General features: G+C 42.9%; 1 protein-coding gene across 2 annotated transcripts; it reads left to right on the forward strand.

Moving 5' to 3' along the window:
- Positions 1–12,053: 12,053 nt before the first annotated feature.
- atf3 (activating transcription factor 3) lies at positions 12,054–40,432 on the forward strand. Of its 2 annotated transcripts, XM_041208392.1 has the most exons (4): positions 12,085–12,217; positions 35,084–35,322; positions 35,514–35,621; positions 39,636–40,432. In XM_041208392.1, the coding sequence occupies exons 2-4, from the start codon at positions 35,092–35,094 to the stop codon at positions 39,831–39,833; spliced, it is 537 nt and encodes a 178-aa protein (XP_041064326.1). In that variant the 5' UTR covers positions 12,085–12,217; positions 35,084–35,091; the 3' UTR covers positions 39,834–40,432. The 2 variants fall into 2 exon arrangements, with proteins under 2 accessions (XP_041064334.1, XP_041064326.1); XM_041208400.1 differs by lacking the exon at positions 35,084–35,322 and having other exon boundaries at positions 12,054–12,217.
- The last annotated feature ends 31,657 nt before the right edge of the window (positions 40,433–72,089 follow it).

The following is a 72,089-nucleotide window of genomic DNA, read 5'->3' on the forward strand; positions in this document are numbered from 1 at the left end:
GGCTTCCTGCAAGATCAGCTGAGGCCTCCCCACTGAAAGTCATCATCCTAACACCAACCATGCTGCAACCATTGCTTATAAGCACAAGGACAGGCAAAGCCATGCGCAAGACACTTAGAGGTACATGGACTTCATATATATAGCAGTGATAATTTCTCTCTGCTTGGCTACCCCACTGCAGGTACACAATTTTTAAAAAATTTGTTTAAGGGATCTCAGAGTTGCTAGCAAGGTCAGCATTTATTATCCACCAATAATTGCCCTTGAGAAGGCGGTGGGGAGCTGCCTTCTTGAAGCGCTACAGTCCATAAGGTATTAGTACACCCACATTGCTGTTAGAGAGGGAGTTCCAGGATTTTGACCCAGGGCAACATTTTCTCCCCATCAGCGGGGGGTGGGGGGGGCAGTGGGCAGTACAGAAATGGGTGCGCGCAGGTGGCCTTCCGATCAGCAGTCCCTGTCCGGGGGGGGGCACCTCCATTTTACGTGGGTGGGCCAATTAAGGACTGCCTAACGTGACATCTGCCAGGAAGCTTTGTGTGCTCCCTGTGTGGGTGGGCGGGGGTTGGAGGCGGGGGGGGGGGGGGTGGGGGGGGGGGGGGGGTGGAGTGGGGGGGGTGTGGTGGTAGTGGTAGTGGAGTTCCCTCAGCCGGGAGTGTGCTCTTTCGCGCATGTGCACAAAAGAGCACACAGATCTCCCTGAGGCAAAGTGCTGCTTCAGGGAGATAGGCTTCAATTGAAACCTTTAAATAAAGGTGATAAAAAAAATTCCCTGCCATGTCCCCTCATGTGACACTATCACATGAGTTGGGACATGTCCATAACTTTTATTGAAACATTTCATAAAAATTTAAATACCCTCATGAAACATCATCCCTCCTGTGGATGAGGTTTCATGTTTTTTCCAAAACCCAACTGGTCTCCCAGCCTGCCTGCCAACCTTAAGGTTGGATGGGCAGGTCCATTAATCATCTTCTCGCCAACCAGAAGATGCTGCCCCTAATTTCAGTGAACGAGTGATGATATAGTTCCAAGTCAGGAGGGGAACTTGCAGATAGTGGAGTTTCCATGCATATGCTACCCTTCTCTTTCTAGGTTTGGAAGGTGCTGTCAAAGAAGGCTTGGCAAGTTGCTGCAGTGCGCTGCATAGATGGTACACACTGCCGCCACTGTGAACCAGAAGTAGAAGGAGTGAACATTTAAGATGGTAGATGAGGTGATGATCAAATGAACTGCTTTGTCCTGGGGGGTGTTGAGCTTTGTGTTTTGTTAGAGTGGCACTCATCACAGGATCACAAAATCACAGTGCAGAAGAGCCCTTCAGCCCATCGAGTGTGCACCGACATGTGAGAAACACCTGACCTACCTATCTAATCCCATTTACCAGCACTTGGCCCATAGCCTTGAATGTTATGATGTGCCAAGTGCTCATCCAGGTATTTCTTAAAGGTTTTACCTCACATCCTCCCTAAATCTCCTGCCCCTCACCATGAACTTGTGTTCCCTCGGGACTGACCCTTCAACTAAGGGGAACAGCTGCTCCCTATCCACCCTGTCCATGCCCCTCATAATCTTGTACACCTCGATCAGGTCGCCCCTCAGTCTTCTCTGCTCCAATGAAAACAACCCAAGTCTATCCAACTTCTCTTCATAACTTAAATGTTTCATCCCAGGCAACATCCTGGTGAATCTCCTCTGCACCCTCTCCAGTGCAATCACATTCTTCCTATAATGTGGTGACCAGAACTGCACACAGTACTCCAGCTGTGGCTTCACCAAAGTTCTATACAACTCCAACATGGCCTCCCTACTTTTGTAATGTATGCCTTGATTGATAAAGGCAAGTGTCCCAAATGCCTTTTTCACCACCCCACTAACATACCCCTCCACCTTCAGAGATCTATGGACACACAAGCCAAGGTCCCTTTGTTCCTCAGAATTCCTAGTGTCATGCCGATCATTGAATACTTCCTTGTCAAGTTACTCCTTCCAAAGTGTATCACCTCGCACTTTTCAGGGTTAAATTCCATCTGCCACTTATCTGCCCATTTGACCATCCCGTTTATATCTTCCTGTAGTCCAAGACCCTCAACCTCACTGTTAACCACCTGGCCAATCTTTGTATCATCCGCAAACTTACTAATCCTACCCCCCACATAGTCATCTATGTTCGTTTATATAAATGACAAATAATAGGGGACCCAGCACAGATCCTTGTGGTACGCCATTGGACACTGGCTTCCAGTCACTAAAGCATCCTTCTGTCATCACCCTCTGTTTCCTACAACTAAGCCAATTTTGAATCCACCTTATCAAAATACCCTGTATCCCATGTGTATTTGCCTTCTTTATGAGCCTCCCATGTGGGACCTTGTCAAAGGCTTTGCTGAAATCCAAATAAACAACATCAACTGCACTACCCTCATCTACACACCTGGTCAACTCCTCAAAAAATTCAATCAAATTTGTTAGACATGACCTCCCTCTGACAAAGCCATGCTGACTATCCCTTATCAAACCTTGCCTCTCCAAGTGGAGATAGATTCTCTCCTTCAGAATTTTCTCCAATAGTTTTCTTACCACTGATGTGAGACTCACTGGTCTGTAGTTCCCTGGCTTATCTCTACAAACCTTGTTAAATAGCAGAACCACATTAGCTGTTCTCCAGTCCTCTGGCACCTCCCACGTGGCCAGAGAGGAATTAAAAATTTGGGCCAGAGCCCCTGAGATCTCCTCCCTTGCCTCCCTCAGCAGTCTGGGACATAAATCATCTGAATCTGGAGATTTGTCCACTTTTAAGACTGCCAACACCTCCAATTCCTTGTCACTCCCTATATCAATTTGCTCAAGAACCTCACAGTCTCTCTCCCCAAGTTCCATACCTCCATCCTCATTCTCTTGGGTGAGGACGGATATGAAGTATTTGTTCAACACTCTACCGGCAACACTCTCATCCAGGCAGGTGAAAAGCATTCTGTCACACTCCTCACTTTTGCCTTGTAGATAGTGGACTTTGAAGGATTCAGGAGGTGAGTTACTCGCTGCAGAATTCCTGGCCTCTGACTTACTCTTGCAGCTACAATATTTATATGGCTGGTCCAGTTCAGTTTCTGGTCAATAGCAACATTACAAGTCTGATGAAAAGTCAACAATTTGAAACATTGGGCAGAATCTTCTGGTCTTAGTATATAAGTGTGAGTCTGGACCATTTCCATTCCTTATCCTGCATTGGCTGTGTGGGCGCCCACCTGGGATCTTCCGGGAGGTGACTTATGAAGAGGCTGCCTTTGCATCCAGCGTCCAATTAAGGATAGTGGGGGGCTCCTGAGGACGTAGGCCCAGTCAGACAACCTGCAGCCTTGGAAGGACAGCAGCTCCACTGGCAAAGGTAGGCACTGTCCCTGTAGGATGTTGTCTGCAAGACTCTCTCAAGATGTGCTTTAATAAAATAAATGGTGTCTACAGCTACTAGGCCGGGGTGGGGGGGGTGGTGGGGGTGGGGGTGGGGGGGGGGGGGGGGGGGGGGGTGGCAGGCGGGGTGTGTGTGTGTGTGTGTGGGCACAGCATGCCTGGTTACAGTATCTGTGGCCTGTTGATGCCTGCAGCTCTGGTGGTGATTTTATAATAGGAGGCCTCGTGGGTGCCTCCAGGCACCTGCTTGGCTTGACCCTCAGTGAGGTGTCCCCAATCAAACCACAAATGGGCAGTTAATTCTGCAGTCTGGCTACCCACCCGGCAGCAGTGGGTACCTTCTGCCAGTGATGACCCAGCTCTGGGAGGATCACCTGGAGCCTGGAACGCATCAGCTGATTACCCAATGCTAATATTTCAATTTTTTTCTCCCAGTCCCACCTTCAAGCTCATCTTGGCAGGACCAGGAAGATATCACCCAATGCTTGTGTTTCCACAGCTGTTGTCTGACCTGCTGGGTATTTCCAACATTATCTGTTTTTATTGCAGATTTCCAGCATGCACAGTATTTGCTCTTGTATTAACAATACTGTCCCTTTGGAGGGGGGAGTTTTACAGTTTTAATTTGTATTTTGTAATTGTACAAGGAATTTGGTTTTGGAGTGTTTTGTAGTTGTGAATGCTTTTTTCCTTGCATGTTATTGAAATTGTTTTGTGAATTACATAATGGACATTTTTTTAGACATGTTATTACTGTTACTGCTTAATATTTCTGCTATGATGATTTGTATTGTTCTGTATTGAATAGCTTATGATTGTCTTGAATATCAACATTATGGTTATAGAAATACTCTTCAGTTATAATTACTAAAAAAAGTATTTTAGTAAGTTTTTACAGGATGCCAGAAGTGAAACAGCATGGCAAGCACACACATTTCCTGCTTCAGGAACTCTCAGACAGTGGTACTGTCTGAAACTCTCTTGCGTGCAGAAGTTCTAATGAAAAGTTAACCATTATTTGCTAACCCAAGTTTTCAATCACATGCACTGGATTGTGCAAAATCTCTGATTTGTTTGCTGGTACCTCAATACTAATTTTCTATGTCTCTCTGTGGTCTCAACAAAAGTCCAAATTGGAAAGCTTATTTCTCCAGTTTATAACTGCCTCCAGCTGTGCCTGTTTGTCTCCTCTGAAATCTGAAAGTGTATGTGAAAACAACTTGAAGATGAGATTCTGTCTCCCCATGTATGACTATATAATAAAGCTGGAGACATCAACTGATTTATATTGTCCAAGTGTGAGGCTGACCAGGCCTATTTAATGCGTAAACCCTACTAAAACAACAAAAGCCCAAACCTGGTGGCTATACATAGAGTACTGGTTTCACAAACTGAAATTCTTAGTGAATCTTGTTGTTAAAAATTTGGGTCTAATCAGATTCGGTTCTGTCAGTCACTCACATAAGTGTAATTTATCCTTATGGTAGTTAACTCACCTTCCCCAATATTGGCTTTTACAACAGGGAAACCTAGGGATGTAATAATGAAACCTGCTTGTGATTGGCATCCGATTTTTCTTCAATTCCTCTGCAACAGGATCAGTTGAGATTTGGTTTAAACTATTTATCTACTTTATTCCAGTAAGGCAAATGAACAAATGATCAAATTCACTTAATTTAAATCAGGCAACTTATCTTTGAGTGATCACATGAAAATAATGACCAGTCTCCACCATACCATCTCAGCTGCTGGCTTTAATTAATTTAAATAAATATTGCCTCTGTGCTCCAATGCAGAACACCTTCTCCCTTCAGTCTCCTACCCTTTGCAGCTTTTTATTCACTGGCTGCCTCTTTAAGCATTCTCCTGCAGAAGTTATTCTTTGCCAAAATATCTTTCTTAATTACCCATGTAATCCAACAAATTCCGAAGGGTTTAGATTTTGGGAACACCAATTTTGGATTAGTTTATTCACCACCTGACTTCTAACTTGTATTCCATTGGTCGATCCTGATAAATGAATCAACAAAAACAACCAATAACAACGTATATTTATATATCACCTTTAAAGTAATGAAGTGTCCCAAGGTGCTTCACACCGAGTTGTATTAGAAGATGTTAGGCTAGATAACTAAAACAAAAACAGAATTACCTGGAAAAACTCAGCAGGTCTGGCAGCATTGGCAGGGAAGAAAAGAGTTGACGTTTCGAGTCCTCATGACCCTTCGACAGAACTCATGAGGACTCGAAACGTCAACTCTTCTTCTCCACCGATGCTGCCAGACCTACTGAGTTTTTCCAGGTAATTCTGTTTGTGTTTAGGATTTCCAGCATCCGCAGTTTTTTTTGTTTTTATCTCTGTAGATAACCAAAAACTTGGTCCAAGAGGTAAGTTGAGTGTTGGGTGACCTCAAGTTTATGGAGGATAGAATGTGGGAAACCAGCTGTGAGTGCTTTGGAATGGTTGAGTCTAGAGATAATGAAGGCATGAATGAGCATTTCAACAGCAGATGAGTTGAGATTGGATGAAATCGGGTGGTGTTACAGAGGTGGAAATAGGCAGTCTTTTTGATGTCATGAATACGAGGGCAAAAACTCATCTCTGGAGAAAATGTGACAGCAAGGTTGTGAACAGATTGGCTTAATCTCAGACTGTTGCCAGGGAGAGGGATGGAGTCAGTAGCTAGAGAACAGAGTTTAGACCAGGGACTGAAAACAATTGCTTCAGTCTTCCCAATAGTTCATTGGAGGAAATTTCTGCTTATCCAGCACTGGATGTCAGATAAGCAGTTTGATAATTTAGCAGCACTGAAGGAGCTGAGAGCGGTGGTGGTGAGGTAGAGCTGGGCACCATCAGCATACTTGTGAAAACTAATGCTGTGTCTTCAGATGATGTCACTGAGGGACAGATGAGAATTGGGAACCTTTTAAAGCAAACCCTAACTTAAAGCATATTTTAAAATATTTACATTATTACTCGCAAAAATGATCATAAAGTGTTGAAATCTGACAAGCCTATTAGCCTCATACAACAGCAACTATTATTCTCTAAAATTAATCAAAACATAGCTATTAATTTACAAACTCAAAGTTAGTTGATTGATATTACAAGCCATTCCAGCAATTTTGGTGATGTAAGTAATCTATATAATGTGACTTATATAATTCTCTGTTCACAATGTAATACTACACTGGAGGAAATACAAGTTGTTTTTTTTGCTGAACCTATTCACAGTTAATCATATTGATAACCTGATCACCTTATACCTACTGTAAAACAAATACATAATGTTGGAAAGTCCCTCCCTTCAGTGAATTCTCATGGAACTTTATTTTTCAAAAAAATCCCACTGGAAATTTTGCTACTTAAATTATTTTAAAAACTCTGATATGTCAGTGGCTCTAATATACTAGGAATTATGCAAAGTTAAATGCAAAATATGGGTAACTCTGGGTATTTTAATTCAGCTGAATGAGAATCAAATGCTGCTATTCAAAATTTTCTCTTGAGTGCTTGGTTAATGCAATGGGTTAGCACACTGCTCATTCACTCAGAACCTGGAACCTGAGGTTAAGACTATTGAAAGATTAAAGTTGAAAGGCTCCTCCATTTGCTTGCTGAAGTTATTCAATATAAATCAATAATAGCTGTGATTTGGAAACCCTAATAAAATCAGGATGGCAGTAGGCTTCGTGATCCCAATATAAACAAAGTCACCAGTTTTTCTGCTCCCACCCCCACAGTAGATAAACATGCACAACTGTGTATACCATTGGAAGATTTGCTCTTAGGAAATTTTGATCAGGAAGGTTACAAGGTTAGACAGTGGCTAAAGTAAAAATATCACACTCTTACTGGTACGACTTCAGTAGAAGGGTAGGCTTTCTGAATACATACCCCTTGAAAGATACATCACCCATCATTTACATTTATTGGAAAGCCGTGGGTAAGATGTCCATGATTTTGTCATACATGCTATGTAAGTTACACAGTGGCTGGATAATTTGCCAAGATGAGGATTCAGAAAATCTAGCTTGTAGACTCTAATGCCTTCAGATCTTTTCTAAAGTGTGGTGTCCAGAACTGGATGCAATACTCCAGTTGAGACTGAACCAACATTTTCTACAGATTTATCATAACTTCCTTGCTTTTGTAATCTATGTTGTATTGATAAAGCTCAGGATGTTGTATACTTTACTAACTGCTCTCTCAACTTGCCCTGTCACCTTTAATGACTTGTGCACATATACCCCCAGGTCCTCTGTTTCAGCACCCCATTTAGAATTGTACCCTTTGTTTTATATTGTTTCTTACCACAAAAACCTTCAGACAGCACAATGCTATTCTAATGTAAGAAGTCCATTTTGCACTGATGGTCAGAACACTTTGAAAGCCTATTTGATGATCAGTGGATTGTGTAGGAGACATGCATTGTAAAGATCTCCAAGAGGGAAGTGAAGCTGGATGAATCACCAACCCATGAGGAGATCAGAGCCACCACAGCACAATTAAAATCACACACAGCCCCTGGAATAGATAGGATTCCAGTTGAGGTCTATAAACAGGGAAGGGCTGTAATCCTTGATAGGCTGACAAATCTGTTTACAGCATGCTGGGAGAAAGGGACAGTGCCTCAGAACATTGGAGATGTGATGATTGTCTCCCTCTATATATAAAAAAAAACAAGGAGGAGAGGTCTGATTGTTCAAAATGCAAACACATCACCTTACGCTCCATTGTAGGTAAATATCCAATTGGGAACTGTTAAGCATTGACCTAGGACACTACACTGTCTAGTATAAATCTTTTAGCAGCGTAATTCTCATGGCATAAAACTACCCAATTTAATATGATATATTTATATGATATATCATATATTTTTTGATAAATTTGCTTTCCTATAATGAAATGGTAAGAAGCTGTATTTAGGTAGGTTCCCTTTAAGCACATCAATTACCCAGCATTTTTTGTAAGAATGTTTGGCCTGCAATGAAGTCAAGCTTGGACTTCGGACTTTTGCACATGTTTATGCATGTCTCATTTACTGAAAAGCCACCCAAGACCATTTAGCATGTTTAGCTATAAAATACCTTTTGTTTCAATACAATTCAGCTCCAAAAAATATAGCATTACAGTTTAAACATATTTTACATTATTATCACATTCATGATTTATGATAAGTAATCATGTCCCTTAGTGAACATTTAGTCAAATGATTGGTCTCCAGAAAAGAATATAAATCTTCAAAATGTACATAATTGTGATTTTAAGTTCTGACAATGTGATAATAAATAATTCTACACACAAATTAAATGGAACCAACCAGAGTGGGCTCATTAGACACAAACATTCGATTGATAACCCATTGACTATTGAATAATGTATATAATCCCCAACAAAATACTACATTGATTCTGCCACTTTTATTTGCGGAAAGGGCTTTCCAGCAGATGGTATGGATTTCGTTTTTGGAGACCTTGAGAAATTGTCATAATGACAAACAACGTACAGATTCTACAACAACAATATATAAATATAGTGATAGTCACAGAGCAGAGCTTCTTAGAACTGTTTGGACTGGGAACATTGAGAAATGTATAATCAAAAAGAGAGGTTTTAAAACAGGGTTGGGGAACCCACGGCCGGTGGGCCCGTTCCGGCCCGTTGCTCAATATCATGTGGCCCCAGGCAAGATTTCTAAAAATATAGACCTATGACACTAGCGCCTTCAAAATAGCATTTATCATCATTGTTATGAATTTGCTTTGGATAAAAGGGTCAGCTAAATTACTATAATAATAGTTAACAATATAATATTCAAATTCAGCCATCGCATTAAAACAGTGGGTGAGATGAATGTTTCTGTACTCTCTCTAAAAAAACTAAGTTGATTTTTATGTGCGTGGGACCCGCACCTAATTTAGTCTATATGAATAGACGTGCTAAGAAAAATGGTCCCCACCTCTGTTTTAAAGGGACTTGTGAAAGCAGAGAGAGGAATCAAGGCAAAGTAGTTCTGGAACGAATCTTTTAGAAGATCACATCGTTATGGCTGAAAGCTCCTGTTCCAGTGGTGGACTGGAGACGCTAGGGGACAGGTACAAATCAGAGTCAGAGGCGGTTGCGATAAATACTCGGAGAAAATTGCCCACATGGAGTAAAGTATGATTGTGGAACGGTTTGAAAATGGTGGTGAAAATCAAGTCATTTTTGGAGAGAACAAAAGGCTGTGAAACGGGGCTAGGATTGGAGGGGGGTGGGGGGGGTGGGGGGCAGCAGCCTGCCCAGAAGAACATTTAAGTCACTGAACTCCGAATCTTTTGAAGGGTGAAGATGGTGAGTCACTTTTGTTACGAAATCCTCCAATTTATATTCCACAAGAAGTTGCCCTATGTGTTTTTTTTTGCTGTTAGAATTCAAGCTGTGACAAAGTTCATCTAATGCATCATGTGCCAAGAGATCTCTGTGGTTAGAAGGCATAGCGACCGTGACTTAGCATGTGTCTGGTGTACTTAAAACCGAGGACACCCGAATCCAATCTGGTCTATAGCATTTCGGTATTGTTGTTTATTCTGATTAGAAAACCAATATAGGAACCTCTTTTCTGCCTTTATTCAACTGTTTATCCATCAACCAAGAGCTTAGGTTCAACAACAAAAACAAAAATACCTGGAAAAACTCAGCAGGTCTGACAGCATCTGCGGAGAGGAATACAGTTAACGTTTCGAGTCCGTATGACTAAGTCATTCGGACTCGAAACGTCAACTGTATTCCTAAAAAATCAAACTTAAGTTGTGTTCCGAAGTCATGTACATTAAAGCTATCATTTAGGATATTATTTTAAACAGACTTGAAGAGGAAAATAACGACATTCTACTCGTGGGGAGCACCCAACCAGCACATGGACGGTTCCAGAACCTCGCGTTATTGCCTTCAACGTTGTTGCTCTTTGTGAATTAAAATAAAACCTCTATTTATAACCTATTCTGTTTAATGTCACATTTACACCAGAAAAAAATGAACTACAGCTGAGTACGGTGACCATGCTCATTAAAACATACAATTGGAAAACACCGTACAAGATGTACAACAAAGTAATCACTGAAGTTCAGAATGGTCAATTAAATATTGGACCGTAAGTTGGTAACGCGTATCAAGAAGTGAATGTACATTAGTCCAGAAAGATGAAAGCTTCCAGTTTCTTTTCCCTTTTTTAGCATCCTTTACGTAGCTCCAAGACGTCAATTAACAGTTTCGCTATGTTCCGTTAAATTCCTCAGAACCGAGATGGGGAACTTCAAAGTGGGCTGTCCGCATAATTAAACATTACCTACCTCTGTCAAAGAATCCAGGTGGTCAAATACCTTTTCAAGCTTCATTGATCCGCGCAGGTAGACCAATATGGAAGAGCTGAGTTAGTCCTACCCCAAAGTCCGGTGCATTTATTGTGGAACTCAGAGCTATCCGCTGAATAAATGTACCAATCAAAAGGGCAAGTGATTGAGGGGATAACACGGTGGAAAGAAATTCCTTTATTTGTAGTCATCAAAAAAGGTCAATTCAGTGATCACATAGTACGTTACTGATCATCAGATGCCAGCAATATACAGTCAGTCGGCGGTTTTAAAATACTTTTGCACGTTTTGAGGGTATGAATAAGCGGCTAGGGAGGTTCAAACCAGCGTAAAGGTCAAAACTTAAATGATCATCATTAGAACATGGTTTATGAAGTTTAGTTTTCCGGAGTGCTTTCAAGAAACAGCTAGAAACAGTTAGTTCCATGTTAACAGTGTTGAATGAAATATTAACTTACATCGTCAGCTATTATAGCTTCAAATTAGGTGTTTTGAAAAAAAGGCACAATATTTGGGAACGATGTTGCCGTTTGATACCGTGTTTTTCAATGTAGTCCAAGAATCAAGACCATCTGATTGGAGGCTGTACTGTACTTTAAGGTCTGGTTCTGATAATATTATAATAGTTCTTAACTTTTGTTCGAGTTATATGTGCGCGAAAGGTTTATAAAGTGCTGTCCCTCCACTTTCAGTAACACGGATCGTTACTTCTCAAGAGTAAACATCACAGTTTGATATTTGTGACCTTTAGGACTATAATGTAATTTAAAAGCCGAGGTAGGCTTTTAATTCGGTTTCGCCCAATTTGCCAGAGTTTTCTATTTGAGGGATAAAAACTGCGTGCCCTGGAATTCTAGAGCGGCTTCGCTTTGTCTAACTTCAGAAAACACAATGAATGATACCTTTTGTATCCATATAGAGGAAAAGACACGCAGTCAGCGCGGATAAATCTATTAATATTTGTGTTTCATAAAATGAGATACATATTTTCAAAAACAATATTGTCCTGAAAGCGCCTTTTCTATTTTAAGCAAGCAGCCTAAACATCAATGTTCAGCTTCTTTCTCATCAGATGCCTGCTCTCTACGGTCATTTAGCTGTTCGGGGTGACATTTCTTCATTACGATACCATCCCTGAGTTTAATCAAACTGATGTGATCCTCTTATGGTGCGGGCAGCTCAGTTCCCTTGGATTGGGGCTGGTTGCATCATCACAAAGAAAGCTTCCCCCCTCTATAAATAGAATGACGTCAGTTGACTGGGCTTGTAAATACCAGAGGCTCACACTCACTATATAAAGGCAGTGATGCAACCTCGAGCGGTGTTCCGCAAGTTTCCCAAAAAGCGGAGAGGCTCGGCTGCCGAGCGCAGAAAGCGCCGCTTCTTTCACAGCAAAGGATCCTTTTTGCCAAGGGGCGCTGAGCGCACCGACCGACCCCCCTCCCCCGAGGTAGGTCCAAGTTATTCAACACTTGAAACCTCTTCCTAATGAGGGCGGTTCGAGAGTGAGCTGGGCAAGCAGGGGATTAGAAGGCGGTGGCCTCACTTCTTGGTGCTTTTGCTGCCCGATGGGGAAAGTGGTGATTGGAATATCCCCGCGGCGCTGGTCCCGCTCACTCTGGGGCGAGGGCACGGTTCATTCATTCTGTCCGTCCCACAGCGAGTTTACTACGTGGGATCTGTCACAACAACTCATGGGTTGTTGTAAATCCACGGGTCGGGCATAAGCAGGAGGTTCTTGTAAAGCATTCCTGTAATGTACACGGCCTTTCTAAATCGCCACAACTTGTTATTCTGTTGGTGTTGAGTTGATTCAATGAAACTGGTGGTAGTGAGCCTTCGCTGTGACAGTTCACCGAGCGCCAGGTTTTCAGCGGGCTTTTTTTTAAATGTACTTTCACCCGAATGATAACAAGTCACCGTTTTAACCAGGAGTTCAGTGGCTTCAGGCCGGAGAGTTGTTATTTTGCTGTGTAGTGAGTGAACCCCTCCCCCCTCCCCAATATAAAGTAACCAGCGGCCGCAGATCTGCTTAGTCAGAGCATCAACGTCAGTGGGTCAGATGACACGGAGGAGGTTTCCTGTAAAAAGAGCTGATGTTTCCCAATCGCTGTCTTGCTGCAGTTTAGTTCCAAAGTGCATGAGTTGCTGTGCCTGTATCTCTACACATGATGGAAGCATTGAGGATATCAGATCTGATATTATCTGAAGACAGGGTTAATGAACCCACTCTTTTTGTCCCAATTGATCGTTATGTTCCACCTTTTTTCACTTAAGTTCTTACCTGAGTAGCTCTGTGCGCATCAGGGCCAGTACCATTAAACTATCAGAGCAGAGTTATACTGCAGCTTCCGCATTGCCGTTGTGATCAACAGGCGTCAAAGTGAAATGTGAGAAAGGAAAGCTTGTGCCCGGCTTTGAAATGGATCCTGCAATGCTTAACCATTGGGGAGCAGCAACATCATAGTCAGGAGAAGGGCAGCAATAACAACAGGATGGGAAACAAGGCTGGCTGCATGAAATATATTGGTCTCCCTAGAAGACCCTCAGCCCACCCCCCCCCCCCCCCCCCCCACACCCACGGCCCCCAGTGCTTTTGAACCCACGATGTGGTCTGTACCATTTGAAATAATCACTTTTGCTCAAATGTAGTCATCGGAAATAAATGTGCAATAGCTTTCAGACAGTGGTGTAGTGACAAGTGCAGAAGTGGATATAATCTACATCTCATTTGGAATTTCTTTCCCAGAAAGGTTACAAAGCTGAGACAGTATAAAAATATCTCCTAGAAATGCTTTCTTCCATCACCTGCCTAAATTCAGTTGTAATACCAAATCAAAATTGAAACTGCATTGTATTGATCTAATGCATTGCCATTACTGGGCTATATAGTTTTAATTCTGTACATAACAGGACTTGGAATTCTAAGTAAATGCAGAACTCAAAGCTGCCATAAAAAAGAATAGCAGTGTGCCTATATTAATTTGTCCAGTCCATGTAACTGAGTCTGTTCACATAGATGGAGCTGAGGACTGATTAGCTGATGGAGCTGATGGATACCGAATTCTAACTTAATTCTGGGAACAACTTCCAACATGTAGGGGTGATGTTGCTTCTGAACAGATTCAGTTTTTGTTCACACATTCAGTGGGCTTAGTTAGTGGCATTGGAAACTCCCAGGGATGACACCATTTGTGTTTGTGCTATGGAGAATTTAACAGATAGTCCGCAGGTTTCCATGGCAAAGCCATGGTGCAACTATCAGGGAAAAACATTTACTGCAGAAAGGAAAGAGAGACTTCCATTTATATAGCACCTTTTGTATTATAAAGGTGTTTGACAGAGCAAGGGTTAATGTGGGACTGGAGAAATACCACCCACTGTATGATGTAGGAGTCACATGATGTTAGACTGTGTACACTAGGAGAGTCTGGGAGGAGCCAGCAAGGAGGCAGCACCGATGCAGGGCAGTACCTTGGAGATGTATGTAGTTATGAGTTGTTAATGAATGGTTCATGTTCAACCGTACCTCTTAGTGAGACACCAAACAACTTTCCAACACCTTTCACAATCTCAGACTGTTCCATAGTGCTCTGCAGCTAATGAAGTACTTTTGGAGTGTAGTCACTGTTGTAATGTGGGAAATGGTGCCAATTTGCAGATAAACATTCCCACAAACAGCAACATGACAATGACTAGATAATTTGTGTTTTTAATGAATTTGATTGAGGGATAAATATCAACAGGACACCAGCGATAACTCCCCTGCACTTCTTCAAGATAGTGTCATAGGATCTTTTACATCCACCTGAGGGTCTTTGTTTAGGGTCTCAACCAACAGTCAGTACTCCTGACAGTGCAGCACTCTCTTAATATTGCATTCGAGTGTCAGCTGGAGTTTTGTGTTCAAACCCTGGAGTGGAATTTGAACCCATGACCTTCTGACGTAAAAGCAAGAGGCTACCAACAGAGCCATGCTGTCCCGTAAATGGTAAATACAATCCTTGGTTTGAGTTCAGATATGAATTGTTCAAATAATTAAGTGATTTGAAGATGAGATCTCAGTAGGGATGGGAAATGGAGGTTGCACTTTGGTGAATGGACTGGAAACATAAGGAACATTTTTGCTTAAGCACCAGAAAAATATTCTATAGTGTTCGAGACCACTTCCCACTTCTTCTGGTAATGCTTGATATCTGCTGACAGAGAACCGATATTTCTAAGTAGAGATTTGATGATTGTCTTATTGTTTCTTAGTCTTTAGGAAAGAGGCAAAGAACTGTCACCATGACAGCAGTAATAGTGATACTGTAATATTAGGTTGAGTAACTGGTGCATTGTGTACTTCACAAGGCAAAACTGATTCGTACTCAGTTCAGCATTACCTTCTAGTCTGTAGAGAGTTAAATACTGAACGCCATAACAGTAGTTTTACAATTCTCTAACTTTCCCACCCAACTCAATTTACAGTGCCTTGTAATGGTACTTTTCTATTGTGGTATTATAGTTGTAGAAATATAAAAATACCTGCATTCATATGGTGCTTTTCATGACTTCAGGACATTGCAAAGTGCTTTAAAGTGAATGAAGTGTAGTCACTGTTGTAATGTAAGAAACATGGCAGCCAATTTGTGCATTGCTCGCTCTCTCAAACAGCAGTGATAATGATCAGAATTTATTTTTGTGATATTGGTTAAAGGATAAACATTGGCAGAACACCAGGGAGAAATCCCATGTAGTTTTTCAAAGTGGTGCCAAGGGATCTTTTATGTCCACAGAAGAGGACAGACAGGGCATCGGTTTAAAGTTTCACCTCCGACAGTGCAGGACTCCCTCAGTACTGCAGTGAGACATCAGCCTAAATCTTTGTGCTCAAGTCTCTGGAGTGATTAACCCCATAGCTTTTGACTCAGGGATGAGAGTACTACCAGCGTGTGGGCAAAATCTTCCCTCAGGCTTCTAAACCCTGCTGTAAAGCTTAAATGTGCATCAGAACCTACACTGGCAGGTAAATGAGGGAGAAGGTACTTCAAAATGGAGCTATGCTCTCTCCAACTTTGTCAAAGTTTAAATAAAAAATGGCTTCTTTTGGCAGGCCACCTATGTAGGGTGAGTGGAAGTAGGGTGAACCCCTCTATAAAGACAACCTGCAGCTGCTGGGTACCCCAGCAGTAGGCAAGACCTCTGGGCCTGCCTTGAGCACTTTGCCCCTTGATCTGCTGCTGGTAGGCCACCTCCAGGCAGCTAAACTGGCTCCTGCCGCATCCAGGAACCTGGAGGCTGACTAGAAAATCCCATTTGGCCCCTGTTAACAGGCCTTCATTGCTACTTAACTGGTTTAATTGGCTACTTGCGCATGCAGGTGGCTGACCCTGGTGCCCCCTCAACCCCATCCTGCCTCCAGAAAACAGCTCAGGGGCGGGATAGAGCTGGGGAACCAGTATGCAGGCTGAAGGCACAATTTTTAGTGCCTACCTGCCTCCATTCCCAGTCCAAGCCGGATCTAAGAATCAAGCCTTGTCTGTTTGTGATGCAATATGCATGATACCATAATGGAAAAGCAAATTTACAAAGTACTTTAATAACATAACTGTACTTTTGGTCAAGCCCACATTCTTGGTATAATAAATCATTTTATGCGTAATATCTGACAAAATAGTATCTGGTTTGAATTTGCCACAGCATTTGAATTTTTTTTCTCTGTTAGCTTTAATACCAGACCAAAATGTGAGAATTTGAATGTAATGCTTGTAAAAATTGTAAAGCTTCAATAACCCTATATATTGAGACTAGTTTTCCAAGTCACTTTTGAAGGTGAATGGTAACTCATATTTTGCAAATGTGTTATCAATGTCATTGATATTTTCAATGCATATATTCCGGTAATAAGACCAAAGATTTCCTATACAATTTTTCAATGGTGATGGCAGCCCTTTAATTGTAGCTGTGCATTTCCTCACTTATCATCTGGTACTTGTTGAAGATCAATGGACCAATAATACTTGAATAACCACATTAGCCGGACTATGAAGGGTCAGAATAAAGAAACTACTAGAGTATTGCAGAATAATTGCATCACATACTTCAGAGAAAGTTATAAACAAGGAATTATCTTGTGCCAGTTATAGGGGAATATGGTTAAGTAAACTTCTAGATCATCAAAAGCCTAATATAATTATTATTCTTAGAGATTGAAGGCCTTTCTAGCTTATCAGTTGGAGGCTACAACTTTAATAATGTAAGATACTCCAATGACACAGTTCTTATTTCCAACTCTGAAGAGAGACTGCAAAAGATTTTGGATAGAGTATTGAGTGAAAGTGAGAAGAAAAGGCTGAGTGTAAATTATAAGAAAGCAAAATGTCTCATTGTCCAAAAAGAAAATCATACCAGAATGTAAAATCACAGTGACGAATGAAAATGTCACACAGGTAGACAAATTTTGTTACTTAGGCAGTATGTTAACATCGACAGAGTGCAACCAAGAAATAAGATGAAGGATTGGAATGGTGAAAGATGCATTTCAAAAGATGAAAAAGATCATGATCAACACAAAATTAGCCACGGAAACAAAGCTGAGAATCCTGGAATCCTACCTCACACTGAGTTTGACATACGGAAGTGAGTGTTGGACGATCAGTGAAGCAATGCAGAGAAGAATTGAAGCTGCAGAGTTGTGGTTCAAGGCGAATAATGAAGATATCTTGGATAAGTCACATTACCAGTGAAGAGGTGCTAGTAAAATCTGAGTCTGAAAGAACTCTGCTGACCAAAATCAGGAAAAGCCAGTTGGAATTTCTTGGGCATATAAGTCATTATTTATAAAACAAAAATAAAAATACCTGGAAAAACACAGCAGGTCTGGCAGCATCTGCCGAGAGGAACACAGTTAACGTTTTGAGTCCATATGACTCTTCAACAGGACTAAGTAAAAGTAGAAAAGAGGTGAAATATAAGCTGCTTAAAGGGGGGGAGGGTGGTGTCGGAACAAGTAGAGCTGGATAGAGGGCCAGTGATAGGTGGAGATAACCAAAAGATGTCACAGACAAAAGGACAGAAGAGGTGTTGAAGGTGGTGATATTATCTAAAGAATGTGCTAATTAAGGGTAGAAAGGAGGACAAGCAAGGTACAGATAGCCCTAGTGGGGCTGGGGTGGAGTGCAGGAATTGAAATAGGCTAAAAGGTAGAGATAAAACAATGGATGGAAATGCATTTAAAAATAATGGAAATAGGTGGAAACATAAAAATCTATATAAATTATTGGGAAAAAAAGGGGGGGATCGGAAAGGGGGTGGGGATGGAGGAGAGAGTTCATGATCTAAAATTGTTGAACTTAATATTCAGTCTGGAAGACTGTAAAGTGCCTAGTCGGAAGATGAGGTGCTCATGAACTCTCTCCTCCATCTCCACCTCCTTTCCAATTCCCCCCTTTTTTCCCAATAATTTATATAGATTTTTCTTTTCCCACCTATTTCCATGATTTTTAAATGTATTTCCATTCATTGTTTTATCTCTACCTTTTAGCCTATTTCAATCCCTTCACCCCACCCCACCCCCACTAAGGCTATCTGTACCTTGCTTGTCCTGCTTTCTACCCTTAATTAGCACATTCCTTAGATAATATCACCACCTTCAACACCTCTTTGTCCTTTTGTCTGTGACATCTTTTGGTTATCTCCACCTATCACTGGCCCTCTATCCAGCTCTACCTATCCCACCCCCCCTTAAACCAGCTTATATTTCACCTCTCTTCTATTTTTACTTAGTTCTGTTGAAGAGTCATACAGACTCGAAACATTAACTGTTTTCCTCTCCGCAGATGCTGTCAGACCTGCTGAGTTTTTCCAGGTAGTTTTATTTTTGTTTTGGATTTCCAACTTCCGCAGTTTTTTGCTTTTATCTCATTATTTATAATGTCTGATGCTGATGGGTAAGATCGATGGTAAAAGAAATCGAGGTAGACAAAGAATGATCTTTTTAAAGAGCCTTACAAACTGGATGAATGTACCTCCAACGCCTCCAGAGCAAGATTAACATGGAGGTCCATGGTCGTCAAAGTCCTTTCAGGGTATGGTGCTTGACGAGGCAGAGAATATAATTAAATACAAAATACAATGCACCCTGTTTTAAAGATCACCAGAATAGGGAAAATACATATACCCATAATAGCCATCTAATGGCATCATTTAATGGCATTATCAATGAGGCATTCATTCTAATTTGAATCTCCATTAAGATCATGACTATTGGTTTACAAAAAAGTACAAAGCTGTTTGTCCTAATGTAATATGTTGTTGATTAACTTTGGTTATGGGACTTTCAACAAAGTAGATCTAAGGGTAGATTTCCTCTTAGTTAAATATGATCTCAAAGGGGATGAGTATCAGTGTCCATTAAATGACTGATGTGTTCAATAGAGGAAATTCCACAAACTGCAGTCATAATCTTTTTATGAGTAATAGTGAGAGAGGAAAAATACAATTTGCTGAGTCATTGTTAATTAGTAACAATGAGTTTGAAGGTCAAAAGTGAACTTTGTGATAGTAATTTAAATTAACTAGTTTCAGTGCTTTGTGTTCACTTTTGGGATTTGATTTAATCCTATCGTATACATGACAAACGTTCCAGAAATTGAAGTTCGTACTTCACTTGTGGTTAGGTTAAAACTGTCACAGCTACATCATCCTCATTGCCAAAGTTTCTCCTGACAGCTGATGAGCAGCATTTGCAACTCACCCTTGTTCCAATTTGTCCTCTGTGTCGTTGGGGTGGTGGTGTGTTTGAGAGAAGTAACGTGACCATTGTAGCCACCTGGACTATTCGTGACTGTGCAATAGACATGGGCATTAAAATAAAAATGGAATCCACAAATACTGTAAATTGGAAATAAAATTAAAAAACTGCACAGGTGATCATTCAGTCTGAGGGAGACAAATAAGTCAGCATTTTAGATAGTGCCTGTCATCAAAACCACTTACCAGTTTTTATGTCAAATTGACATGCCCTGCCTCTTGGCTTTGCACTTGAAGAAACATGCCATTTGCATATGCTGGCATGCTCTAGCAGAGGTTTAAAACTGCATTGAATGTTGTAATAAAAGGCCAAATTTTCCCATGGCTTCAGGACCCCTATCGGGACAAAGTGCATTTGCTGGCAGGAGACCAGCTGCACAATCTTCCCCGGGGATGGCTTCCTACTTGATGGCCAGCAGCTGCGGTGCCTCAGAAAACCAGCGGGAGAAGTGGGCACTGCTGAGACAGGCCAGGCATGGCAAGGGCACCTCAACATGGAGACGCCTTTGGGGGTGTGGATGCCAATTGAAAAATCAAGCAAGCCAAAGCCATTAGGCTTCTCAGAGCAGAAGGGAAACCCCAGCGGCAGAATAGTTTGGATTGTGGGTGTGAACTTTCCTGCCTGCAGCCCTGTCGTTGGGGCATGGAGCTGATGGCCCCCGACCTGCTGCAGGGAGTCTGCTTCCAATGAGCTGACAGCCTTATCATGTGGCCGGGGGTGGGGGGCGGGCCCGCTCCGCCAGTGGCAAAAAACCAATAAGGCCGCAAAATAACCTCAAATTGAGGCCTTAACATTGTTATTTGGCTCCCCACCTCCTTGGAATGGGCAGCCAAATGGCTTCCCAGTACAACCCTGGGAAAGCCTCCCAGAGGCAGTCACCATAATGCGGCACCACCACCCACCCACCCCAAGCCTGCCAATGCACTAACATTGAGATTCAGGTTTTATAAATGGGGGCCTAGAGTACAGGAGCAAAGAAATAACCCATTTGTACAAGGCAGTATTTAGGCTGTAGTTATAGCACTATACATAGTTTTGAGAGCCTCATGGTGGTGAGGACATTAAAAGAGTAACTTCATCAGGTTGACACCAGGTATCAGAAACCATAGTTATGTAGAAAGGGTGGAGATATTGGGAATATTTCCATTGGAGCAGAGCAGGTAAGTGGAGATTCCATAGAGTTTTATAATTTTATGGAGGGTTTCAATAAGATAAATGGAAAAGGATTAGATCATCTAGTTGGAGATTCAGTGACCAAGGACCTTTACTTTGAAATAGTCACTGAGAGTGCGGAGAGAAGTTATGAGAAATTATTTTTATCAGATAGTTGTTGGAGCATGAAATATTTTGTTGCAGGGAGTGGCTGAAGCAAAGACTGTGGCTAAACAGCATTTTGGGAACAGATTAGGGGAGTGGAAATAGCTTTGAATTCGAACAAAGAGCCGATACAGACAATAGGCAGAAGGAACAAAAATAAAAATACCTGGAAAAACTCAGCAGGTCTGGCAGCATCTGCAGAGAGGAACACAGTTAACGTTTCAAGTCCATATGACTCTTCAACAGAACTACATAAAAATAGAAAAAAGGTGAAATTTAAGCTGGTTTAAGGGGGTGGGGGGGTTGGGTGGGACAAGCAGAGCTGGATAGAGGGCCAGTGATAGGTGGAGATTGCCAAAAGATGTCATAGACAAAAGGACAAAGAGGTGTTGAAGGTGGTGATATTATCTAAGGAATGTGCTAATTAAGGGTAGAAAGCAGGATGAGCAAGGTACAGATAGCCCTAGTGGGGGTGGGGTGGGGTGAAGGGAAGGGATCGAAATAGGCTAAAAGGTAGAGATAAAACAATGGATGGAAATACATTTAAAAATAATGGAAATAGGTGGGAAAAAAAGCTATATAAATTATTGGGGAAAAAAGCTATACCTATCCCACCCACCGCCCCCACCACCACCCACCCACCAACCAAACCCCCCCCCCACCTCCCCCACCACCCCCCCACCCCCCTAGAGCAGCTTATATTTCACCTCTTCTATTTTTAATTTGTTCAGTTGAAGAGTCATGCGGACTCGAAACATTAACTGTGTTCCTCTCCGCAGATGCTGCCAGACCTGCTGAGTTTTTCCAGGTATTTTTATTTTTGTTTTGGATTTCCAGCATCTGCAGTTTTTTGCTTTTATCTTAATAGGCAGAAGGACCTTTACTGTGCTATAAACCTAGATAGCCTAATTGCATTACAAATGGTAACAACAACAGTATTGAGTTCCATCTACAGTGCAATATGTTGATGGGATGAAAATGATGTGACAATGATTGAACGATGTATCCGAACATACAAATTAGGAGCAGGAGTAGGCCATTTGGCCCCTCAAGCCTGCTCCACCATTCAATAAGATCATGGCTGTTCTGAGTTTTCCACATTCCTGCCTATCCCTTATAATCTTTCATTCTCTTACTTATCAAGAGCCTATCCATCTCTGCCTTAAAAATATTAAGACTCTGCTTCCACTGCTTTTTGAGGAAAAGAGTTCCAAAGACTCAAGGCCCTCCGAGGAAAAAAATTCTCCTCATTTCTGTCTTAAAAGGGTGACTTCTTATTTTTAAAACGTGACCCCAGGTTCTAGATTCTCCCACAAGAGGAAACATCCTTTCCGCATCCACCCTGTCAAGGCAAATTGGCCTCAACTCCAATAAGATCAATACATGGTAACATTAAATAACCCTGGGCAGAATTTCACCCATGTCAGGCAGGCATGGGGCCAGGGGGTGGGGTGTGGTCAGGAAGCTGACCGCCACCTGCGATCGGGGCCAGAAGGCAATTTCACACTGGCGGGGCCAATTAAGGGCTCACCTAGTGTAAAACGTGAGTGGCAGCGCTCAGCGCTGCCTGTACCGGCAGGGGCAGGAGTGCATATGTGCATTTCACAATCTCCCTGAGGCACAGAGCTGCCTCAGGGAGATGAGTTATATAAAAGAAAATAAATATGTAATGAAACATGTCCCCTCATGTGACTCTGTGACATGAGCAGGGACATGTTAATAATTAAGTTTTAACATTATTTTATTTTTATTTGCTTTAGGAATCCTCATCCCGCCTGTGGATGAGGTTTCCTAAAAAGTCCAAAGGCCACTTGGCCTTTTCCCTTACCTGTCAACCGTAAGGTTGGATGGACAGCGAAAAATTCAACTTAATTGATAATTTAATGGTCTTAACAGGCCTTTTAATTGTTGGCGGGCATGCTGCCAACTCAGGTGTGCGCCCACCGAATGAAATATCCCACGACTGCGTGTTGACATCGGGATGCTCGCCCGACATCAATGTGCATCATTTTACACTCAAGTGGGTCGGGTGCGCACCTGCCCACCAAGCGAAAAATTTTTCCCCCAGTTTAGTAATGCAACTTGTTTGCTTGTGAACAAGAAAATGAACAACACAGGGTCTTTAAATCCTGGCCACATAATAAATTGATGTAAATGCCCAGCAAAGTTTTGCAGTTCCAAAGAAACACTAGATAGAATTTACTGCATATAAACAAACCATTTGACCCAACAGGTCTATGCCAACGTTTGTGCTCCACAAGGCCTCTCATCTTACTATTTCTGACCTTATCAATATATTCTTCTGTTCCTTCTTCCCTCTTGCACTTATCTAATTTCCCCTTAAATGCATCTATGTTAATCGCTCAACTACCCTTGTGGTAATGAATTTCATTCTCACCACTTGCTGTATAAAGAAGTTCCTCCTGAATTCCTTATTGGATTCATAGTGACTATCTTGTACCTGTGACCCTTCATCCCCTGCACCCACAAACCCACACCAACCCATTAGTGTAAACAGCTGCTTTATGCCTTCCCTACCAAATCCTTTCATAATATTAAGGACCCATCAGGTCACTGCTCAGTTTCCCTTTTGCAGAGACAAGAACCTGGCTTGTTCAATCTTTCCTGATAGTTGTGCCCTCTTAGTTCTGGTATCACCCTTGTAAATCTCTTTTTGCACTTTCTCCAGCGTTTCTATATCCGTTTTGTAATAATACTTTTAGTGCGGTCTGATCAATGTTCCAAGCATTTAACATTTAAAGTCTACAGCTGAAGTAAACTCAGTTAATCCCTGAAATGCCAACTCGTGATAGGAAACAAAAGGTTAATGAAGTTCAAAGAATAAACAGTTTGACTCATGTAGCCTAGCTAAATACAATGTTAATGACTGCAGCAGGAAAAGAAATGAATCATGCCAATTGTCTGTTTGAACTGCTTTTAGATGTTTAAAGGTGTATTTTCCTGGGACTTGATTTGTATGTAAATGTGGCAGTTTTACAAGCAGAATGGTAATGTCAAACAGACAAAAAGTGGTGGCGGGAGGAGGGAAGTCCTATTTAAACTTCATGGAAATGGATTATATCCTGCGTTCCAGAAAAAATATTTTAGGCCAGAGCTGCCAGGCAATCATTGTGGAAAGGACCCCCCACCACTCCCCAAAGAATGGCCTGTGACTGCAGCTGTTGTTGTGTGGTAAAAGTGACTCCGGCGGGGGAAGTAGGTATAGGAGACCTCATGGGCCACCCAGTGAGTACTGGCAAGCCACCTCCAGGCTCCTGCTCTCAGTGGGAGGCCTGCCCAGCAGCGTCACCAATCTGCCAACTTACATATGAAAATGGACTCTGGCCACTGCTGTGTGTATAATTCTAGCCACTTCCACCACACCTCCAGCAAGATTGGCCAGAGGTGGGAGCTCATCCGCCTGCTGATCCAATGGCTTCTCCATCCTGCCATCAGGTTTGCTTTGGAGAAGTGTGATTTTCTGTCTGAAGTGACCCAATGTGTTTCAGGGGTCCCTCACAGCTCCAGCACTAATGACCATGAGATGGCGAGTACCCTTTTTAAGTAGCGCTTGAACTCGGCTTCAATGCCATATTTACTCCCAAACAGTTGGTCACTATTAGAGGGCATTAGGTGAAGCACTAGTCATTACCATGCCTCTTTAATAAGTGCTTGCAGGTATTTTTTGTGGTGATCAATTATTTAATGAGTATCGGGGTGGCTGTATCTAGTGCTGGCTTCGACTCCTTTACCGAGCCTTGTGTGAAACATGAGCTAAACCAGCAGTTAACTTGTTTAGCTAAATCCCAGCCTTACTGAAAAGCTTCAGTCTTCCAACAAACTGACACTTGTTCCCAATGAACAGAATCTTCCTCCTTGTCCTGCTTTGTAATATGGTGTTAAAATTTGTAATTCTGCTGTCCCGTCTGGTAGCATCCTACATGGGCAGTACGAATCTGAAGCCATGACCAGAGTACCATGCTCCAAGTTGTGCATCATATTTCTATGCCTGTGTTTCATGAGCTTGGACCTTTTCCCATTGTACCATTTGTCCCCATTTGGATCTCAACTGTAGTTCTCATAAGTATCCCCTTTAATACCTAAACAACTCTATCACCTATGTCAGTTATCCAGCTCCAGGGAAGAATTGCACAGAAGTATGTAACTTGCCCTGCAACGGTCCATAAATCTAAAAAGTAAGTTACTGACAAACAAGATGATTCCATTTAACCTTTGCGTTCTGGGGCTGCCTGCTCTGTCTGTTGTGTAAAAGCAAAAAACTGCGGATGCTGGAAATCCAAAACAAAAATAAAAATACCTGGAAAAACTCAGCAGGTCTGACAGCATCTGCGGAGAGGAAAACAGTTAATGTTTCGAGTCCGTATGACCCTTCAACAGAACCAAGGAACTATAGAAAAGAGGCGAAACACAAGCTGGTTTAAGGGGGGGGCGGGGGGGAGTGGGACAAGTAGAGCTGGATAGAGGGCGAGTGATAGGTGGAGATAACCAAAAGATGTCATAGACAAAAGTACAAAGAGGTGTTGAAGATGGTGACATTATCCGAGGAATGTGCTAATAGGTGACATTAAGGGTAGAAAGCAGGACGAGCAAGATACAGATAGCCCTAGTGGGGGTGGGGTGGGGGGAAGGGATCGAAATAGGCCAAAAGGTAGAGGTAAAACAATGGATGGAAATACATTTAAAAATAAAGGAAATAGCGGGAAAAGAAAAATCTATATAAATTATTGGAAAAAAGGGGGATCGGAAAGGGGGTGGGGATGGAGGAGAGAGTTCATAATCTAAAATTGTTGAACTCAATATTCAGTCCGGAAGGCTGTAAAGTGCCTAGTCGGAAGATGAGGTGCTGTTCCTCCAGTTTGCATTGAGCTCCACTGGAACATTGCAGCAAGCCAAGGACGGACATGTGGGCACGAGAGCAGGGTGGAGTGTTGAAATGGCAAGCAACAGGGAGGTCTGGGTCATGCTTGCGGACAGACCGAAGGTGTTCCGCAAAGCAGTCACCCAGTCTGCATTTGGTCTCTCCAACCACATTGGGAGCAATGAATGCAGTAGACTAAATTGAGGGAAGTGCAAGTGAAATGCTGCTTCACTTGAAAGGAGTGTTTGGGCCCTTGGACGGTGAGGAGAGGCAGGTATTGCACCTTCTGCGGTTGCATGGGAAGGTGCCGTCGGAGGGGGTTGAGGTGTAGGGGGTGATGGAGGAGTGGACCAGGGTGTCCCAGAGGGAATGATCCCTGCAGAATGCTGCCAGGGGTGGGGGGTGAAGGTAAGATGTGTTTGGTGGTGGCATCATGCTGGAGTTGGCGGAAATGGTGGAGGATGATCCTTTGAATGTGGACGGTAGTGGGGTGATAAGTGAGGACAAGGGGGACCCTATCATGGTTCTGGGAGGGAGAGGAAGGTGTGAGGGCGGATGCGTGGGAGATGGGCTGGACACGGTTGAGGGCCCTATCAACCACTGTGGGTGGAAAACCTCGGTTAAGGAAGAAGGAAGACATGTCAGAGGAACTGTTTTTGAAAGTGGTATCATCAGAACAGATGTGACGGAGGTGAAGGAACTGAGAGAATGGGATGGAGTCCTTACAGGAAGCGGGATGTGAGGAGCTGTAGTCGAGGTAGCTGTGGGAGTCGGTAGGCTTGTAATGAATATTGGTGAACAACCTATCACCAGAAATAGAGAGAGAGAGATCAAGGAAGGGAAGGGAAGTGTCAGAGATGGACCATGTGAAAATGATGGAGGGGTGGAAATTGGAAGCAAAATTAATAATTTTTTCCAGGTCCAGACGAGAGCATGAAGCAGCACTGAAACAATCATCAATGTACCGGAGAAAGAGTTGTGGGAGGGGGCCGGAGTAGGACCTGAACAAGGAATGTTCCACATATCTGCTGTGTATTTGACCTAGATGTGATTATGGTCGAATCTGGAGCCAGCTACTTTGTCATCTTGCTTTTTCTTCTCCTGCGTGTTAAAATAAACCCAGCTTTGTTTTATTCAGCTATGGTTTTCAGTGGTCATTATTTTAAAATTGAAACTTACAATTACTGAGGGCTTGTGTATCACCAAGGAAGGTTTTTATAGGACTAAAGATAACAAGATTGCTCCACTGCCTATGTGAAGGCGATTGGGAGCAGTTCTCTTGGTCGGGGTGGCCTCTTCCTGTGTGACAATTGGTGCCTTCAATGATGTCTAGTGTAATGTTGCCATCAGAAATGTAGCCAAGGTCCATGATTTGTGGTGAACACTACTGTAACAGCTATGTTTAAGTCTGTAGTTTGCCAATGACCACATCAGTGCAGTCCACTCAAATTCTCAAAATAAATGGAGTGTAATTAGAGGAAAAATTACAGACTCGATCTTTCACTGTTTTTACTGTGACTCTGTATGAGGGTGGCATTCATCATGTTGGATGCCCAGAAGCTGTGTGTCTGTTATCAGATAGGTTTCACACTTACATGCTAAAGTCAGTTCATAAGCATTAGCCCGTGCCATCAGTTTAAACAAGATGGTATTATTTAATGAACTCAGTCTTTCGGGGTATTACAACTTTTAAATTATAAGAATTTGTTGAAAAACATGTTGAGCTGTTATATTTTATACTGTGGGGATGAGTTTCAGTCTTTTGTGCTAGAGACTGCTAAAGGGCTCATTTCTATGAATCTTGGTTCTGAATGCCAAGTGCAATATGAGGCAGCAGTCATATAAATGAATAGCTATTGATTTCACACCGATTTACTGGAAGACATCTTAATTAACAGTCACTCACATGGGCGTGCTAGAGATTGTCACCTTCCTGTTGTTGGATCTTGCCTGGTGCTGCAAGACCTACTGCTGTTGATTTATTGCTGAGTGTTTGTGGTTAAACCAATAGCACTTTGCAAATTGATTCTTCCAGAAAATGTACCTAGATAGTTTGAAAAACAATTGCTGCGTAAATTGATCTTCTCCAGTGTGTACTGGGCTATTTGATGAATATCTAGTACAGTGTGAATGTTTGTCGAGTTCTATTTGTTCTCTCTTTGCTTTTAGGTTTGGATAAATGCTGTCACTGAGAGTGACGTGAGCACTTCAGCAATCTGTTACAGTATGCACTCATCTATCTATAGACCTGCCCCCTGCCTGGTACTTTACAGGATGACAATGCATCTTTTAAAGAGGAGCGGAAGTTTGGAATTTTGGCCCAAATATCTTCCGATATTGGGAGAGGCCTCTGACTCAACATATGTCACTGGCGCGTGGCGGAACCCTAAGAAGTCCTGACATGCACACATCCGCGGTACTTAGGCGGGAAGTTTAAAGTTCCATCTGCTGGTTTTCCTCTGCCTGGATTGCTCTGCGGTTCCAATGACACCTGGCCAGAACCTCGGAGACTTAGGCCTGAACTTTCAGCTTGGCAGGCGGGCGCGATCGGTGGGACCAGAAGCGGTTGGGAAACAGACCACTGATTGTGATCAGCCCCCAACAGTGATTTCATGTAGGCTGGCCAATTAATGGCCAGCCAATGTGAAACGGGTGCTGAAAACCTCAGTGCTGGAGGGGAGGTTGGTGGTGTAGAAGGGTGGGCAATGATGTTTCCGTGGGCATGACTGAGTGCTGAGAGCTGCCTCAGGGAGCTGCAGACGCGAAAACCATGAGGTAAAGTTTTGAAAATCAGGAAAAAAATGTTCAAGCATCACAATCAGGCACCTGAAAATACAGATGATAAAAATGCTGTCCATAGATTTTTATTTTTATTTTATTTAATAATGGAAATTTCATCCCGCCTTCGAATGAGATTTGATGAAAAATGCAAAGTCCGCATGGCCGATTCACCCATCCGCCATCTGTAAGGTTAGATGGACCATGAAATGCGTCATTAATGGGTTTGATTGCCCTCTTAACTGTCGGCAGGCGGGCTTCCAACTTTTGCGTGCCCGGCAAGTGAAATATCACGTCAGCACAGGATGATGTCGGGATGCTTACCCGACGTCTTCCTGTGCGATTTTACGCCCAATCGGGTCAGGCGTGCACCTGCCTGCGGGATGTAAAATTCTGCAGGGGGATGTTTGCTTTCTGCTTAGCTTGGTTTTTACATGGATTTACTTAGAGCTTTGCATAGCAGAAATAAAACCAGCGTAGCTCTTAAGTAAATCACCTGGAGGGTCAAAGCACTCCAGAGCCCACAGCAATGTTCACCCCTCCACCCCCTCCTTCATGGCAATTGTCACCCCTCTCAGGAATGATACAAGCAAAATACTTTGGATGCTGGAAATCTGAAATAAAAATTCAGCAGGTCTGGCAGTGCCTGTGGAGAGAGAAACAGTTAACGTTTCAAGTCTGTATGGCTTCTTCAGAGCTAAAAAGAAGTAGAAATGTGATGGCCCAGTGCGGGGAGGGGGTTTGAGGGAAAAAGGATTTTAAAAAAAAAGCAAATTAAACAAATAAAAGGACAAAATAAATTTTTTTAAAAAATAATGAATTAGCTAATAAAACAATGGATTTAAAAAGGGGTCAAGATGGAGGAGAGAGTTCATGGTCTGAAGTTGTTGAACTCAATGTTAAGGCCGGAAGGCTATAAATTGGAAGATGAGGTGCTGTTCCTGCAGTTTGCATTGGGAACATTGCAGCAGGCCAAGGAGGGATATGAGAGCAGGATGGTGTGTTAAATGACAAGTGACAGGAAGGTCTGGGTCATGCTTGTGGACTGAATGAAGGTCAAGCGACTGAGCAAAGTGGTCACCCAGTCTGCGTTTGGCCTCACCAATGTAGAATTTTATTTTTATTATTTCAGTTATTTGCTTGTTTTTTTTTATCCTTTGTCCCCAAATGCCCACTTCCCCCACGGGGGCATTTGTCACTTGTTTTTATGTTTTGCTTTCAGAGTGCTGATCCTTGTTCTGCTACTAACAGCTTCTGCTATCTTACCTTTATGCCACCATTAGCACCTTCTTTTACTCTTTAGCAGTACCACTAACAGTTCCTTTGTCTTGTGTCCATGACAGTTTTGTCAATTTCTCCTTAGCTGTCACGCATCCCCGATCTTCTATCTCATCCCCATTGCTCCACCCCTCTTAAACAGTATAAAACCTGTCACATTTCTACTTCGCTTTAGCTTTGAAGAAGAGTCATATGAACTTGAAACTTTAACTCTTTCTCTCTCCACAGATGCCAAACCTGAGTTTTTCCAGCATTTTTCTGTTTTTATACCCTTTCAGCAATGTACACCCCACTTCACAGCAATATTCATCAACACTACGCCCACCCCCAATAGTGCTCATCCCCTCTCCTGACTCATCTTTCTGAATCCCTGGCTCTTGACTGGCTGATGTGTCAACATTGTTGGGAGCTGGGGGTGGGACATGTGCATTTTCCTCTGGTTAGGGAGGGTGGGGTGTGGTGAACATTGTCAGGGGGTGGGGGTTAGCATTGTTGGGGGTGGGGGGCGGTAATGAGCAGTGTTAGTGTTGTCAGCTCCATTTAATGTAAGCCAATGGAGTGAAGACAGGTCATAAGGGGCGTGTCTTCAGCTCATGATGAGAAAGGGGGCATGGTTGCACTGCAATTACGTCCGACAATTTGCCTCCCAATTCTGTCCTCCCCTGCATCCCTGCTGGAGCCGGCATTGGAAGGTACAAAGGCTCCAGCTTTATATGATAAGTAGGCAGATTAAATCAGTCAGCATTGGATGCACCCTCTCCACTGCTGACTGGAAGATCTGGGCCTTTGCTGTGTTCTGTGGTCCTGACAACAATTAATTTGCAAGTGCAGAATATAAACTGTAGGTCTATGATTTATTGTATTTCTAGCAACTGAACTACCTTGTTCCCAGCAAAAACTGCCTGATCGTAAATGGCGCAGACTGAGGTCAGATACACATCTGGCAGGAACAGGCAGCTAATGAATAAATTCAAAGCAGGTTCCCTTTATGTCCTTTGGATCTGTTGATTTAACTTCTCAGCTGAAAGATGGCATGTCTAACAACCCTTGCAGCACTGTACCGAAATATCAGCCTAAATATGTGCTCAAGTCTCTCAAATGGGACTAGCAGGGCCCACAACCTCTGACTCTGACAGTACTGCTACAAAGCTAAGGCTGACATTATATACACACTCAGAATTCCTTTGGGTTTCTCCAGATTGGCTGTTGGAATATTGGCAGAAACTTCCCATAGAGAAAAAAATGTGAGTTTTTGCTGACCTGCTGAAGGTATGACGATTGATTGGGTTAACCTCCGAGAAAGTTGTGGTAAGAGATATTATACAAATGGGTCATATTTTTAAAAATTAAAATTGTGATGCCTTTGGGGCCATGTCTTCTGTGCAGCAGTCCTGGGCTGGAAGCACTGAGAGGTGTGCATGTGGCTGCAGTTCAAATATGGTGCCCAGCGTGAAGAAGCGGGGAGGTGACAGTGTGGCGGGTGAATGAGAGCCCGCTTTCTCGGAGGTTAACCCAATCAGCTGTCATACCTTCAACCGGTCAGCAAAAACTCACATTTTTTTCTGTGATGTTTCTGCTAATATTCTACCTGCCATGGAAATGGCGTGTTTCCCGGGAATGCATAATTAATGCAGCAGCTTTGGGATGATACAGCATGAGAGGCTGCTATTGCAGGGGGTAGGTGAAACATCATTTCACCCGCCCACTACCACACCAAGGTGCAGGTAAATCCTAGTCCGGTTTCGGAGTAGTGGATTGGTTTTATTGGATGGAGATGAATTGCCCTATCCACACCGAACTGTATCAGAGGGCTCTTTGCCACTTAACATTTTTTGTTGTGTTGTTTATAGAACATGATGCAAGAATGTTTCCCTCTGCTTATTTCAAATGCTGTGCTGTTGTGTTGAAGCTTTACACATTTGAATAAGCTCATTCAATTAATTCCTCACATTAAATTTACACTGCAAAGGAAATGTAATGGGTGGAACTAAATGTAATTGGTGTATGAAATGGACATGATGCAGCATGCTATAACCCATGGAGCTTTCAATCTGGTCTAAAACGAAATGTTTTCCTGAGGCAGATTAATACCATGCCCAGATTGAGGATTTCATTATGGGCAGGATTTTATCCTCATTGGGCGGGCGTGGCATGCGGGCCTGGGAGTGACTACAAAATGGTCCCCTGCCCGTGATCGGGCCTCGACTGTGATTTCACACTGGCTGGCCAATTAACGGTCAGCCAGCATGAAACACGTGCCAAGAGCCTCAGCGCTGCTAGGATGAGGGTGGATGAAGCGTGAGCACTAAAGTTAGCCCATGCGCGGGTGTGCGCTCACTGAAAGCTCCCTGAAGGTACAGAGCCGAAGGTTTTTAAAATGAAGAATCAACAAATGATATAAACATGACCCCACATGTGACTCAGTCACATGAAGAGGGACAAATTAAAAATGAGTTTAAATTTTTTTTTTAATTCACTGTAGGAAACCTCACCCCGCCCTGGGATGAGGTTGCGCAAAAAATGCAAAGGCCGCCTGGCCGATTTGCCTGCCCACTAACCATAAAGTTGGACAGACAGTGAAAAATTAAACTTAATTACCTGCTTACAGGCCTTAATAGGCCTCTTAATTGCTGGCAGAAATATTGCACGATTGTGCGATGATGTTTGGACACTCACCTGACATCATCACACGCTATTTCACCCTCACGTGTTGGACATCAACTCCAACCTCAGACAACCACATTTGATCATACATTTATTTATGGGGAGGTGGTGGCATAGTAGTATTATCACTGGAATTTTTCTAGAAGCTTAGGTTAATGTTCTGGGGACCTGGGTTCAAATCCTACCATAGTAGATGGTGAAGTTTGAATTAAAAGTCTGATGATGAACGTGAGACTTTTGATTATCATAAAAACCTATCTGGTTCACTAAAGTCCTTTAGGGAAGGAAATCTGTTATCCTGGTCTGGTTTATATGTGACTGCAGGTTGACTCTTAAATGCCCTGTGAATGAGGACAAGTAGGGGTTGGCAACAAATGCTGGCTGAGCCAGCAATACCCCCATCCCATAAAAATGAATTTTAAAAAATGTTCACAGATCTTGTGTTAGATAGAAAATTAAAATAATTTCCACAACATCAATTCCTAGGCTCTTTAAAATGAATTATTTTTCACAGTAGATGAGTGCTTTTCCTCTGCAGCCAGCAAACAGGCTAGGGCATGCAAAGGATGTCATTTGCTTATTTTTCAGTCAAGTGCTTCAGGCATGGAGATAGCTGAGACATACCTATAGCGTATTCAAATCCATATATGCCTTTGCATCACATTGTCCTAACTACTAAAAAACATATTCATAATGGTGTCACCTGTTAGGAATGGAGGCGGAAGTGCAGTGTACAGAATGGATCCCTGAGATCTGACCTAAAACATTCCTAGTTGCTTATGTAATAGTAATAAGTAATTGATCATTGAGGTGATGAAAGGGCTACATTGAACAAATGTTCATGCTGAGCAGTCAAGGCACAGCTGTCTTCTAATCTCATAGCTATATTAGATCTTCGTAAAAGCACTTGTGGTGTGATGTTGCATCCGCCCATTGACATCTCCCTAATGCTTGGATACGTACAGCATTCTTCAAATTGGCCTTGAATTGATTCTGGGTAGTTTTACATTGTGCCAATCCCAGATTAATTCTTGAGTTACAACACTTGCAGGAGAAGGACGTTCATTCACTAGTGAATAAAAAATAGTCAACCGTCAGTGTATACACCAGGCTTTATAATGCAGAGCATTGCACAGGTTTCACAATCAGAGCAGACTCAATGGAAGAACTGTTCGACACAAGGATTAGAACACTTGCATCGTTTCATCTCCAGAAGCTGAATTTTAATTTAGTCAGGCTGCACTGAAAAGCTTTTTGATAAGGGCCCTAAGTGAGTTGGAAAAGCAACAGTATAGGGCTAGTTGAGAACATGAAAACCATTTCATACTTTTTTCCCATCTTTGCACCAGTTTCAGTGTCTGCATGTTGTCTGAGATTATTGTGTCTAATAAGCAGCTGAGTCATAGAAATCAAGGTTGGTCCTCAATTGATGCTGAGTTAGCTGATTTGGGCCATTTCAGCGAAATAGGTGCAACAATTGGCCGAGGTTATAAAAGGCAAAAATTATATATGGGACAATTTCCGTGTATACACTTCCGGTGGGCAGCCTCATTCAATGAATGTACAAGACTGGAAGCTGCCTAGCTGTGTTCATTTCACTAGATGGCAAGTCACTGAGTTCCCCAACATGGGCTTTGGTGGATGAAGATTCCTGCCAGAAATGCGTGGCTGGAATTTTATGTTCCCAGAGATGAGTTGGCAGGCGGGTGGCAGACATGATACCGGGGCGCCTTTCCCACTGCCTACCTACTCTTTCCACCCCATTGCAATTAACCCATGGTGGGTGAGGCCAGAACCAAGTTTGAAGCCCGCGAGGTCCTATCCCAAGATCTGGTTTCCCCTCCCCCTCCCAGGGGTTCCCTTCCTGCTAGCCTGTGCACCCCAGTCCCCCACCTCCCTCACCAGGGCCTAAGAGCCTCGCCCTGCAGCAAATTCCTCTTAACTTTCCTCTCCCATCTGGCTTCAGTGAAGGTCTTTGTTGAGGCTTGCTGCAGTCCCAGCAGCCACCGCTCCTGGGGATGCTGCTGGAAGCAAAGAGCTGCTGGCAATTTGATTGGCCAGCAGCTCTTGGAAGCATGACTTCCACTACAGCCCGAGCAGTCAGGCTAATACACTGAACCTGCTGCTCTGTGGAGGAATCTGAGGACAGTAGTTTGGATATGAAAGCCTCAGAGTAGGGATGTATCCTGCAAAGACCAATGAATTAAATATTCCATACACTTTGTCAACCACCAACCACTTGTATGTTGGAAATAGCTATCTAAGCTTTATATAAGAGCAATTTAAAAAATAGAAGTGTTGCACTATCGAATAGTACATGGTCTGGGACTTTCCATTTCAACTGGGTTTTTGGGCCAGAAAATGTTGAGCATGCGCCCATGGTGGGGGCCAGGGGGAGAAAGAGAATCTGTCTGTGCTACGTTTGGACGTTTCCTGGTGGCATATTCTAGATTGATATTGGTATGTAGTATGCCGGGGAGAGAAGCGATTGGGGGGTGGGGTGGGGGGGGTGCATAACCAAAGAAGAAAGGTGAGAAATAAATATCTGAACATAATTTTACTCTAATTGAGTGAAATAATTTCATGTTCATTGTTCTCCTGTACAGCCAATACCATGATGCTCCAACACATAGGACAAGCATCTGCATCAGATGTCAGTACAGCAGCGGTCGTTCCATGTATCTCGCCCTCAATGTCTTTGGTATTTGATGAGTTTACAAACATTACCCCTTTGGTCAAAGAAGAGCTGCGATTTGCCATTCAAAGCAAACGGATATCAAATGGAGTGTCAACCATGGAATATTTAATAGGAACTGAGAGTTCAAACGAAACAATAGAAAGAAAGGTGCGTTTAATAAATGTATACCTTGGGTATACTAAAATTACACCATAATGTGAGCACGAAACCTAAAACATCACAACAGTACAAACTAAATTCTGACCTAAAGCAAATGATGATCTTATTTTATTAAATTTTGAGGCACTGCTGCCATCTTACAATTCTAAGAAAGTGAGATTAGATATTCATTCTTACAGGTGACGCCACAGGAAGATGAGAGAAGAAGACGAAGAAGGGAAAGAAATAAAATAGCAGCAGCTAAATGTCGAAATAAGAAGAAGGAAAGGACAGACATATTACAAAAAGTAAGTACATGTGTCACAATTTCTTTGGCCTGAGGTATGGATGCTTATGGAGCTGCATTGCTCTGATTTGATAGCAATGACCTTGTATTACCTACATGGCCACTGAGATTCAAAATTGTTTCCAGTAAAAGAAGAACTATGCTCTTTGCATTTTTGAGTTTCCAAAGCAATAGTAATGTTTGGTCAGCCAGTTTCATTGTTTGCCATGTCTGTAAGGGTGGGTGAAGCCTGAAAACTGATCCTTAGTTGGGAAAGCATTATTCCTCGCAGTAGATTGACCTTGTTCCCACGCTCTCAGTCTTTCAGCATCAGATGTAGTATGCAGACTATTTGGCATTGATCTCAGGTTGCAACTGACCGAGGTAGAACTGAGGGAATACGTAAAAATTAAACTCTTAGTTACTTGTAGGTGAATTCTTGAGGAAAATGAAAGTATAAAAAAGAAATTAAAAAGGAGAAAAACCATTTTAGGAAGTACAAATGTTGATATGGAGCATAACTGTTCAAATGAAGCCCAGTCTGAGGATGCATTTTACCTTAGCTACTTAGAAGTGTTATTGCCACAAAAGTTAGCTACCGGTTACCTGTCACTACAGTTGCCAAGAAGGTGGCACCATGATGTAAATATGCAGTGAATGATCTAAAACAAAGTGCAGTAGGACGGGCTGAGTATTTACATGTTGAATACTTCCCCTCTTTGTGGGCATCCCATGAGAGAGGTTTTAACATGAACAATTATTTTTTAGTTATCTCCTGATAAAGAAGCTTTTTTAAAACCAAGCTAATTCAGTTAAGGCATGCTGTCAAATTTATCATGTTCCAACACAGTTTAATTGATCACTGTTCCTATTTTTAACAGTGATTGGTGCCAAACTTGGTGCTGCCTGGCCGATGCACCTGGAGATTTCCCTATTTTATTACAGGAGCTTGCCTTTATTCAATGCAGAATTAAAATAGGGGACATTGGGTATATATGGAGAAGGAGCTTAACATGCATAACCATAAAAATGTAAATGAACTATTATGGGAAAAAAAACTACTTATCCTGACACACACTTTATATCCAGGGAAACAAACTGGAATACTTTCTTAATGGCGTGGGATTAGAAACTGTGGACAATCAAAGGGGTTTTGGTGAACATGCACACAAATCACTACACAAATCTGTAAAAGCCAAGTGGCAGGTACCAAATGGTATTCAAAAAGGCTAATGGAATGTTGGCCTTTATCCCAAGGTGCACAGAGGAGGGGTTGAGGGAATTATGATTCAGTTGTACATAAAATGTTTTAAAATACTACAGGTAAATGTATTTCACTTGTATATCCCACCATTCAATAATCAAGGAAGTAAGGTAATCACAACAGACAACAACACTTGCACACTCTGCCTCTAATCTTATGATTTTACCAGCAAACACACGAAGGTTGAAGTACACATGCATATAGCGAGATCACATGCCCCACAATAGTGTCTATTACTCATTTTTTATTTACTAATCAAAAATGAAATTAGCCCCATCTGGATTCCCAATTAGCCGCACGTGGCTGATCTATTGAACAAATACTGCCACAATTAACATCCCAAGTTCCAGTTATGTACAAGCTCCAATATCTTTCCAAAGAAATCTAACAGAATTGTCAAGTAAGATCTTCCCTTCCATTGCCCACCTGGCATTCCACTAAAAACCATGTTGACCTGCCTTGAACTTTGTCAATGTGTTTCACAATATCTACTTCAGGACAACATCAAAGAATTATGCCTGGGACAGATATCTAGCTTACTGAACTGTAGTTATCACCACAACCTTTCACTTTAAAAAAAAACCGTTGTTACAACTCCCTAATTCTAATGATTCTATCAAGATCCCCACTAGAACTTTGCCATTCCATTTCTTGTAAACCATGAACTTTGTGGAGATAATACTTTTCCATTACTGGCAATGCTTCTTTCACTTGCGTCTGAGTAAGTACCAGTGTAATTTTCAAATTTCCTGGAAAATTAATCTGTTTCCAGGAATCAATGATTTCTTCCATTAACACAGAGATAATTCTGGCTATTTGCTTTTCAGATTACCTAATAAGTGCCTTTCATAACTCTGCTACTCTCACATTATTTACCCCAAATGCACTCAAAGTCTCTTTGTATTTTCATTCCTTCTTTTTGTCTGTTTAACCAATTTTCTAACAATTCTCAACTGAACCTTGTAGTCCAGCCTACCACTGAAGGTCTATGTTTGAGGAATGCCCTCTTTTTTAACTTTATATCTTACATCGCTTCCTTTTGTCATTCATATTTTGGCTGGAGTCTAATGGAGATGATGGGGGTCTTGGCTGCTGGCTCGAGAGCTCCGTGTTGCCTCCTGTGGGGAAGGTCTGCTGAATCATGTGCCACACAGGCACTTGACCGGACAGCAGCGAGCATTCCCACCCTGGGGGGGCAGAAGTCACCCCTACCAAGAGCTGCCAGTCAATCAGAGGCCAGCTGCTCTATAGAATGGCAGTGCCATTGGGGAGGCAGTGGCCGCTGATGGTATGACATCCACCTGAAGCCTAGGATCATTTGTTGGATCGCAGGCCAAGGTGAGTGATGGCAGGAGGGGGATCATGGGGAGGGGTATCAGCAGCAAGGACAGGATCTTGGCTCTCAGCTGGTCCTGCCTTCCTGATGCTGGGTTCCTTGATCAGACGCTGAATGCCTTTGAACAAAGGATACCCCCAGGAGTCTGCAAGAGACACCGCATGGGTTTACTTGTCGTGCTCCTCACATGGTGAGACCCCTGCCTGTTGCTGGATGAATCCCAGTGGCGGTGGGATGAGACTCTTAAATGAGCATTAGTTGGCCGCTTAAAGGCCTCAATTGATGGCAGGGCAGGAAGGCTGTCCAAGGGTCTTCTTGCCACAGACTTAATTGGAGTCCCCACCTGATTAAATGACCCCCATCACCAAACTCGCCACAATGTCCTTCTTTTCCTGTGTTGTAAATTGATTTTGTAAGCATCAATGTATATTTAAAAGTATACCACATCGCCAAGCTTTGTGCTTCTAACAATTTATTCTAATTCAGCTACATTCACTTCTTTCTCAATCCCTTAAAGTTCAACTTCCTAAAACTGAATCCCTGTTATACTCTCCTAACACATGGTGACTGTGACTCTGAACTCAGTTATGTTATTGTAGCTGTTTCCAAGATGATTTGAACATTAAAATTCGGATTCATCTTTGGCATGTTACACAAAAGCCACCTTCCCACACACCTGACACCAATCTCCATTATCGTTTGAATCAAAAACACACCATTACTATAAACCAGTTTGAACTGGATTTCAATTAAGGATATGTGCCAGAACACTATGTTAGGTAAGTCAACAAAGAAATTAACATTATTGGCTGTTTAATATGGCCAATGAGAAAAAATAAAACAGAATTGTGAAATGTTTAACAATATGCATAATTAGATACGCTGAGTGAAAAGATACTCGAATGAAAAAATATACTCTTACATGCGCCTGTGTATTTGGACATCAATAGAATTGTTTGAACCGTCAGTGTGGTAGGTGAGGCCTCTGTCAGGGGAACAATATTTGTAAGCATGTCATACAGATCCGTCAAGAAACTAAGCACAAATGGGTACATCATATCCCTGAAATGACACAATATTATAACCATTTATTGGCAACTTGACCTTGGATAGTTTAGTTAGTCTTTTGGAGCACATAACCTGGAAAGTTAAAACTATTGAAATGGACAAGAACCTTCCAATTAGGTGCTGAAATTCAAAGTCTTCTCATACAGAATTTTGTGTGAGTAGCCTGATGTTTTATGCAAAATAGTAATGTAAAACTTCATGGTAAATAAATTCACTGTTTAATGGAGACAAGCATAAAAAACAAGGAATACATTTTACAGTGCTTTGTGTGGTTATTGCACTCAATGTATAGTTCCTTTTTTAAAAGAATCATAATTGACTACATCAGAAGAATTGACAAATTACTTAATGTTATACCTTACCCCTAGGAGTCAGAAAAGCTGGAATCTCTGAACGCAGAGCTGAAAGCACAAATCGAAGAATTGAAAAATGAGAAACAGCAACTGATTTACATGCTGAACCTGCACAGGCCTACGTGTATAGTCCGGGCTCAGAATGGGAGGACTCCAGAGGACGAGAAGAATCTTTTCATCCAACAGATCAAGGAAGGAACATTGCAGAACTAAATCATAAAGGAAATGAATCATGGAGCCGCAGAGTCCGTCTCCCAGGAGGCACCAAGAACAGAAGTAGCTCTACGTTAGTATGGTACTAACTCGCTAGTCCGAAGAGTTTGCACTTTCAGCATAATGGATATCTTCTGTTTCACTATTAACTGTTGAACCTGGACAAATGCTGCATTAAAACTGCATGCAAACAGGGGAAAAACACACACTCACTTACTCTCTGCCTTGACATTAGGCTGCACAATTATTTTTTACTATTGACGCAGGCGTCATGCCTTTTATTATTCTCTATTGCTGTTGATGCCCAGTTGATGTACCAGCATGCCAGCCGTGTTTATGGTATTTTTACTTTGAGACCGTGTGACACTTATACTTTGTAGCTTTTATTCAAGTCTGTAGTGTTTACGCCAGTTGTCTAGGATATTATTGCGAGCGTGTTACATTAGTTTTGGAAGGAAAAGCAATGTTACCGCAAAATCTAAGCATGTATGTACAAGTACTAAAGAGATTTTAATGGAGTGCTCTAATATAACTTTTTTCTACATTGTGATAGTTGAGGTGTGCATTTGATACATTTAATAATAAAAATATTGTCTTATCGTTTAGTTTGGTCAATTTTATAGCTGAAATGTCTTGATTTCAGTTATATTATGAAGGGATAATAGCTGTAATTATGACTATGTATTCCTTTTATGATCTGTAAAATTGTTGATAATCTGTTAACGGTATTAGGTCCTTTGTCAAATTATGTAAAGTTGGTTCCACCAGGTTTTTTATTTCAACCTCTCATTTCACATTAATTCTGCATTCAAACTTCCATATTCCGAGTAACAGAGAGGTGGGAGGATGGGCCACAAGCTCCTGTATATTTTCCAGAAGTATTCTGCAAATTAACTTACCAAGTGTTTATATCAGGGTAGATGAATGGTGTCAGATCATCTCAAAGGTAGTCTGCCAGTTCTAGTGCTAATGAAACAGCAAAGCTGATTACACATATTATTAGGTTAGCAAGAGAGTCAAAATGGTTGCTCTAATGGAACAAAAAATTACAAATTTATTTTAATATAATCATTCATTATCAAATGGGATGTGGAGGTGTGTAGCATTGGGGAGCACATAAGACCATAAGACATAGGAGCAGAAATTAGGCCAATCAGCCCATTGAGTCTGCTCCACCATTCAATCATGGCTGATAAGTTTCTCAACCCCATTCTCCCGCCTTCTCCCCGTAACCTTTGATCCCCTTACCAATCAAGAACCTATCTATCTCGGTCTTAAATACACTCAATAACCTGGCCTCCACAGCCTTCTGTGGCAATGAATTCCATAGATTCACCACTCTCTGGCTAAAGAAGTTTCTCCTCATCTCTGCTGTAAAAGGTCTTCCCTTTACTCTGAGGCTGTGCCCTCGGATCCTAGTCTCTCCTACTAATAGAAACATCTTCCCCACGTCCACTATATCCAGTCCTTTCAGTATTCTGTAAGTTTCAATCAGATCCCCCCTCATCCTTCGAAACTCCATCGAGTATAGACCCAGAGTCCTCAAACGTTCCTCATATGTTAAGCCTTTCATTCCTGGGATCATTCTCGTGAACATCCTCTGGACCCTCTCCAGGGCCAGAATATCCTTCCTGAGTTTAGGGGCCCAAGATTGCTCACAATATTCTAAATGTGGTCTGACCAGAGCCTTATAAAGCCTCAGCAGCACATCCCTGCTTTTATATTCTAGTCCTCTCAAAATAAATGCCAACATTGCATTTGCCTTCCTAACTCCCGACTCAACCTGCAAGTTAACCTTAAGAGAATCCTGGACTAGGACTCCCAAGTCCCTTTGCACTCTGGACTTCTAAATTCTCTCTCCATTTAGAAAATAGTCTATGCTTCTATTCTTCCTACCAAAGTGCATGACCTCACACTTCCCCACGTTGTATTCCATCTGCCACTTCTTTGCCCATTCTCCTAACATGTCCAAATTCTTCTGCAGCCTCCCCACCTCCTCAATACTACCTGTCCCTCCACCTATCTTTGTATCATCTGCAAACTTAGCCAGGGTGCCCTCAGTTCCTTCATCTAGATCATTAATGTATAAAGTGAAAAGTTGTGGTCCCAACACTGACCCTTGCGGAACTCCATTAATCACTGGCCGCCATCCTGAGTAGGAGCCCCTTATCCCCACTCTCTGCCTCCTGCCAGACAGCCAATCTTCTATCCATGCTGGTACCTTGCCTCTAACACCATGGGCTCTTATCTTACTGAGCAGCCTCCTGTGCGGCTCCTTGTCAAAGGCCTTCTGGGAGTCCAAGTAGATAATATCCATTGGCTCTCCTTTGTCTAACCTACTCTTTACCTCCTCAAAGAATTCTAACAGATTTGTCAGGCATGACCTCCCCTTGATGAAACCATGCTGACTTTGCCCGATTTTACCATGCACTTCCAAGTATTCTGAAATCTCATCCTTAATAATGGACTCTAAAATCTTAACAACGACCGAGGTCAGGCTAATTGGCCTATAATTTCCCGTCTTTTGCCTCACTCCCTTCTTAAAAAGAGGGGCTACATTAGCAATTTTCCTGTCCTCTGGAACCCTCCCTGACTCCAGTGATTCCAGAAAGATCACCACTAACGCCTCCACGATCTCTTCAGCTCTCTCCTTCAGAACTCTGGGGTGTAATCCATCTGGTCCAGGTGATTTATCCACCTTCAGACCTTTCAGTTTTCCTAGCACCTTCTCCTTGGTATCAACTCTGCCCCCCTGACTCTCTTGAACTTTGGGGATGTCACTCGTGTCTTCTACTGTGAAGACTGACGCAAAGTACCTATTCAGTTCCTCCATTTTTTTGTTCACCACTACTACTTCTCTAGTGTCACTTTCCAGCGGCCCAATGTCCACTTTTGCTTCTCTCTTACCCTTTATATATGTAAAAAAATCTCTTGCAATCTTCTTTTATATTACTGGCTAGTTTACCCTCATATTTAATCTTCTCCTTGCTTATTTCTTTTTTAGTTGTCCTCTGTTGGTCTTTGTAGGCTTCCCAATCTCCTGGTTTCCCACTGCTCTTCGCCGCATTGTATGCTTTCTCTTTAGCTTTTATGCTGTCCCTGACTTCCCTTGTCAGCCATGGTTGCCTTGTCCTCCCTTTAGTATGCTTCTTCTTCCTAGGGATGAATTTTTGCTGTGTCTCCCAAATTACTCCCAGAAACTCCTGCCATTGCTGTTCACTGTCTTTCCTGCTAGGCTCATCTCCCAGTCAATTCTGGCCAGCTCCTCCCTCATGCCTCTGTAGTTGCCTTTATTCAACTGTAATACTGATACATCTGATTCCAGCTTTATCCTCTCAAATTGCAGGGTAAATTCTATCATATTATGGTCACTTCCTCCTAAGGGTTCCTTCACCTTAAGCTCCCTTATCAAATCTGCCTCATTACACATCACTAAATCTAGAATTGCCTGTTCCCTCGTGGGCTCCACCACAAGCTGCTCCAAAAAGCCATCTTGTAGACATTCCACAAATTCCTTTTCTTGGGATCCACTACCAACCTGATTTTCCCAGTCTACCTGCATATTGAAATCCCCCATGATCATTGTAACCTTGCCTTTCTTACTCACCTTTTCTATCTCCTGGTGTATCTTGTGCCCCACATCCTGACTACTGTTCGGAGGCCTGTACATAACTCCCATTATGGTTTTTTTACCTTTGCGGTTCCTCAACTCTACCCACGCAGATTCTACATCATCTGACCCTACATCATTTCTTGCTATCGATTTAATTTCATTCCTTACTAACAAAGCAACCCCACCCCCTCTGCCAACCTGTCTATCTTTTCGATAGGATGTATATCCTTGGATATTTAGCTCCCAGTCCTGATCCCCTTGCAGCCATGTCTCTGTAATGCCCACCACATCATACCTGCCAATTTCAATCTGCGCCACAAGCTCATCTACCTTATTTCGTATACTGCGTGCATTCGGATACAACACCTTCAGTCCTGTATTTCCCATCCCCTTTCTCATTGTCGTCCCTTTATCTGATGCGCTTGAAGTTAGATTCCTAGCCCTTTTCAAACATTCTGTCCTATTTTGTGTTCTGGAGACTTTAATAGCCTCTCCTGGACTCTCCTTTCTTTTCAGTTTTTTCATAATTTCCATGAAGTTGAATCCACCCCCCCACACACTAACCTGCTGCTTTGTTTCCCATTAGTCATATTTCTTGGAGTTTTACCCTTCCTTCTACCCCTCCCCACCCCACCCACGTTCTAGTTTAAAGTCCTGTGGATCACCCTATTTACCCTCTTCGCTAGAACATTGGTCCCAGATCGGTTCAGGTGGAGACCGTCCCAATGGTACAGATCCCTCCTGTTCCAATACTGATGCCTGTGCCCCACGAAATGGAATCCCTCTCTCCTGCACCACTCCTTTAGCCATGTGTTTACTTCCCTTATTCTCGCGTCCCTATGCCAATTTGCATGTGGCTCGGGTAATCATCCGGAGATTATAACCCTTGAGGACCTGTTCTTTAATTTAGCTCCTAGTTCCTGATAATCCCCAAACAGGTCCTCTTTCCTAGTCTTACCTATGTTATTTGTCCCGACGTGGACCACAACAACTGGATCCTCCCCCTCCCTCTCCAATATCCTTTCAAGCTGGTCAGAGATGTCCCTCACCCTGGCACCGGGCAGGCAACATACCATGAGGGACTTTCAATCCTGCTTACAAAGGAAGCTATCAATTCCCCTAATTATAGAATCCCCTACAACTACCACTTGACTTTTTGCCACCCCCCTCTTGAATGGCCTCCTGTGCCACGGTGCCATGGTCAGCTGGCTCATCCTCCCTACAGCCCTGTTCCTCATCCACACAGGGAGCAAGTACCTCGTACCTGTTGGACAAGATCAAGAGCTGAGGCCCCTCTGTTCCTGAACACAGGATCCCTCTACCTGCCTCACTTGCAGTCACACCCTGCTGACCCTGACCACTCACCGAGCTTGAGGTACTTAATCTACCGGGTGTGACCGCCTCCTGATACAAAGCGTCCAGGTAAGTCTCCCCCTCCCGGATGTGCCACAGCATTCAGAGCTCAGACTCCAGCTCATCAATTCTGAGCCGGAGTTCCTCCAGCAACCAACACTTGCTGCAGATGTGGTCACTACGACTCGCAATGGGATCTGCCAGCTATCACATCATACAGCTACAGCACATCACCTGCCCAGCCATCTCTACTTAGATAATTAATTTATTAATTAGCTTTGCAGTGTTTTCTTTTAAATTTGGTGCAGATTTCCTACCAACCAATCAGGTCATAGCTTTCCTGTGACATCTCTTTTTCAGTTTTGGCTTCAGTTACTCTGTGCCCCAAGGTCATCGCTTCGGTGCTCCTCCCTCTGAGTCTGCTCCCTAGAGACAAGGCCACAAATCCCTGAGGTAAGCTAGGTGTATACTCACCGTTCTGGTGCTTCTTCCTCCAAGTCTGCTCTCAGGATTTACTCACCAGTCAGCTGCTTTTTCTTTAAAATCCACTTTCAGAAGTGTCCCTCGCAGGTCGGGTGCATTCCTGAAGGCACTGCCTCTTCCTCTCCTTTTTTAGGTTTGAGGAAGAGGGAGGGATGGAAACACTACAGCAATATAATGTTTGGGGCTATTCCGTTCTTTGACAGTGGGTCCTCATCGATTTCCTCCTGAGTCGTGGTGACTGCAATGACTTCTCCCAGAATGCTTCAGTCACTTCTCACCAGCGCCCTCTGTTGGATCTAGCATAGTTCCATACCAGCCTAATTTCTATGTATAATTATATGCATCACATTTAATCATGTTTCCCTTTAGGGCCTTAAGGTCCAACCCCTGGCTTGAGCACACCCAATCAATGGAGGTCTGCCACATGTGTTACTGGGTCAGATACCCTACGAACATTGAAGGAGCCTGATTGAAAAGCACAATGTGCTCATTGTAATATGCAAATAAGCTGTTCTACGCTCATTGTGGGACGCTTTTGTAAAATTGGTATGCCACAGAGCTTGATTCAATATTCCCTCACCTTGTCCAGCAAATTATGAAATTAACCATAAGGAAGGAGCCTGCGGGAAGACTATTCGAAAGAATGGTGACCTCCATTCAGGTAAATTATTGCCATATCTTTTTAGGCTGCAAGTGGACTTTTAGACCTTTTTTGGTGAATCTGTCTAGTGGAGACTGATTCCTGAGTCCTCAAAGCAACCTTTTGGAGCTACAGGAGTGATTGTCTTCAATATAACTATTATTTGCCTCACAGATTCTCTGTTTGGTCTGCCTTGGGAGCTGGAGAAGGAGCAGCAGCAGTTGCACCGATTAAAAAAAACACTCCTGTGAACATGAGCAGTTTGGAGAAGAGGAAGGAGGAGGAGGCTGTGCAGGGGGCCCCAATGGCTGCAAATTGTTAGACAACAGTTTTCCTATCTCAACCTGATTGCGATATAATGTGTGAGTTGCCTGGTTGTGTCGCTTGTTGCAGTCTCAGCTGAAACACCAAATGCTTGTGGCACTTGTGGCATTGCTTGGCCCTTAAATGTACATCACAGGCTCCTTTTAGACTGAAACAGGGGAGATCAGCAACATCTCCCAGTTAGTTGCTCACTGCTGCATAATCAAGGTGCCTGAGACAGTCTATTCCAAGGGAGTGAACCATATCTCTTTCCCCATGATGCCATGATGCCTTCATCCTGCATCATTGGCAACAAGGGATATCCCCTCAACACATGGCACATGACTAATGTCAGATATAAACGCTGAACCTGGCCTACACTGAAAACTACATGGCCCTACAAGGTGCGCTGCATACTGTATAATTTTTCTCTCCAGAGGGACCAGCCATATCACCACATGGGCAAGAAGAAATGGAACACAGGAGGAAGCGGAGGAACAGCTTTAACCACCAGTCAGAAATCCCAGACTACTAACAGAAGAACACTTCAGTTGCATCCAATACGCCAACCGTCCCACCGTCCATATTCCCACACCCCTTACAACCACCATCTGAATGCCCATGTACAGTCCAACTTCAGGGATCTTACCTTTAGATAACTAAGAATACTAAGACCAACTCCAATTACCCAAAGAAGTGCTTTACACTAACATATTTCACCATTCTTCATCTGGCGATTGATGATATTGAACCATAAACTAAGAACCACCTTTGAACAAAACTCTAGTTCTTGTCTTGTGTGTTTGTTTCACTATTCTACTGCTCATGACATAGATCCCCAGTAGCTACAGCTTGGCAGTGTTAGGTTGCTGAGAGTACCTGTGTGTGATCTTGAGCTGTTCCACCCCTTTGGAAGAATGCAGAATTGTGGCATGAGATTAGGTATTCTGGCTCTTCCTCGACAAGGCTCTTCAATGCTGCATCCAAGAACCTGGGGCTCTTGCTTCAGAAGTTCACTCAGCCATTCTTGAACTTTCGGAAAATTGTCCTGCAGCCTACAACCACAGTGCACTTCCCTTTTAAAAGGTGCAGGCTGCCTTAAATAGCTTTGTGGCTTCTTCTGCACTAACCTTCCCCACCACCCCGCCTCTTCCTCACACAGGCAAGCAACCAATAAGCAGCATTGATAGCACTGGTTATGTCTCTCTCTTGATTCTTTTCCTGCACCTAAAGGCACATGAAGCACATGCTTACATCTGTTTCTACAGCTCAATTTTCCCATAGAACCATAGAAAAATTACAGCACAGAAAGAGGCCATTCAGCCCATCTTGTCCATGCCAGCCCGAGGTCACGCAGGTGCCGTTTCTAATCCCACCTTCCTGCACCCGGCCCATAGCCTTGCAGCTTACAGCATTTTATGTGCAGATCCAGGTACTTTTTAAAACAGTTTAAAGTTTCTGCCTCTAACACCAACTTGGACAGCGAATTCCAGACACCCACTACCCTCTGCATAAAAAAGTTCTTCCTCATATCCCCCTACACCTTCTGCCACTTATCTTGAATCTATGTCCCCTGGTTCTAGAATTCTCCATCAAGGGAAACAATTTTATCCTGTCCACTCTATCTATTCCCCTCGTAATTTTGTACACCTCAATTAAGTCATCTCTCAGCCTTCTTTGTTCCCGGGAAAATAACCTCAACCTATCTAATCTCTCTCATAGCTACACTTTTCTAACCTTGGCAACATTCTTGTAAACCTCCTCTGCACTCTCTCCAGAGCTATTATGCCCTTCCTGTAATGTGGTGACCAAAACTGCACACAATACTCCAGTTGTGGCCTCACCAGTGTTTTATACAATTCCAACATTATATCTTTACTTTTATATTCTATACCTCTGCCAATGAAGGAGAGCATTCCATATGCCTTCTTTACAGCCTTTTCTACTTGAACTGCTGCCTTCAGGGACCTGTGTATTTGTATGCCAAGATCTCTCACTTCATCTACCCCTCTTAGTGTATTCCCATTTATTTTGTAATCCCTGTAACTGACCTCCCTAAATGTATGACCTCACACTTCTCTATGTTAAAATCCATGTGCCACTTTACTGCCTACTCCACCAACATCCGGAATAGTTGCTAGCCTAAAGCTAGAGCTTGAGGGGCACTATGCCACATCTAGCATAGCCCACCAGGAGTTTCTCCTTATCATGCCACCTGCCATAGGCATATTGGAAGGATTTTCAGGTTGACAATCAACTTGTTTGGCCATGTTACGAATGCACCTTCCTTGGCCATTAAGTCCTGGAGTGAGACTTGAACCCAGAGCTTCTGGCTCAGAGGCAGGGACACTACCCATTGCATCATAAGACCTCAATGCTGGCTATATACCTGCTTCTAAATAATGAGATGGGTGCACCAATATTGGGTGGCCCTTGCGACCATGCAAATGACCCATACCACACGCACATATTATTTGGATGTGATCAAATTAATAGGCTAAACCTCCCCTCCCCATGGGTGTTAGGTGTCACTCAAAAAGTGAATTTGCTTTTCAAACTTGTTGCTCAGTCACTTTCACAAATATTGCTGACTCCACAGCTGGTTTATTGACCTTTTAAACCTTTTATATCTAATGGACAGCTCATATGCTTGAAAAGTGTTAGAAGATCATTATTTCTTAAGCTCTGGTCATTTGTCTTATCACTTCAGTTAGCAAAATTGCATGATTACAAAATACTTGTAGCCACCATTTTGAACAGTTATACATAATAATAAAGTATTAAAATTTTTTGTATAAAGTGGAAAATATAGCATTTTAAGGTTAATATGTATTATGCATCAAATATTGTTAAATTCAAAAGTAATTGATATTTTAGTACTTGTTAACATTGCATTACTGGTAAAAACTATTTGAAAAAAGATTAGTTCACATGTAACAGCCTTCTTTCTTTTTAACAGTCTAGATCAATGTGTTTTTCCCCTTTTTCTCAAGCAGGTTTAACAATGGATTACAATGCAGTTATCTAAGAAATACACAATCTCTCGTAAATAAAATAACCAGATGGCTCTGAGAGAACAAGTTGAGGAAATACATTCACTAGATGGTGCTATATGTCTACCTTGGCTGAACATGGTGCAAGTCATTTTTGTAGTATACATGGCAACAATGAAGGAGACAAGATACATTTTAAGACAAATACTCAAAATTCCTGCATATGCTCCAGTGGAAGGTGGTTTTTTATTCATTCATGGGATATGGGTGTCACTGGCTAGGCCAGAATTTATTGCCCATCCCTAATTGCCCTTTGAGAAGGCGGTGGTGAGCTGTCTTCTTGAACCGCTGCAGCCCATGTGGTGTAGGCACACTCACAGTGCTGTTAGGAAGGGAGTTCCAGGATTTTGACCCAGCGACAGTGAAGGAATGGCGATATATTTCCAAGTCAGGATGGTGAGTGACTTGGTGGGGAACTTCCAGGTAGGGGGGTTCCCATGTATCTACTACCTTTGTCCTATTAGATGGTAGCAGTCGTGGGTTTGGCAGGTCCTGTCTAAGGGGCCTTGGTGAGTTCCTGCAGTGCATCTTGTAGATGGTACACACAGCTGCCATGGTGTGTTGGTGGTGGAGAGGGTTAATGTTTGTGGATGGAGTGCCAAAGTGGGCTGCTTTGTCCTGGTTGGTGTCAAGCTTCTTGGGTGTTGATGGAGCTGCACCCATCCAGGCAAGTGGAGAGTATTCCATCACAATCCTGACCTGTGTCTTGTAGATGGTGGAAAGGCTTTGGGGAGTCATGAGGTGAGTTTCTTGCTGCAGGATTCCTAGTCTCTGACTTCCTCTTGTAGCCACAGTATTTATATGGCTAGTCCAGTTCAGTTTCTGGTCAATGGTAACCTCCAGGATGTTGGTAGCGGGGGATTCAGCGATCGTAATGCCATTGAATTTCAAGGGGCAATGTTTAGACTCTCTCTTGTTGGAGATGGTCATTACCAGAAACTTGTGTGACACGAATATTACTTGCCACTTGTCAGCCCAAGCCTGGACATTGTCCAAGTCTCGCTGCATTTGGACATGGACTGTTTCAGATCTGAAGAGTCATGAATGGTGCTGAACATTGTGCAGTCATCTGCGAACATCTGCACTTCTGACCTTAGGATGGAACGAAGGTCATTGATGAAGCAGCTGATGATGGTTGGGACAGGACACTGCCCTGGCAACTATTGAGGTTTATGCACCACCTGGAAAACTTTAAGACGGTTAATGCTGTATACTTAACTTTTCATGGAGAGTTAGATGTTATTGACTCACGATCAAAGTTCAGATTTAAACCACCCATTGGAGATATACTAGTTTAGACACACAATCATGCCATTGCTCCGTAAATTAATTTTATTGTTATAATCGCAGACAGATATTCAAATTTTTCAAAGATCGTAACAATTTAACGTTTATAGTTTGTTTTCTAATTGACAAATATTTGCGGGAATCATTCCAATTGAAAGCCTGCTGTCCAAATTCTACTAAGTTTGTATGTTGCAATTTATGTTTTTGCTCTCATTTAAGTAAATTATATCACTGGTATATACTCACAACATTTTGTTTCTCACCTTGAGAATTGAATTCAATTTGAGATTTGAATAACATAACCTCTTAGGGACATATTGCAAGAAGAAAAAAAAAAATCACTCAATTCACTTATTCAGCTGTTTCAGGACATGTGCAGGACCTGCTCAGATACATTCCTTCTCCTATCTATCCTAAAAACCTGGATGACTTTCCTGTGTGATCTCTCTGGGTGGAATTTAATGCTCCTCCGCAACCTGGGAGGCAAGTTCAGAGACAGTGGTGGGTCCCTTGGCTCAGCAGGAGGGTGGGGACCCCCCCCACCTCTCCACTAATTAAGTCCAGGGTGGGGGTGGGGAAGGCTCAAGGATGGACTTCCTGCCCAGGTTCCAAAGAAGGCCATCAAGTGGCCAATTAATGACCTCTGATTGGCCAGCAACTCCCTGGGCATGATTTCGGCCCTACTGGGAGAAGTCCTGGAATGAAATGTCCCCCATGGATTAGGAACCTTGATATCAGGGTTCCTGCTGCCAGTTAAGGAATTAATTCCCCCGGACTCCCAGAGTTGGGTCAGCAAGAGTGCCATCTGTTTTCATGGCAGCTATCAGGCCATGCACCGCCCCACCCACCCCACACCCCCATTGTCCTTATTAACTTTTGCCCTGTGTTTTATCTCTTCTTATCTTCTCTTATTCACAGTTAGAAAGGAATTAGAGACTTTCCATCACAATGGGTGCAAGATGTTTATTGAGACTGGTTAGCATGTAGCTAGTTATGTCAATGGGAAAGAAACATCAAAGATAATTCATCAGCATTTTAGTCATTTATCTCCTGGCAGTCCTTTTAGTTTAACTAAACATGTGTGAATACATGTTTATTTAAAATGCAAAATTTAAAAGTATTGTTGAAATCTGCCCTGTTGAAATCCAAAATCTGTCGGGGGGAAGGTGTTTTAAAATAAATATTGAAAAGGAGACACTACAATAAATTTGTGTAACCTGGCAAATGTCTTCCTCCTATATCCTCTGGTTCAGGGTGCAGTGGGGACAGTGGTAGTTTCTTCAGTAATCTTTATAAATGGGGTTTGGAGGGAATCCACAATTGGATCCAACTGCTCTACACCAACATTGGTCATGCCGTTTCAATCATTGGGTGGAATTGGAAAACTTTCCAATTAAATCTAGAATCAGGCAGTGCTGCCCCCTGTCCCCTGTCCTGTTCATATGTTGCATTGAACTCTTTTCTGAGTTCGTCAGGAAGCATAAGAGGAGTGACATTCAGGTCAAAGCCCCCATCTACATGCATGCTGTTACTGTCTTCTGTTCGGATGCGCCTTTGGTGCACAGACTGATCAACATCTGCGACCAGTTCGAACTGGCCTCGGGTGCCAAGGTAAATCGTGGCAAGAGCGAGGTCATGTTCTTTGGGAACTGAGCTGACTGATCCTTTATCCCCCTCATCCTGATGGCCGCTTTGTGTGTGGCTGCATCAAGCTGTGCTAGGACCCTCGGTACGCAAACACCAAGTGTCACTAGTACTGAGGTTCTACCTGTCCACGGCGTTGCGAAGGATGGGCCTGGCCACGCTGTTGCGGAAAGCTCCAAGTAGTTGGACCGTGCCATATCACCTGTCCCTCATGGAAAAAATTATGCAGAGAAACACCTTTGACCACAAATCCATCAGGCAGTGGTCAGTACGTAATACCCTAGAGGCCCTGCAGGAAAAGGAGATGGTGGATTCTGTTGGATGGTTCCCCGAGCAGACTGTCAAAGTCATTTGGCAGAATACCTCATCGCTAGAATTTTCCAACAAGCACCAAAACATAGCTTGGCTGGTGGTGAGAAAGGCCCTCCCCGTCAGATCCTTCTTACGTGCCAGGAGTCTCACTCCCTCCGCATGTTGTCCCTGAGGTGGCTTTGGTGGGGAAAAGTGCATCTCCTTGTGGAATGTGCCTTTACAAATAAGGTCTGGTCAGAGATGCAGTGGTATTTGTTGAGGTTCATCCTGAGCAGCTCCGTGATGCAGGACTTTGTGCTCTACGGGCTGTTCCCAGGGACACACACCAAGACATACATCAGCTGCAGCTGGAGGATTCATCAACTTGGTGAAAGACACTCTTTGGTCTGCCCGAAACTTGTTGGCCTCCTAGTGTAAAGAATTGTTCCTGACCGAGTGTTGCAGACTGGCCCATTTCAAGGTCCAGGACTATGTGCTGAGGGATTCACTAAAGCTTGGGGCAGCTGTTGCAGAGATGCAATGGAGAAAGCTTGCTGTCTAAGACCTTTCAGCCATAGTGCGCCAAGGGGCTGGGAATTATATAGACCCCTTGGGCTATATGACTCACATTGAAAATATGCAGTGAATATTACATGTACCACAATTATATTGAAGCACCTCAGACTGAATCATGATCTATGTAGGGAATATAAATACCATTGCACTGTCTGACTGTCTGTTTTGACCATTTTGAAATGTCTGTAATGTTCCTTTGATTGGATTGAAGCACCTCAGGGTGCAACATGATCTATGTGGAAAACCTGAACATTATTGCAATTCTGTGATGGTCATTTTGAAATGTTTTGTAATGTTCTTTCAGATATTTTACAAATAATGTATACTTTTGCAAAAAAGGAAAAAACCTTTTCTCTAGTGGTACTCTTAATAGCAGAAGGTCCTTGACAAGAACATCTGGAAATTGTGCTGTTCCTTTTTTCCTGTGATTTCATTAATTTGCAGCCAGCTTCCTATTTGAATAGAATAGAACTTTAAAAGTTAATGGAGTTGGATCTTTTGCCTGATGCTTGCAAACTCCCAATGTGTTATGCACTGTATGATAAAAGCACAAAAATGAGATGACCGCATATAGTACAAGGTCAGCTCAGTTTGCTAAGAGCGGTGGTAGTATCCAAAGAGCAGTGGTCCCGATGCCTCTACATCAGCATTGCACTATTGAACTGAGCTCATATTCACTGTAAGGATTTCATTTCATTCTCCTAGTCTCTTCGTCTCTGTCACACTTGTTTTGATGATATTACCTCCCACACCAGTTTTTCTGATATGACTCCCTTTCTTCCCCCCACCGTGGTTGACAGGGGCCCTCGACAGAGTCCGTCCCATTTCCCATGTACATGTCTGCTCTGATCCCTCCTCTCCCTCCTAGAACCACGATAGGGTTCCCCTTGTCCTCAACTTTAACTTCACCTATTCAATGGAACATCCTCTGCCATGTTCATCATCTTCCTTTTGGTCTTTTCCACTCTCACCCAATTCACCAGCTTGAAACCAATTACATTTCTAACTTTCCCCAGTTTTGATGAAATGTCATTGACCTGAAGTGTTAGTTCTGTTTCTCTCTCCACAGATGCTGCCAGGCCTGCTGGGTATTTCCAGCATTTTCTATTTTTATTTCATATTCACTGTGCTAGGTGATATTTCTTTCCATGGATTAACAAATTTAAAGTATAAAAGAATCCTGTTGAATCTTTGCTACAAATGGTTGCTTTTGTTTTCTTTGTTGCCATGAGTACTTGATCTGTTATCATCATTGTAGGCCTTAGATGGGGCTGTCCATGATCTGGACGTATAGAGACTGCTGCTGTTAAACTTTACCTTTTATTGAACATTCTATTAATTACGTACAGTATAAGATTTAGCACAAAGCTTCACATTTCTCAGCATATTCTGTTGTCATGTAATTTTGCATCACTGAAGACGTAGACTATCTAGTTACATATTTAACACCAAAGCTTTATACTACGTCTCCCCCAATTCTCTAACTCTATTAAATACATTATTTACATTATCCTACATCTCCCCCCGAAGGCTCTGCCTTCATTCCTGGTTCACAGAGGTGAGCATTGTTGTTATTTCATCAATTTCCCTTACTTTATTCTCAGCTCTCTCAGAGGTTGTATAGGATTCAAGTTTTCCATGTTCTCTCTCTCGAGCTCTGTAGACTAGTATGTGACTCATCAGAGATCATTGGTTCTCTGTTCAGGTTGTCTTCCTGAACAAATGGATAGTTAGTCCATTCATTGATGGCCTTCTTCTGGTAGATATGAGTGCACCTCTGGTTATTCTCACTGTTCCATTTTCAGCTTCTGCAAGGTAAGATCGTGGATTTGATGTTTTTTCCAGTACTCAGTCTTCACAATTCTGTTCATGAACCCAGACTGATTCACCTGTTTGGAGATCTGATAAATCATGCACTCTATGGTGTTGATTGTTTGATTTGCACGATACTCATCTTCCTTCTCTCTTTCTTTATATTTGCTGCTTTGAGACATGGCATAAGCGTGTATGGAAAAACAGAAAGTCATGTTCCTGTCAGAGCTATTCAGAAATGGTGTAGAACAATAGCTCAACAATGTCAAGTTGATAATGTCATTTTTCTTCAACAAAGCTTTTACAGTCCTTACTCCCCTTACAACCTCTCCATTGATGCAGTGTTCCCAATATTACCACATCCTTCACCTGTTTTTTGTGCCATTCAAATTTCATTTAGCCTATGTGTTGATGCTGGTAGAAATTTTGTGGTCAATGAGGTATATGATACTACATTTTCAATAAAATGTATGTCCTTCTGTTCAGGCTTTTCAACAGGAATGCATGACAATGCATCTGCTGTTGTTTGTTATTTTCCTTGTTCAATCTTGTCCATCCAATTCTAGCTCAATGCTTTCTGCCTGGCTTTCTCAAGGTTTTCAGATGGTTCTATTCAGTCCTGCTGCTCCTGCTTCAGGGCACTTGATTCAGTCTTCTCAAGACTCCTGAATAATTCTGGAAATTCCATCCTGAATTCTGTCGTTTTTTCTCTTGGCTTCCTAATTTATCCACTTTATCGATGAGTTGTAGATCTGTGCAAGCTTTTCGACTCAACAGTGAACATTCCTGGTCTTGGATCACTAGTTTCTTTGAATTCTCTTCCTTTGTATGAATTTTAGCGATCAACTGTCCCCTGACCTTCGGTTGAATGCTTCCTGGGCCGTGGAGTTGTATGGTCAATGGCTAGAGATAGTCTTGCCACTGTCTTGTGTCTAAAAAATTTGGCACTCCCTTTATATACATTTTATGTCTATTACCATAATGTCTGCGCTCCAGTAGTTCCCATTTGATCCTGTAATTTCTCTCAAGAATGGCACTTCATTATCTTTTGCATTTTCAACTTCTGAGTGCTCCTTTAATTTTTCTGTTAGGACGTTTTTGCTGTGGCACACAGATTTAAAATGTCCTCTCCTCTTAAAGGAATGGCAGTCTGCATTTTTGGCGGGGCATTCTTCACGCTGAGGCAGCCTTTTCTCGCCACAGTGAGAACACAGAGTAATGACAGCTATCACGTCCACTTCAATCTTTCCCTGTTCTGGATTAGGTGCATTGCTACTTCTGTGTCTTACAAACTGCACTGTGTCAGCTGTTTTTCTCCATGAGACCTCTTTTTTGCTTCAAATAAATATCTGATTTTGCTTTCTCACTTCTCTATGTCTTGTTAACAGCACAACCTTCGAGCAAAAAATCTGATGAAGTCTCCTCTAAGATTACTATAACAATGTGATTCCGAATTACTTTTGTCTTTCAGGGCTCCATATTCATAATTCTCAGCTGGTCGATATAAATCATTAATGAAAGAATCAATGCTCTCTCCCGATCTCTGGGTATACCGATTGAACTTTGCCCTTTCTATAATGGTCTTCCTTCTAAGACTAAATTAGATATCAAAGCCTTTAATAACCTTTTCATATGTTGATGTCTGTTCGTTTATGCCTGTCTGACTGTTAAATCATCTGCACTACTGCCTATATTGTAGAGAAGGGTACAGACCTGTTCCTTGCTAGTCCTCTTTGCTAGTCCTGAAGCTGTTCTGTATCTAGTAACTCTGTAATGCCAGTCCTGCCACTCCTTGTCTTGACCCAGTCCTTCCATGTGACTGAAGCACTTTGGTAGAGGTAGGACTTTCTCCACGGCTTCTCTTCAAGTTCTCTTTGTGATTTCCCTGTGCTGTCTTAGTCCTGTCGTTGTTTTTCTTGCTGTTTTTTTCAGTCACTGGGCTCTTTAGTTGGTGCTTTTTATGTTGTGTTTTCCACTGTCATCATCTGTTATCATTGTGAGTCTTAGATGGGCTCGCCCATGAGCTGGATTTATGAATATTGCTGGTGGCAAGGCTGTTGGTAAACTTTACCTTTTATTGAATATTCTACTAACTATGTACAGTACAGATCTTAGTACGAGGCTTCACATAGAACTATCTCTCAGTATACTCTGTTGTCGTGTGATCTTACATCACTGATGATGTAGCCTATCTATAAACACATTTGGCATTAAATCTTTATACAACACTTGAAAGGCCAACAAATGTAAATATAATGCTTAAGCATTGAAGACAAGATAAGACATTGAATGTATAGCTGGAGAAAAAAACAGCAATTTCAGCAAGACAATAGCTGGGACTTTCTGGCCCCATCAAGGCGCTGGAAGTGGACACGAAAGCTGCCATTACTCTGTGTTCTCACTGTGGCGGGAGAATTAACAGCCCAATCAAAAGTTCATTAACATTTGGCGGGACCGGACAATCCTGATGGTGGCAGGACTGGAAAATCCTGGCCAATGATGCAGGAAGAAAATTATCTGGCTGATAAAAAGAAAGGTAGCCAGAATGTCAATCCAGGCTGGCAGGTGCACATGGCAGGCATATGTAGTGTAGCAGGACCATGTATACAACCATTTACTGTCAGGCAATCAAAGTGCAGAAAGTGCAAAGTGGTTAAAATTATAATAAAATAAAAGCAAAATACTGCAGATCCTGGTTAAAATTATGATGAGTTGAGACAAGTAGTAGGAAGGCAGATTTGGCTATCATCAGCACACATGTGTAAGTTGAGCCTTCCCTGTGGATGAAGCTGCAATGCAACAGTATAGAGATGAAAACAGCAAAATGGAAAAGCCAGATTCTTGGAAGATTCCAAAAGTGGTGGTATAGGGTGGAAAATAAGTTGGAGTTATTCTGGTTACCAAGCAGCAGCAAAAAATCTATTACTGCTGCTGTCTGAATTGTAATAACTAATCATGTGCCCTACTTCTATCCATGTACCTTAGAATGAGAAACATATCCACATCCACTGAAGAGTCATTCAAAGATTTTGAAAATATCACCTGCTTCTCTCATTCGCTTATAAAGGGACTTTCTTATTGGCAGGTAGCTATGTGTCAATGTAACTTGCACACCCAGTCAAGGAAAGCCAAAGAAAAAGATAGAGAGAGGCTGGGGGCCTTGAGGGGCTTTTGGTTAGTGGCATCCTGTGATAGGGAGAACTTTATTCCTGCAGAAGTGGAAATGAATATTGGATTGAGATTAGGCAGCCTGGTTAGACAGAAAGCACCCAGTGCAACTTTAATGAAAGGCTAAATATTTCACAGCATTGACTTACAATATCACATCATTGAATGTAAAATGCACAAAAAATCTTTGAGAAAAAAAATTCTATCCAAATTATAAGAATCCAGGTAGGATACTCATGCACAATTCACTCTTGCTAATAAGTTACCTGATACTTAAGGCAGTCACAATGATATAATGGTGAGGACAGATCTTTAGGAAAGCAGATTTAATCAAAGTAGATTAGATCAATGTGCAGGTCACAGCGAGAAAAGGTGAAATCAATTGAAAGAAGTCCTCAAAGCACAGCAAATGTAAAGGTAAATTAACTCATTCAGGCGTTCAGTCATTTTCACTATATTCAGGTTGTTCACCATCTCTATCCTGCATAAGAGACAAACTACGATTGCTAAAAACTGCATAGGAAAATGGAAAGGAAAATGGAGAAAGCAGTGGTTTAGTTTTACAAGGCTTACAGCAGTCTTTATCAGCCTTCTGTTTCAGTTGTCTTCTTGGAGTTTTATTTTTAACTCATGGAAAACCACATTACTAATACCGCAAAGCCTTCTGTGGTTTCAGTACAGTTTTTAAAATTGAAGAAAATTGCATATGACAAGATCTGAACACTTAGGGCTCTGTGCAGTCTTAGGCAATGTTTAATCATTTTGTCAACACAGAATTTTATAAATGTCTCACGATTACTGAAAAATAGCTTGTTTTTAGAATTTTAATGTTCTCCATTTACTTTGTGCTCTTAAAATTATTGAGAATCTGTGAATTGTTCTGTGATTGAAGTCTATGAGTCAAGCTAGGGGTCGTAACAGAACTGACTTAAATGGGCCTTTTAAAGGTTACCATCTTAACTTTGTCCAATTCAGATAGCTGCAGGTTAGTTAATTCTATTACAGTTTGTTTCTGTGCTGTAAATTCTACACAGTATTCAAATAGATGCCTTGAGGGAGATGCATGAACCAGAAACTGGGAATCAGCTAACAAGGAGGAAGGCAAGAAGAGGCAAATCTACAAGAATGTTAGAAAAATTTCAAAGTAAGTTGCCAGAACTGGGGTTTGTTATTGCTTTAGGGAAGTACGATATGATGGGAATATCAGAGACTAGGTGCGGAACATTGTGAAGATCCTGGGAAAGGGAAATGAGGCAGGCGGGGGCAATTAATTGTGCAGGAAGCCAAAGCTCAGCTTCTCCATGAGGTGGGTTGAAACTATGGAATTAAGTTGGAGGCAGATTGATGGCAGATCAAGCTTCCTGACAGCAAGTGTCAGGAGCCCCTTTTTAATACATTAGCATGCCATACATGCTCATTAAAAGGCAACCTCACCTGAATTAAGTGTATCTTTCCAATTAAGTTATCAGCGAATGAGAAAGAACCTTCCTTCAGATTCATGACTGCTTAACTGTGGTGTATAGCAGGTGAGGTAGTCTGCCTGATGGAATTGGAGTGAATTGGAGCTGCTTTTTCCTCTATGGGGAACTTTGTTCAGGTATTGGCGAGGAAGCATTGATGATTGAAATTGGGTGGCGGCAGTTAAAGGGGAAGGGGGCCATGGCTGTCCAAGGAAGGGAGGGAGAGAGAGGGTTGGCAGCCCTATGAAGTCTTGTGGGGTCAGAAAGAGGAAACTGGGCTATACAGGGAAGGTCAATGTCAAAGGTCAAGCATGATTGTGGGGAGATAAGGGTTACACGGAGAATGTCAATGATGATAGAGGTAGGGTCAAGGATGATGGGTGGCAGATCAAGTGTAACAGGTAGCAGTTCCACTATCCCGGGGAAAGCGCGATGGTCAATGATAACTGGTCAATGGTGATGGGAATGGGTCGTAGATCACTGAAGGTGATGGAGGGAAGGCCAAAGGTGACTAAGGTACAATGAAGTGTGATGATTCCCAGTTCCAGGGGTCACTGTGCAAGTGTCCATGGATATGTGTCAATAAGAGGAGTGAACCTCGAGGATGGAGTTGACTGCAGTGGGGTGGGTGGAAATCAGGCTGTGGCTGATATTAAGTATAGAGTTCATCATTGGTCAAAAGTGCTCAGCACAGGAGAAAGGCCACCTGCTACTATCCCTTGGAAGCAAGGACTCCTGCTGTCCCCAGATAGCCTGGAGGAGAGCCTGCGGGAAGGCATCGCTGAACTGTAGGGCCATTCTTTTCCATATTTGGGCATTTGCCACTTTTGTATGGGGTGGCAACAGTTACAGAGGCCCAGGTGGCAGGTGGAGAGGGGGAGGCAGAATGCGCAGTTCCCAAAATCTCTTCTCAGACAGTGAGGATAATGCCCTTGGATTGCCTGCCCTGATGCCCTATTAAATGGGCCTCCCTGACCTTTGACCCTGTGAAGTAATGGTGGAATCATCATCTATTTCCTGTCTGCCCCACTACTTGATTCACTGAGCTCCTTGTACATGAATACCTAATAGGCTGGCTGCCATGTGATTGTGCATGGCCAGCTGGCCACGCACTCCTGGTCCCACTGCCAAGAACTTCACTGCTACTGGAAGATTTTGCCCATGGCTTCATTGAGAGAATGGAAACAAATGTATCATTCAGAGGTTTGGAATGTTTAATAAGAAAAAGGCAGGTGTTGTAAGGTGTTGGGCATAGTTCGGTAGATCGTATTAAGGTATTTGTAATCTTAGTTCAACAGTAAGTATTTGCCAACCACTAGAAACTATATACATAGGCACATTAAAGGTCCAAGCTAGTAACTAGTAGATCTGTCCAACAATACACTGACGCCTAGTGTGGGTCATGTATTCTCTTACATCATTGTTTGGGTGGCACTGTACTCAATCTCACATTAACCCTTCATGTGCCAGACCCTTATACTACACTTCCCCCAAACTTTATCCAACTTATTACTGTTTATCCCATGTATTTACATCATTACTACCACTCCATCTCCCCCCTTCAAGTCTCTGAGTTCATGGGTTCTGGAGGCCTTATAATCGTTCGATATGTTGTTCTCACTACTGTCAGAGGAGTAGCAGGTTCTGTTGCTTCTGGCAAACTTTGTTAATTTGGATAAAAACAAAAAACTGCGGATGCTGGAAATCCAAAACAAAAACAGAATTACCTGGAAAAACTCAGCAGGTCTGACAGCATCGGCGGAGAATAAAAGAGTTGACATTTCGAGTCCTCATGACCCTTCAACAGAAATGAATGAATGTTAGGAGAGGGGTGAAATATAAGTTGGTTTAAGGTGGTGGGGGGAGAGAAGTTCAGGGGGCTGGGGTGGTTGTAGGGACAAGCAAGCAGTGATAGGAGCAGATAACCAAAAGATGTCACAGACAAAAGAACAAAAGAACACAGAGGTGTTGATTTTGGTGATATTATCTAAATGATTGTGCTAATTAAGAATGGTTGGTAGGGCACTCAAGGTACAGCGCTAGTGGGGGTGGGGTGGAAAGGCTAGCAGGGCATAAAAGATTTAAAAATAATGGAAATAGGTGGGAAAAGAAAAATCTACATAAATTATTGGAAAAAACAAAAGGAAGGGGGGAGAAACAGAAAGGGGGTGGGGATGGAGGAGGGAGTTCAAGAACTAAAGTTGTTGAATTCAATATTCAGTCCGGAAGGCTGTAAAGTGCCTAGTCGGAAGATGAGGTGCTGTTCCTCCAGTTTGCGTTGGGCTTCACTGAAACAATGCAGCAAGCAAAGGACAGACATGTGGGCAAGAGAGCAGGGTGGAGTGTTAAAATGGCAAGTGACAGGGAGGTTTGGGTCATTCTTGGGGACAGACCGCAGGTGTTCTGCAAAGCGGTCACCCAGTTTACGTTTGGTCTCTCCAATGTAGAGGAGACCGCATTGGGAGCAACGAATGCAGTAGACTAAGTTGGGGGAAATGCAAGTGAAATGCTACTTCACTTGAAAGGAGTGTTGGGGCCCTTGGACGGTGAGGAGAGAGGAAGTGAAGGGGCAGGTGTTGCATCTTTTGCGTGGGCATGTGGAGGTGCCATAGGTGGGGGTTGAGGAGTAGGGGGTGATGGAGGAGTGGACCAGGGTGTCCCGCGGGGAACGATCCCTACGGAATGCTGCCGGGGGGGTGAAGGGAAGATGTGTTTGGTGGTGGCATCATGCTGGAGTTGGCGGAAATGGCAGAGGATGATCCTTTGAATGCGGAGGCTGGTGGGGTGATAAGTGAGGACAAGGGGGACCCTATCATATTTCTGGGAGGGAGGGGAAGGTTTGAGGGGGATGCGTGGGAGATGGGCCGGACACGGTTGAGGGCCCTGTAAACGACCATGGGTGGAAAACCACGGTTAAGGAAGAAGAAGGACATGTCAGAGGAACTGTTTTTGAAGGTAGCATCATCAGACCAGATGCGACGGAGGCGAAGGAACTGAGAGAATGGAATGGAGTTCTTACAGGAAGCGGGGTGTGAGGAGCTGCAGACGAGGTATCTGTGGGAGTCAGTAGGCTTGTAATGGATATTGGTGGACAGTCTATCACCAGAGATTGAGACAGAGAGGTCAAGGAAGGGAAGGGAAGTGTCAGAGATGGACCATGTGAAAATGATGGAGGGGTGGAGATTGGAAGCAAAATTAATAAATTTTTCCAAGTCCCGACGAGAGCATGAAGCAGCACCGAAGTAATCATCGATGTACCGGAGAAAGAGTTGTGGAAGGGGGCTGGAGTAGGACTGGAACAAGGAATGTTCCACATACCCCATAAAGAGACAGACATAGCTGGGGCCCATGCGGGTATCCATAGCCACACCTTTTATTTGGAGGAAGTGAGAGGAGTTGAAGGAGAAATTGTTCAGCGTGAGAACAAGTTCAGCCAGACGGAGGAGAGTAGTGGTGGATGGGGATTGTTTGGGCCTCTGTTCGAGGAAGAAGCTAAGGGCCCTCAGACCATCCTGGTGGGGGACGGAGGTGTAGAGGGATTGGATGTCCATGGTGAAGAGGAAGTGATTGGGGCCAGGGAACTGGAAATTGTTGATGTGACGTAAGGTGTCAGAGGAATCACGGATGGAGGTGGGAAGGGACTGGACAACGGGAGAGAGAAGGGAGTCAACATAACGAGAAATGAGTTCCGTGGGGCAGGAACAAGCTGACACGATCGGTCTACCGGGACAGTTCTGTTTGTGGATTTTGGGTAGGAGGTAGAAGCGGGCCGTCCGAGTTTAGGCGACTATCAGATCGGAAGCTGTGGGAGGAACATCTCCAGAGGAGATGAGGTCAGTGACAGTCCTGGAAACAATGGCTTGATGTTCAGGTGTGGGGTCATGGTCCAAGGAGAGGTAGGAGGAAGTGTCTGTGAGTTGACGCTCAGCCTCCGTGAGGTCGAGGTCAGTGCTCCAGACAACAACAGCACCACCCTTGTCAGCGGGTTTGATGACAATGTTGGGGTTGGCAGCATTCTGTAGGGATCGTTCCCCGCGGGACACCCTGGTCCACTTCTCCATCACCCCCTACTCCTCAACCCCCACCTATGGCACCTCCCCATGCCCACGCAAAAGATGCAACACCTGCCCCTTCACTTCCTCTCTCCTCACCGTCCAAGGGCCCCAACACTCCTTTCAAGTGAAGTAGCATTTCACTTGCATTTCCCCCAACTTAGTCTACTGCATTCGTTGCTCCCAATGCGGTCTCCTCTACATTGGAGAGACCAAACGTAAACTGGGTGACCGCTTTGCAGAACACCTGCGGTCTGTCCCCAAGAATGACCCAAACCTCCCTGTCACTTGCCATTTTAACACTCCACCCTGCTCTCTTGCCCACATGTCTGTCCTTTGCTTGCTGCATTGTTCCAGTGAAGCCCAACGCAAACTGGAGGAACAGCACCTCATCTTCCGACTAGGCACTTTACAGCCTTCCGGACTGAATATTGAATTCAACAACTTTAGATCTTGAACTCCCTCCTCCATCCCCACCCCCTTTCTGTTTCTTCTCCCTTCCTTTTGTTTTTTCCAATAATTTATGTAGATTTTTCTTTTCCCACCTATTTCCATTATTTTTAAATCTTTTATGCCCTGCTAGCCTTTCCACCCCACCCCCACTAGAGCTGTACTTTGAGTGCCCTACCATCCATTCTTAATTAGCACATTCGTTTAGATAATATCACCAAAATCAACACCTGTGTTCTTTTGTTCTTTTGTCTGTGACATCTTTTGGTTATCTGCTCCTATCACTGCTTGCTTGTCCCTACAACCACCCCAGCACCCCCCAACTTCTCTCCCCCACCTCCCCCCACCACCTTAAACCAACTTATATTTCACTCCTTTCCTAAGATTCACTCAGTTCTGCTGAAGGGTCATGAGGACGCGAAACGTCAACTCTTTTCTTCTCCGCCAATGCTGCCAGGCTTGCTGAGTTTTTCCAGGTAATTCTGTTTCTGTTTTGTTAATTTGGATGTTGTTCTGGCATCTGGGTGTCTTTCCATTCTATTTTGCCATTCTTTGGCATTGAATCACACCTTGTCAATTCCCCAATTGTAATGATAGATGTCAATTGGCTTATCCCACTCTTTACGGGGTGGACATACTCAACTTGTCTCTATAGTGCTTTTTTTCTCTTCTTCCTTCATGCAGCTTGCCATGATGTATGCTGGGATGGAAGATGTCTCTTCCTGTTGTGAGGGTGTGACTAGATAGTAAGCTCGCCTTTGGTTTTGGTTGTGTGGTGTGCTGTTGTCAATGGATGGGTGCTACTCGGTTCCAGCATTGTTTGTGCACTGTCGTGCTGGCTGGGGATTGTAGTGTTGGCTCTTTGGTCTCAGGGTTTATCTCTCCAACTGGTGTCAGAGCTGGAGGCTGAGGCTCTTCTTGTTGCTGGCTCCTTTCCTGACGTCATCTACTTGAGGTATCAAGGTAACCATCTGGGTAGTTGGCTGGTGTGACCAATGAGAGGCTTCTAGCATCTGTAACAAAAGTAGACAAACCTGCTCTGCAAAGGGAGAAGACAATTCAGAGCTGAAATCCCAGTTGAGAGAGTCTTTCTTCTTGGAGTTCACAGGAACTTGCAGTTCTGTGTAATTTATGACAAGTTGTTATCTTGACATCTTCTGCCATTTTGAGGAGATTCAGGGTTACACAGGCTCAAGAGAGAAAAAGACAGGTTACAGGTGATTTGTTGTCTGATAGGACCATAACACTGGCACCTGTGTCCAACTTAAAGGGCAGAATTTTGACCTTGGCGGGCAGTGGTGGTCAGGGAGCTGATCACCATCCGCGATCGAGGCTCGAAGGTGATTTCATGCTGGAGGGCCAATTAAGGCTGGATGGCTGGATGGGCAGCGAAAAATGTAATTTAATTGATATTTTAATGGCCTTAATAAGCCTTTTAATTGTAGGTGGAAGTGCTGCTGATTCCCATGCGTGCCCACTGACCCAACTAGCGCGCAAGTGCAAGTTGAGCTGGGACGTTCATGCTCGAGTGGGTCGGGTGCGCGCCTGCCCACCGAGGTGAAAATTCTGCCCAAAGTTTGCAAGGTAGCTATTAACCAAGATGGCTGCATCCCAGAATGAAAATTCAGTATCTTTGACCTCACCCAAGAAGCATGGTTGTGTGTCCTCTTGGTTTGCTGTCTCAACCTTGTGAATCTCCTTGGGATCTTCCTTGCATTTTGATATTTTGGCTTGGCACAGTTTCCCGATGTGTCCTATTCAGTTGCATTGAAAGCACTGGACTGAAATTGCAGGACACTGATCTTATCTATGGGGGCATTTTGGTCCACAGCGTTGGCATGGTCGCTCTATGGTCGGTTAGAGTATTGCATCTCTTAGCCTGGAGTGTCCCTGTTTCTGTGCTGTTTCCGTAGCTGGACAGTGGAGTTTACTTTGTACTATTATTTGCTTTCTCCTCTTAATATGGACCTGTAGGACCTGTACTGCAAACAGATTTCAGATTGCCTGACAATCTGGATGGCTGCCTCAAGGGTTAGATCTGCCTTCATTTGAAGCATACCTGAGTATGTCATCCGCCACTCCTTTATTTAGTCATTCTAGGCCAGTATTTATTGCCCATCCCTAATTGCCCTTGTTCAGAGGGCATTTTTAAAAGCCATTCACATTGTTGTGGGTCTGGAATCATCTGTAGGCCAGACCAGGTGAGGATGGCAGATTTCCTTCCCAAAAGGGCATTAGTGAATCAGGTGGGTTTTTACAACAATGGTTTCATGGTCATCATTAGACTTTTAATTCCAAATATTAATTGAATTCAAATTCTACCATCTACCATGGTGGGGTTTGAACCCAGGTCCCCAGAGCATTAACTTGGATCTCTGGATTACCTGTCCAGTGACAATATCACTACGCCACCGCCTCCCCTAAACTATGCCACCACCTCTCCTGCAGCAATTCCATTCCTCATTAGCACAGATTTCAGGTCACCATAATCATAGCCTTCAGCAGGTCATTAATGAAGGATTTGACAGGTTCTCCTGGCTGCTGAACACACATTAAATTTAGCCCTTTCAAGGATTTTGTTATTTCTGAGGTAAAATAAACTTCAAATGATTTTAAAACATCATCAAATTTTGCAGATGATTCGTTGAATCCTTGTATAGCTATTATATCATCAGCTATTGGGCCTACCGAATAAAGCAGTGTGGCAACTTGTTCAGCTTGTCTTTTTATCCAGATCTGAAGCAATCATGTACCTAAGGAATCTCTTTCTTCAGAGTCCCCAGTTTTGTGATTGATCTTGGCCTTGGATAAGTTCAAATTGATCTGGAAGTGTGGATTTCTGATCCATGGTTAAAATTTTTAAATTGCAGGTTCAGCTTTAAGAGGTTTCCAAGAATCCAAGTTGGTGCCATCGTATGCTTCTTCATGAAGTGTTTTCCCACGCTTTCCAATTTTGACGGGCTCCCACAGTAATGGCATTCCTGATACCAGCGTTTAAACATTTTCAACGATGTCTGCCTGGGTTGAGGTTAGAGTTTTCCCTACTTTAATGCCATGTTCTCAGGTCTTGGAAGCATAGAATCCCAGCCTTTTCTGGGTTTTTTAAGCTGCTTACTGAGTGGTAATTAATTTTTAATTAACTATTAATTTTTTCTATATTCTGAGCAAGCTCAGCTGCCAGGTGCTGACTCAGGGATTGGGTTCCTTAGACTGTGATCTAAACGGCAATTTCTGACCACTACAGTATTTAACTTTTCTCAGGATTTGTGTTGTCCATTTTTTAGCTCACCCTTGCTAGTCCCTTGCTGACTCTGCACAGCCTGGGTATTGAAGCTGGTTTGAGTCTTCTGCTGCAGTGAGGAATTTAAGTTCTGCCTTCAGCTTACAAACCTTTCTTCAGAGTTTTTCTCTGGCAATTTCCTGCTCCACCTTTGCTTCTTGAGCTTTTCTTTTGGTCAGAATGTTTTTTTGATTTTTCCTTCAGTTTTCTAGGATTTCAATTTTCTTCTACAGTCTCTGCAAGGTTGTGAGTTGTTCCATTCACTGCCATCATGCTGAAAGGTGTTGAACGTAGTTCATGAGGCCTTATTTAGGTATACATAGGCTTAGGTAGTTCAACAGTAAGTACTTATTAACCATCAGAAACTGTATACATAGATGCAGTAAAGGACCAAGCTAGGAGCCATCTCCACGCCTGTTTCTACACAGAGCTCTGTCTAACACTACGCTGACCCCCTAGGTATGGGTCATGTGTTCTCTTAAATCTTTGTGTGGGCGTTACTGTACTCCGTCCCACGTTAACTCTTTGCGTGCCAGACCCTTATACTACAGCAGGCAGCAGCTAAAAATCACCTCAAAATTATCTTAAGTGCATGTAAACAAATCTTTTTAATTCGAGGTATGATGGAGCTTTGCTGTCATCACAAAGGGGTCCAACCCATGAAATAATATTCCCCAGTTTAGCTGATGAAAGTGTAGCCGTCAGTGGAAAATGAGACCTGATCTACAGCTTCATAAGCAATATCTAAAAATACATTTTACCATAACCAGGTTTATTTAAGACTTTAGGCCCTGAAAATCCTTTTTAGCCACAAGAAGGACATGCCGGTCATTTCACTTATCTATTAACAAAATTGCAGGGATGCATTACTTTGAAAGGTGGGATTTTTCAGAGTGTGATTTTGTGAGCAGTAATTGCTAGCATTAAAAGCAAACATTTTACGCTAAATCAAAGTTCTGAAAGCTAAGGCCATTAGCTAAAATAAGATGTGGAGTAAAACTTCCAACTTCAAGGCCTTTATTTGTGGAATTAAATAAACCAGTGCACTAGTTCATTAAAATCTGTTTGAAGAAGTGCCCAGTAAAATCAAAGCACTTCCATGGGGCAAGACAAGTAGAGAGAGTGTTTCCATTTTGTTGTAACAAAGCAGCTGACTCAAATATATTACTGGCAGACTTGCATAGAATAAATTCAAGACTGTCCTTTCCATTCCATTCCATGTTAGGTCCTCAGCTGGGTAATGGGAGGATAGGTTTTCTGGTGCAACAGGTTCTGAATGGATAATTAAGAACTGCAAAAATTGGGTGGAGACAGACCTGTACCAATTTTGCATCAAGCTTCTGCTTTGTTGGGCTGTTGCTACCTGTGTGGTGTACTGCTTAGACATCAGCAGTCATGCAGAAGTTACCAAGAATTCTTTAATAATACCACTGAACTATGTTCATATTTACAGTAGAGGGTATGGGTATGGAGAGGGCCCCATGGCATATCCTTGCATGTTGCTAGCTAGCTCAACACTGCTGACCTAAGCTCTAGGTCAGGTGCCTTCTTAATCATGGTGGGCAGTACTGTACTCAGTCCCAAGTAAACCCTTAATGTACTGAATACTTCTACTGCACCTCTTCCAGTCATTATCCCCTGGATATAGCTGACAATAGTCACATACAATTTGATTCAAGCCTTGTGTTGTCATGAGGCTTGTGTACTTAGCGTCAGTGTTGCAACTTTACCTACTCTAACTCTAATCTACTTCATGATTAACATGACAGCATTAGCAGCAAGCATTAACAGAGTTTATATTACCCCATCTCCCCTCTTCAAGTCTTTGAAATCAGGGTTTGAGGCAGTCTGGAGGTATTGTATCCTAGCCACATCCCATTTGCCGTCTGGTGGAGAGAGCGTTAGGATTTAGGGGCCGTTGATCTTGGTGGTGTATTGTTGGTTATAGCTGGGTGCAGGCATGGCTTCATGTACTTTGCCCATTGGCGAGTGTTGCACCAATCCTGGTCAGTCGGGTAGCTGTGACAGTGGTTTGTTACCGTGAATGGTGGTCGTTTCTTTCTTGGAGGACGGGAGTGGTATCTGTCCAGCTGTTGGTTGCATCCCATCTTCTTTTAATTCTACCTTTTTCAATGTTTAGAAGCCTTCTTGGGTTAAGAAGGTCATCATCTATCAACTAACTGCACCGTGATTGCTGGTGGAGGTGGAGGCTCTTTTGGAAGTCATTCTGGCTCTGGCATTATCTCCACTGTGGTTGCTGTGATAACCTCCTGCGCTGTGGGTTGGTCTGGCCCTTGGTTCAGTTTGAGGACCTCAAAAGGAGAACACACCAACTCCACGAACAGGGAAATGAGGTTATAAAGAAAGTCAAAATTTGAATGTGATAAGTTCTTGGGGGATGCTGTTCCAGCTGGATTACGGAGCTGGTTTCTGCATCATGAACTGTTCTCTCCAGTGACTGATTCTTCCTTGGCGGAGTGTAATTCCTCTATGCAACCTTTCAAGGACACATTCTGTGATTCCTCTTCTGCCAATTGCCTTTGCAAGAGTTAACACTCCACTTTCCATTCTACGTTCTTGATCTTCAGCTGTTCGTAGACCCCTTTGGAAATGTAATGTTGTTCCAAGGTTCCTTGCAGATGTGTAACAGTTTCCTTCAACACTGCCGTTTCCTTGTTGTACCTTTTGGCTTCTTCCCGAAATAGTGTACATTCCTGATTCTTCCGTAAAAACTGGGTTGTCAGTTCATTCAGAGTGGTAGTAAAATCATTTTGTCTCACTCCGTAATGTTCCTGAGGGACAAACCCGGACCTGAGGGATCCTTGTAACATGTGAAGGTTCTTCAACAGGTTTTCCTTCTTGTTGCAGAGCTCAAGTACTTTGTCTTCAGTCTTCTTATAATTTAGCAGAGTCTTATTGAGCCTGTTTTGCCATTCCATTGCTCAAGATCTTCTGTATTTCATTGTGTCGCCAAAAGGTAATGGGCTGTGACTGAATCTGCTCTTGAAGGACAGGTCATTGACCTTTCAAATGTTTATTTTCTTGTTCCACTCTTGCCTTCTCGAGCTGTGTACCGGTGAGTACGTTTGTCATTGCTGACCACTCCAACGCAGCTTTCTCTGAAGTAGCCTTTAAGGTCTTTGCCAACTCCTTGTGGTTTTTCAAGGGATATGTATCAGTTTGTCAAAGAGTCTTTCAAGGCAACAAGTTCAGTGAACGGAAAAACTCAGCAGGTCTGGCAGCATCGGTGGAGAAGAACAAAGTTGACGTTTTGAGTCCTCGTGACCCTTCAACAGATCTAAGTAAAAATAGGAGAGGGGTGAAATATAAGCTGGTATTTCACCCCTCTCCTATTTTTACTTAGTTCTGTTGAAGGGTCATGAGGACTCGAAACATCAACTTTGTTCTTCTCCACCGATGCTGCCAGACCTGCTGAGTTTTCCAGGTAATTCTGTTTTTGTTTTGGATTTCCAGCATCCGCAGTTTTTTGTTTTTAAGTTCAGTGAGCGCCTATCTTGCTTGCTGTCATGCCTTGCTGTACTTCATGTTGAGATTTTCTAGCTCGGCTTTGAGACATACATTTTCAGCTTGTATCTGCCCTTTTTCTTGGCCGCCTGGCAGAGGGCTTTTTCCTTGAGGGCCATTACCAACCATTGAAACGGGTCAGGAAACATGTCTATGTTGTCGAGAAAGAAATCATTTGGGTCTTCTAGCCCAAGGTTCCCATAAAGATAATTTGGCTGGGTTTCTGGGCAGTGATGTGTCTCCTTGGTGCCCTCGTGTGGTTTGTTTGAGTTTCATCCTTTGCTTTTCCTTCATTTTTCTGGAGGCTTTTATGGCTCTTTCCAAGCTTTACACTCTTCTCAGCTTGAAGATTAAGCTATCCATTAAAGGTTGTTAACAGTTTCCTGAGAGTGGTTTCGGATTCATCAATGTCCTGCATCAGAGCTACGTGATTCGCAAGATCACCAAACCAATAAAAAAAACATTGGCCTGGTGTTGCTCAGATTTTTCACTGATGCCTGATGCAGCCAAGTAACATGTAAAAACATTTCTCGAGGATGCCAAATGTCATGTTGGATTTGGTGTAGTGGAATTGTGATGCATGTTTAAAATAATTTAAAGTGTGGGTGTTCCTTTAAGAGATCGGAGGATTTCAAGATGGCGCCGCCGGGGGAGAGTTTCACGCCCTTTGGACAATTAGCATGAATTTTAAAACAGTGGCAACAGGCTGGGAGGAGGAAGAAGCTGTAAAATGGCTGTGGGTTGGGTTGCGGCTGTGGGACTGTAGAATGGTGTCAGCTTGCAGCAGATCGGGCCTGGGTTGGAGGGGCAGAAATCTTGCTGGCCAGGAGGCCAAAAATGTTTTGTGGCACTTGAGCTTTCATTTAAGCAGGGGCTTCTGCATGTTCGATGGTGGTTTTTTTGTTGTGCTCCAGACCCAGGGGCCATGTAGAGGTTGAAGGTCAGGCTAGTGACTAACATGTAACTGAGTTTTCTGGCTGACTGATTTTTAAAAGAAACAGTTCAAAGGGCTGGCTTCCATGGAACTTTAAAAAGGTTGTATCTCACCCTGCAGGCTGCTGGCTGCTGGCTGCTAACTCTGCTTTGTTGAAGCTGCTTCCACAGAGAAACTGTGGAGACTTTAGCTTAAGCTTAACGTCTGCATTTTTTCTGCTGCCAGGATCTTCTATCTCTGGATCTTTTCAGGTGAGTTTTCTCAGCTTCTTGTTTCTTGAGTGAGGTTTTTTATTGGAGCAGACATTCATTGCTGGTTTCCTATTCTTGATT

This window comes from Carcharodon carcharias, chromosome 2 (assembly GCF_017639515.1).
Source record: "Carcharodon carcharias isolate sCarCar2 chromosome 2, sCarCar2.pri, whole genome shotgun sequence".
Classification (NCBI taxonomy): Eukaryota; Metazoa; Chordata; class Chondrichthyes; order Lamniformes; family Lamnidae; genus Carcharodon; species Carcharodon carcharias.

Bases quoted from the DNA above. Each gene is read 5' to 3' on its own strand.
- atf3 (XM_041208392.1), top strand. From the start codon at position 35,092: ATGATGCTCCAACACATAGGACAAGCATCTGCATCAGATGTCAGTACA. The intron at 35,323-35,513 runs GTGCGTTTAATA...TCATTCTTACAG, and splicing joins ACGAAACAATAGAAAGAAAG to GTGACGCCACAGGAAGATGA. The intron at 35,622-39,635 runs GTAAGTACATGT...CCTTACCCCTAG, and splicing joins GGACAGACATATTACAAAAA to GAGTCAGAAAAGCTGGAATC.